Raw genomic sequence first — 72089 nt, forward strand, 5'->3', positions numbered from 1 at the left:
TCTGAATTGCATGGGAAAGAGGTTCTATACTCCAAAGGAGGGAATATCTCCTTCTATGATGGAATATCAACAGCCAGCAAACCTGATGGTGGTCATACTTTGTGAGCAGGCACAGCTGATCATAGGATGGTGCCAATTGTTTGTCCTTATATAGTACTGAGGAACAAGAATCAAACAAAAGAAAGCTGAATAGAAACTGTGTATAAGATAATGTAATAATTTAGTCCTTAGAGAAAATACAAGGCAGTCTTCATATATAATACATAGCATCACTGCTTTGTTGTTGTTGTTGTTGTTTTACACAGGGTTTCTCTGTGTAGCTTTGCGCCTTTCCTGGAACTCGCTTTGTAGATCAGGCTGGCCTCGAACTCACAGAGATTCGCCTGCCTCTGCCTCCTGAGTTCTGGGATTAAAGGTGTGTGTGGCCATCGCCCAGCACTTTTGGTTTTTAATGGGTGTATGTAGGAAATACAGAGAACCAGCAAACACATGACAAGACATCATCAAATAGATGTGTATAGCATTCAGTACAGCACAACTATGAAATCCCTCTTAAAACTATGATACTCCAGCTTAGTATAGAGAGATCTTTACCCAAAGGGTTCGCTCTATCCTCTCTCCATAGATGCACGTCTTATTAGTACATGTGTAGACATGTGACCACTATAATTAAAAGCTGAACAAACTATTACATCCTAGCATCTTATTCTGTTACAGGCCTGGTTTGCATACTACTTATCTTTGGGTGTTTTAGAGGCAGATACTCCCCCCCACCACCACCATTTAATTCACTTTGTATGATTTACTATGACCAAAGCATTGCCAAATCCTTTATATCACCAATTCTACTCTTCTACATCACAGCTCAGTAGAGGAGTGCTACCCAGTACATGAGATGCCATTTGTAATCTCCACAAAATTAACTCCAAATGGATCTTACACATCAATGTCAAATTCAAAGTGCAGACCTCCTAGAAGATACTCAAGAAACTATGCCTCTCTCAGTTTTGCAACCTGTCTAAGCCTTGGGAGGTTTCTCTAAGGTCCTGATGTATAAGGGCGGGGCGGGGGTAGGGGTGGGGAGAGTTCCTTCTCTAAAACTAGGAATATGTTTGGGAGAGCTGGTAAAAGTCTGGGACCAGGGCCTTTGGGAAGGGTTTCTTCAGATCCTGAGAGCCATCTCTTTCCACACCTGGGGCTGTGGTAATCCGTCCCAGCCACTGTGGACTTTTTTTTTTTTTATAATGTTCTAGAGATACCTTGTGTTCCTCTTGTGCAATAGTGTCATATTAGCCTCCTTCTGAAAATGTATACTTTCTTTTAAAACTGAACCCATTGGTTTATATTAACTAGAGACTTGCTGTGGAATTTGGCGCAAATCTCCAGCCAATCTGGGATAGGTTTGTGCTTTAGGTGGAAGCCAGGGCTGGGAACCTCTGGACTGTTTCCATTCTGCTTACCCGGTCCTGTCACTCAGGCCTCACTAGCCAATCAGGGACTCGAGCACCAGGCAGATGGGAGTGTTCTTCCTCCTGGCGCTAGGGTTCTGGTTCAGCTCTTATGATGAGGAAGTAGGAAGTTGGCCTCTTGTGCTGTACCCCATGCGCTCTGCTGTGGGTTGAGTACTTGGCAGCTGCGCCATGGTGAGCAAGGGGCTTCTGTTCCCAGACCGGGAGGAGTGGCCGGCCATGGTGAGCGAGGGGCTGCTTTCCCCAGACTGGGAGGAGCGACCGGCTGAGCCGGAGCCGGGTGGTGGGTCCTCCCGAGGAGGGTGGGAGCCAGTGGCCAGAGGCAGAATTCAGTGTGGTCCTGCCTGGTCCTGTGCGGCCCTGCAAGTCCCACATGTTCCTTCCTGGTCCTGTGTGTCACGCGTGTATTCCTTTTTGATCCTGCGTGTCCTACGTGGCCCTTGCAACTCCTTGGGTTGGGGCTGAAGCCTCTGAATAACTTCTCCCCGTGGGCAGAGCATCTGTGTCTGTGCAGAGCATTGGGAACAAGACTTAGAAATACCCTTGTTGTTGATGTCACTGTGAAGTGCTGGGGCCTGTAATGCTTGTATTGTCACTATGGAAGGCAGATTTGCCAAACTTAGAAAACCCTGGTCTCTGTAGAATCTTGAAGCAGTTCTGCATTTCAACATTTAGGTTTAGGATCCATCTGTAGTTAATTTTGTGGAGCTGGTAAAGGACATCTCCTGTGTAGAGTAGCACTCCACTGCTAAACTGTGATGTAGAAGAGTAGAATTGATGGTAATAGAATTGATGGTATAGTGATTTACCCATTCTTAGGAGACATTAAGTCACAAAGTAGAATTAAGCTAAGGGAGGGCTGTCTCTCAGATATCCCTAAGATATGTATTATGCTAACCGTGCCTTTTAGAGATTAATATGATAAGATGTAAATACTTGTTCCCCAGGACTAACCAGCCATCTAGGAACATTACCATAACAAAGGAGAAAATGTAATTTACAGCCAGCCAAAAGGGTCCCCCCATTCCCTGCCCCCTGTCAAAGAACCCGCCTCTAACATGCTGCTCACAGGGTCACAACCAGCATTAAGTCCTGGTGTGCTGCCATCATCGTCTAGAACAGCTGCATTTCCAGTCTTTTTGAAAAGTGTTTTTGAGTCAAATTCTCTGATGTAGATTGAGGAGGACTTGAACCCTGTCTGTATCCCCACAGGGCATTCCCCTTGCTATTGTCCTGACCAAGCACCATGAATTCTTTTTCTTTTCTTTTTTCTTTTTCTTTTCTTTCTTTCTTTATTTCTTTTTCTTTTTTTCTCAAAACAGAGTTTCTCCTCCCTCTGTAGTCCAGGCAGGCCTTGAACTCACAGAGATCCGCCTTGCAACTGTCTCCTGAGTGCTGGGATTAAATGCATGCGCCACCACTGCCCAGCCAGCACCATGAATTCTTGTATTGCAGATCTGTAGCACCACAGAGTTCTAAAGTAACCACTTTGAGTCACATAGTGGACTGCTCATTGCATAACAGGAAAGGATTTGTGTGTGGAGCATGGCATCTCCCTTAAGACCAGAAGAGGAGGAACAGTGTCCTATGTACACTGCATGGGGAAACAGAGTAGGCAATAGCTAGATCATGAGCTGGAGTTTAAGGCAGTGAGCTGCAGAGGTCTTCATCATAAAAAAGGACCTGCTGGACACGGGGAGTGACTTTCTGTGTAATTTAACTCCTGGTATTATTCCTTCCATGTGAATGAAGATAGGCAGAATTGGTGGATGTACAATTTAGGGAGGGTAACTTGAAGTACTGAGTCTTCAGTTTCCAGTTAGGGAACTCTCCTGCACAGATATGTGCAATCCTGGTTAACACAGTTAAGTCAGCTCAGAGGTTTGAGACACAGGCCATTGGCTTTAACTCCATGTGTCAGCTTATAGCACACAGCAGCTGACAGTTTACATGGGAAAGTCATGCTGTGTCTTATGAATGGCATTCTCTCTAGCAGGGAAGTGCCTACTCTGTTGCAAAGTCAGTACTGCTAAGTATTCTTCCAGTTATTTCTATCATTTTAAAAAGTCAATTAGTGGTACCATTTTTTAAATTTCACTTTCTTTAAATGTATTATAGCTCTAATTTGTTTTCCAATGTTTCCTAGCCATTAAGAATTTCTTTCCAATTTTTCTTAGGTGCTATTTATTTATATACCTTTATAGAGCAATGGTTCTCAACATGAAGGGTAGAGGCTCCCTTTAACAGCAGTGGCCTTAGACCATTGGAATACGCAGATATTTTTATTATAATTTATAATAGTGGCAAAATTTTAGTTATGAAGTAGCAGTGAAAATAATATTATAGTTGCATTCACCACCTGATAAAAGACTGTATTAAAGTATTAGAGCATTAGGAAGGTTGGGAACCACTGGTTTAGACCAATGTCTGCTGCAGCTCAAGTTTGTCTCACACTACATAATTGAGAATTGCTTTGAACACCAAATCCTGCCTCTTCTGCCCAGTGCTGGGAAGACAGTCCTGAAAATCCTTCCAGGCTGGGCCTTGACTGGTCAGTGAGATGGAAAATAGGCCAGTGAATGAGTACCCTCAACCTCTCTAGATTTCATTGTGAAATTACAGATGAAGTGGGACCTGTGTAAGAGTTGAGTTCACTGACCCACTGTAAAGCAGGTGTAGTCACAGCACAGAAAGGGATGGCAAGAAGAGGGCGAAAGCTTTCCTGCTGTGACAGTTGACAGACAGCAGCAATGAGTAGAGAGGTCATCTATTTTAGATATTCCATAAATGTCCTGACTGGCCATTTCTCTGTTTCACAGACCAGACAATCAAGAATCTGGATAAAGAACTGAATTTTTGTGGAACAAAATTATATTAGTTACACCAGTTCAACCTAAATAGAAGAACTGGATAAAATGATGTGGCCCTGCCTAACATGAATGTTTTCCATGTATAAGATGTACAACTTTGTGGGAGCCCGTTTTCAGGTTCCCGGTGGCTTTACCCAGCAGGTCTGCATAGAGGAGGATGATTAGGACCACGGGCCTGAGTGCAGGTGTCTAAGATGGTGTGCTCTTGGCTGTGCTGGGGGGAGGTCTTTTGCTTTACCCCTTGGCGTCTCTATAAATACCCTGGGGCAGAGACAGTCAGGGTCTGTTGGAAAAGGTTCCAGATCCTCTCAAGACTATCCTTTATTTTCTATCTGTTTATCTCCGTGATATAAATCCTTCTATCTAATATTTCCTGCTGCTCGCACTCAAGAAAACTCTGGGGAACTGTGGGGTTGGTGGGTAAATCCCCCACACAACCTGGGAGAAATGAATGAGTAGTACTTAGTGTGCTCTAGTACAAATCCCTAGTCTCTGGAGCACATGGCCATAAATCCTGTTTCAACTTTCCAACATAATTTTATGGGATTATTGTTTCTTCATTTCCACTATCTCTTTTCTGGCTCCAAGCCATCCCATGGACCCTTCATTGTGTTCTAATCCATGACCTGTTTCTGCTTTCACAACAGTTACTGTTTGAATGTGACCTGTGTTTGGCATCAGGACCTCCCAGCTCTGAAGCAAAGGGTTGGCTTTACTGGGCATTGAGTGGTAATGGAATGTGCATGCAAAGGACCCAGTACCTTGAAAGAGGAATAGGAAGTGCTCTAGAGAATGGAATATTCTCTAAACTACAAGTTTCTCACACTAGATACCTGTCCAACCCTAGTGTGGAAGGGCAGAGCTGGGAAGGCTTGTGCTGTTTGAGTCATTGGCTCTCTGCTCACCCAGTAGGGTAACTGCTAATGTCCTGAGGTCCAACTGGGTGGTCCTAACTAATGCAGAGCTTTGGGAAGGCTTAGCAATCAGTAGCACCAGTGGGAGGTAACTTCCACGTTCTCTTTGGGATTCTCCTCTGCTTCTGCTATAGGGAGCTCTAAGGAATACCATAGCTATGCCATGGTGAGTGTGGGGGGCCACTGTCCAGGAAGAGCAGGTTGTCTGAGCTGTCAGAGTCTGAACTGCTGGGACTGGGATAGACCATGAGCCAGACTGTGTTTCTGTTGGTCCCTGTAGTAACCTGGGCAGTGGCCCTTGGCCTCTGATCCTTACTGAGTGTGGATTCCTCGGGGAGGAGAAGGCTCTGCTACCCTGGCATCGGAGGCTATGATGCTTGTAATATCACTGTCCAGTGTGCACACACAGGCTTTGCTTCTGTGACAGTGGGAGTCTGGGAAGACAGATTGGAAAACTGAAGGTCTGGTTTCTACAAGTTTTGGATGTTACTTTTCCCTTTCAGGTTTGTCTTATAAATGTTACAGACAATTTAGAAAATGGTAGAAAGGGGTGATGGGGATCATCCTTCAGCAATACATGATTAGAATGCTTTTAGCTTTCTGTTACTGCCAGCCACTATGGTGTGATTCAGTGAAGGTCAGTTTCAGGGGACAAAAGGAAGTTCTGAGCTACAGAGGTATCTCAGGTTGCATGGTTTTGGGCAGGTGGATAGGGCAGATGCCACATCTTGTGACATAATCTATGTGGTTGGAATCAGACATGAAATTATTCTTCTACAGTGTTTTCTGTGTGGGCATCACTGGGGCTGGGTTTGCCTGAAAACACAAGGGAGCATGAAGGATACAGAGCAATAGCAGGATCTGCAGGAGATCACCTCCCTTTGCAGAGAGAGCTCTAGAACATGGCGCCTCTCTTAGAGAAGTATCAGTAGCTAGAAGGTTAGAAACAACAGGTTAAGGTCACTTTGAGTTGAAAGTCAAAGTCATGAAGTCTGTGTTTATTTAATTTCTATACACATAGAGTCATAGGCAGCTGCCTGCCTTTTATCTTGCCTTAAACCATTGGACTATAGGCATGCACTGTTGCAACTGGCTTTATAATGCAGAAATAAAGGGGTAGTTGCAAGATGAGTACTGTATCTGTTAACCCACTTTCTTAGTCCTGATGTTTACTAAGAAGAGTTTTTGGAGTGATCTTTTAGATAGTGTAGTCTTGTGAGGGAGAGCCACACTTAAGAATTGACACAAAGCCATGTTTACAGTTTGTTGACTTTGTAAGTTCCATTTCAATGGGTCCTTAGGGAATCTCTCTCTCTGTCTCTCTGTCTCAGTCTCTGTCTCTCTCTCCTCTCTGCCTTTCTGTCTCTCTGTCTCCCCCTTTCCTTCTCTTTCGTAAAAAAGATCATCAGTCAGTTCCTGAGGTGGCTTGGGTAGGATTCTGATTTAATGAAGTAAAAACATGGTCAGAAGGGTTCTGCACTGTGCCTTGCTCTACATGGAGTTCATAATCCTGTCCTGGAGATTCTCAGCAAATTGCTGCTTACATCTGGGAAAGGAGTAAGTCCATACTCCTATGTTTTATGTACTTTGTCTTTAAACATGGCTCATTGGTATTTGAGATATCATTTAAAAAAGGAATAGTTTCACTGTCTACACAGATAGTCCACACAGCAAATTTTATTAATTTTGTGTGATGGCTAATATTGATTTTTCAGTCAAGGGACACTCTTCCAGTCACTCCTCTGAGGGCTTATCTAGATCATGTTATTCTCTGAGGTGTGCTTTAAAAGATTATCTTATATATTAAGTTCATTGAGATGAGAAGACTCTTCTGCCTTCTAGAATTGATAGCACCATTCCATTCCATGGATTTGGTACTGAATTATGTAATAGTGACCAACATTCATCACTATCTGCTTCCTGACTATGGATACAGTGTAATCAACAACCATGGTTACTTCTTTTTATTGACTTTTAAAATTTTACATTTTGAGTGTCTATATGTTCATGCCATGACACTCAATAAAGCTGAGTAATAAGTCACCAAACCAGATATGGTGTCCCTGTGATCACAAAACTTAGGAGGCAGAGGCTGGAGTTGGAGGGTTTCAACATCATCCAAGGGCTAAGTGTACAATGGTGTATGGAGGCAGGCCCCCAGGAACAGACAAGTCTATGGTGGGCTCAGGAAACTGTCCCTTGCTATCTTCTACAGACCAGAGCAAGACTGTGGGACTCTGGATAATCTCACCTCCACTGCTTAAGGTGTCTTTTTCCATGAGTCATGTGAACCTCAAGGTCGAAGCCGTAGGAGATTTAAGTTCCAATTGCCTTAAAATCCAGGCTCACAACATTTCTAGGGTGACAGGGTCTCAGGATGTGAGTGTAGAGGATGTGGAGAAGGCTTTGCCAGGCTGCTGATTGGATAGGGTTAATATCTTTCTGTTCTTCCCCTGCTCAAATTTCTGTGTCCTTGTCACTTGACTGAGGGCAAGCCAAGCTGGTTTCAGGTACAAATGGTAACTGCAAGGCTTAGAATAGTAGCACTTCCCAGGCTCCATCAGTGCACCATCTTCAGGTCAGGACTAGATGGACCAGACAGTAGAGACTCCAGGGAGCTGATACTCTGACTCAGAGAAATGAAGCACCTCCAGTGCCCTGGGAATGCTCAGGTTCTCTCCTGTCTCCTCCTGTCTGCTGTGTTTATTCTTTACCCCTTTAGGTCCCCTCAAATTCAGTAAGCTGTCAGGTAAAAGTAGAATCCACATACAGTAGACTGAAGGAATAGAAACTACCTTTGCTTGATATCTGGGCAGAGCCCAGACAGTTTGGTAATTTGCTGGGATTCTTCTGCTTCAGTATCTTGCCTGCCAGTCCAACACTGAAGGGCTCATGAAAAGCCGATGACACTGTAACAGATTTGAAACACCTGCGGAGAGGCCCTGAGAGGTCAGTGAGTGCAGTGGACACCTGAAGGGGTGGTAGGTTCTTGGACTGTAGGATGACCAAGGAGAGCTGCAGTTGTGGAGTAGAACTGGGATGGTAGGCAAGCTGCATGTGCTAGGGATGGCAGAGCCTGAAACATGGAGCTTCCGCAGTCTCTGAGAGCCCAGGATATCATTAGAGTCTCAGAACTTGTACAGTGTGATACAGGAAGCTGTTAGGTTTTGGTTTCCTTAAATGTGATTGATTATTTGCAATTCTCCTGTTCTCCCCTTTTTGAAAACAGTGGGCTGTTACTCTTTTTTTTTCTCACAGAATATACATTTATGTGTCTGTAGACTTAATAAATGTTAAAATTTTTCAATACTTTGGGATTTAAGAAGGTGAGAGTGTTTTACATTATTAATAACATGATACTTTGGGGACCATGGATGGAAATATCTTGTTTGATAGCAATATACCATAAAATTATAAGTTGAATGAATGTTTTCCCCCAAAGTTACTTTGAGTCAGGTTATTTTACCAGTTTAATAGAAATGAGACTATTTCACTGTTCTGTTTGGTGCTCAAAATGAAAAGATCCTGGATATGAATTCATGGACATGTGCAAGGCTTCTTACTGAAACACACTTTCACCATACAGGTTTGATTCGTCTTCTGTGTCACTGATGTACATTTCCTTACTGCTCTCTATTACACTGTCGTCAGCCCTGCAATCATATAAAACCAACAAAAATAGACCTAGCAGGTTACCTTCATGTATTTCAGCATACTTACTCATACATACTTGACAAGGAAGAAGTTGGAAAGGAAACATTGGAAAAGGGATGGAGTAAAGAGAGAACAAGGGGAAAGTGATGCTGTATCTTTTCATTAAAATGTATGGAAATAAAATTTAAGTAATAGAAGGGGCTAGAGAGATAACTCAATAGATAAGATCACTGGATGTTGTTACAGAGGACCCAGGTTCCATTCCCAGAACCCACATGGTAGCTACCAATTTGCTGTAACTTCAGTACCAGGGATGTCTTGCTCTCTTCTGACCTGTGTAGGTTCTGTGCAAAGACACATGCAAAAATACCCATATAACTAAATTTTTAAAAAAGTTAGAAAAAGGGCTTCTGGTCCAGAGATGAGTACCTGGGTCCAACCCGGACCCCATCCCTGGGCACCAGCCACTCCGGGAAGACCTGCCCAACTTGGCACCAGGTTCTGGCCACCGGGCAGCTCCCCTTCTAGCCCCACCGGGAGGGATCCCCTTTTCCAAGCCCCCCGGCAGCCCCTGCAATCTCCGCGCCCTGCCCCCACGCCCATCTGCCTGAGACCACAGCCACTTCCTGAGACTTAGAGACTGGCCCCCAGCTCCCAGCCTGTCCCCGACTGCCATCCTGGACCAGAGCCTGCCCCAGACTTCCCTTCTGGACCAGAGAGTTGGACAAGAGAACTCCCTTTTGGACAAGAGAGACAGTCTTCCTGAATCTGTCAGCTCTTTGTGAAACAAGTACACTGATAAGAACAAGAAGGAACCACAAGGAGATGGGCAGACGTCAAGGCAGAAGTACATGCAACAAAATGAAGAGCAATACAGCATCACCAGAACCTAGCCCACCTCCAACATCTAGACCTGAACACCAAAAATTGGAAGAAGCAGAAGAAAGTAGCCTTATGAGTAACTTCATGAAGAAGGTAGAGGCTTGTGTAGAGGAAAAGACAAAAAAATTGGAAGAACGCTGTAAACAACTAGAGGAAAGGGCAAACAAATTAGAAGAAAACAATAAAGCCCTCCAAGAAAACAATAAAGCCCTCTAAGAAAACTATAAAGCCCTCCAAGAAAACAATAAATTCCTGGAAGAAAACAATAAAGTCCTGCAAGAAAACAATAAAGCACTGAAAGAAAATCGTGAAAAAGTAATGAAACAAACAAAGGAACAGTCCAAGAACTGAAAAGGGAAATTGAAAAAATAAAGAAGACACAAACAGAGGGAATGCTGGAAATAGAAAACCTGAGTAAAAGATCGGGAACTTCAGATGCAAGTATAACCAACAGAATGCAAGAGATGGAAGAGAGGATTTCTGGCATTGAAGACACAGTAGAAGAAATAGTTTCATCAGTCAAAGGAAACACTAAAGCCAACAAAGTCATGAACCAAAATGTCCAAGAAATTTGGGACACCATGAAAAGACCAAACCTACGAATTATAGGGATAGAAGAAGGTGAAGAATACCAACTCAAAGGCACAGAAAATATATTCAACAAAATCATAGAAGAAAACTTTCCCAACTTAAAGAAGGAAATGCCTATGAAGATACAAGAAGCCTATAGAACACCAAACAGACTAGACCCCCCAAAAAAGTCCCCTCGACACATAATAATTAAACAACTAAATGTACAGAATAAAGAAAGAATATTAAGAGCAGCCAAGGAAAAAGGCCAAGTGACCTATAAAGGTAAACCCATCAGAATAACACCCGAATTCTCAATGGAGACTTTGAAAGCCAGAAGGACCTGGACAGATGTAATGCAAACACTAAGAGACCATGGATGTCAGCCCAGACTAATATACCCAGCAAAACTTTCAATCATCATAGACGGAAGGAACAAGACATTCGAAGACAAAGCCAGGTTTAAACAATACCTATCCACAAACCCAGCCCTACAGAAAGCACTAGAAGGAAAATTCCAACCGAGGGAAGTCAGATACACACTCGAAAACACAGGCAATAGATAAAGCCACAACAGTAAACCCCAAAGAAGAGAACTACACACACACTACCACCAAAAATAACAGGGATGAACAATCACTGGTCATTAATATCCCTTAATATCAACGGACTTAATTCACCTATAAAAAGACATAGACTTACAGAATGGATACGAAAGCAGGACCCATCTTTCTGCTGCATACAAGAAACACATCTCAAATTCAAAGACAGACACTACCTAGGAATAAAAGGATGGGAAAAGACTTTTCAATCAAATGGTCTTAAGAAACAAGCAGGGGTAGCCATCCTGATATCCAACAAAATAGACTTCAAACTAAAATCAGTCAAAAGAGATCAAGAAGGACATTACATCCTCGTCACAGGAAAGATCGACCAAGATGAAGTTTCAATTCTGAACATATATGCCCCAAACACAAGGGCACCCACATATGTAAAAGAAACATTACTAAAGCTTAAACCACATATAAAACCCCACACATTAATAGTGGGAGATCTCAACACCCCACTTTCACCACTGGACAGATCTCCCAAATCAAAACTTAACACAGAAATAAAGGACTTAACTGATGTCATGACCCAATTGGACATAATAGATATCTACAGAACATTCCATCCTAACAAGAAAGAATATACTTTCTTCTCAGCACCCCATGGAACTTTCTCTAAAATCGACCACATACTTGGCCACAAAGCAAATCTCAACAGATACAAAACAATCAGAATAACCTCCTGTGTTCTATCAGACCACCATGGTTTAAAGCTAGATTTCAACAACAACAAAAACTACAGAAAACCTACAATTTCATGGAAATTGAATAATGCTCAACTGAATCACCAATGGGTTAAGGAAGAAATAAAGAAAGAAATTAAAGACTTCATTGAGATCAATGAAAATGAAGACACCACATACCCAAACTTATGGGACACTATGAAAGCAGTGTTAAGAGGGAAATTCATAGCACTAAATGCCCACATAAAGAAGTTGGAGAAATCCCACACTAGTGAATTAACAGCACACCTGAAAGCTCTAGAACAAAAAGAAGCAAAGTCTCCCAGGAAGAATAGATGCCAGGAAATTATCAAAGTGAGAGGTGAAATTAATAAATTAGAAACTAAGAGAATAATACAAAAAAATAATGAAACAAAGAGTTGGTTCTTTGAGAAAATCAACAAGATAGACAAGCCCTTATCCAAACTAACCAAAAGACAGAGAGAGAGAATCCAAATCAACAAAATCAGAAATGAAAAGGGGGACATAACAACAGACATTGAGGAAATCCAGAGAATTATAAGGTCATATTTCAAAAACCTCTACTCCACAAAACTGGAAAACCTAAAAGAAGTGGACATTTTTCTGGATAGATACCACATACCTAAGTTAAATCAAGACCAGATAAACTATTTAAATAGTCCAATATCCCCTAAGGAAATAGAAACAGTCATTAAAGGTCTCCCAACAAAAAAAGCCCAGGACCAGATGGTTTCAGCGCAGAATTCTACCAGATCTTCAAAGAAGAGTTAATACCAATACTCTCTAAATTGTTCCACATAATAGAAACAGAAGGAACATTACCAAACTCCTTCTATGAGGCTACAATTACCCTGATTCCTAAACCAAACAAGGATACAACAAAGAAAGAGAACTACAGACCGATCTCCCTCATGAACATTGATGCAAAAATACTCAATAAAATACTGGCAAACAGACTCCAAGAACACATCAGAACAATTATTCACCATGATCAAGTAGGCTTCATCCCAGGAATGCAAGGGTGGTTCAACATACGAAAGTCCATCAATGTAATACACCATATAAACAAACTCAAAGAAAAAAACCACATGATCATCTCACTAGATGCAGAAAAGGCATTTGACAAAATCCAACACCCCTTCATGATAAAAGTCTTGGAGCGATCAGGAATACAGGGAACATACCTAAACATAATAAAGGCAATATATAGCAAACCAACAGCCAACATCAAATTAAATGGAGAGAAACTCAAAGCAATTCCACTAAAATCAGGTACGAGAAAAGGCTGTTCTCTCTCCCCATACTTATTCAATATAGTACTTGAAGTTCTAGCCAGAGCAATAAGACAACATAAGGAGATTAAGGGGATTCAAATTGGAAAGGAAGAAGTCAAGCTTTCCCTATTTGCAGACGACATGATAGTATACTTGAGTGACCCCAAAGATTCCACCCAGGAATTGATAAAGCTTATAAACACCTTCAGCAACATAGCAGGATACAAGATCAACTCAAAAAAATCAGCAGCCCTCCTATATACAATGGACAAAGAAACTGAGAAGGCAATTAGAGATACATCACCCTTTACAATAGCCAAAAATGACATAAAATACCTTGGGGTAACACTAACCAAGCAAGTGAAGGACCTATATGACAAGAACTTTAAGTCCCTGAAAAAAGAAATTGAAGAAGATCTCAGAAAATGGAAAGATCTCCCATGGTCATGGATAGGCAGGGTTAACATAGTAAAAATAGCAATCTTACCAAAAGCAATTTACAGATTCAATGCAATCCCCATCAAAATACCAACACAATTCTTCACAGACCTGGAAAGAACAATACTCAACTTCATATGGAAAAACAAAAAACCCAGGATAGCTAAAAGAAACCTGTACAATAAAACAACTTCTGGAGGCATCACAATCCCCGACTTCAAGCTCTACTATAGAGCTACAGTAATAAAAACAGCCTGGTATTGGCATAAAAACCGACATGTGGACCAATGGAATCGAATTGAAGACCCTGACATTAACCCACACACCTATGGACATATAATTTTTGACAAAGAAGCCAAAAGTGTACAATGGAAAAAAGAAAGCATCTTCAACATATGGTGCTGGCATAACTGGATATCAACGTGTATAAGGCTGTAAATAGATCCATATCTGTCACCGTGCACAAAACTTAAGTTCAAGTGGATCAAAGACCTCAACATAAATCCAGCTACTCTGAACCTGCTAGAAGAGAAAGTAGGAAATAGTCTTGAACGCCTTGGCATAGGAGATCACTTCCTAAATATAACACCAGTAGCACAGACACTGAGACAAACAATCAATCAATGGGACCTCTTGAAACTGAGAAGCTTTTGTAGAGCAAAGGATACGGTCAACAAGGCAAAGCAACAGCCTACAGAATGGGAAAAGATCTTCACCAACCCCACATCTGACAGAGGACTGATATCCAGAATATATAAGGAACTCAAGAAATTAGACATCAAAAGGACCAACAGTCCAATTGAGAAATGGGCTTTAGAACTAAACAGAGAATTCTCAACAGAGGAATCCCAAATGGCTGAAAGACATTTAAGGAATTGCTCAACTTCCCTAATCATCAGGGAAATGCAAATCAAGACAACTCTGAGATACCACCTTACACCTGTCAGAGTGGCTAAGATAAAAAACACTGAAGACACTTTATGCTGGAGAGGATGTGGAACTAGGGGAACTCTCCTCCACTGCTGGTGGGAATGCAAGCTTGTACAACCACTTTGGAAATCAATATGGCGCTTTCTTAGAAAATTGGGAATCAATTTCCCCCAAGATCCAGCTATACCACTCCTGGGCATATACCCAAGAAACGCTCAATCATACCACAAGAGCACTTGCTCAGCTATGTTCATATCAGCATTGTTTGTAATAGCCAAAACCTGGAAACAACCTAGATGCCCTTCAACTGAAGAATGGATAAATAAATTGTGGCACATATACACAATGGAATACTACTCAGCAGAGAAAAACAATGACATCACACGGTTTGCAGGCAAATGGATGGATCTAGGAAAAATCATCCTGAGTGAGGTAACCCAGACTCAGAAAGACAAATATGGTATGTACTCACTCATAGGAAGATGCTAGATGTGGAACGAGGATGACTGGACTGCTACTCACATCACCAGTGAGGCTACCTGGAAAACGGGACCCCCAAAAAAGACACGGAGAAATGGACGAGATCTACATGAACAGCCTGGTCATGAGTGGGAACAATGAAGGGCGACAGTCGAGGGAAAGAGAGTGGGAGATCCTAACTGCATGAAGAAAAGAGAGGGAGAACAAGGAATAGGAGACCATGGTAAATGAAGACCACATGAGAAGGTGAGAAGGGGAGGAAGCAGAGAGCTAGGGAGGCCCACGGAGATCCACAAAGATACCCCCGCAAAAGACTGCTGGCAATGGTCGCGAGACGGCAGGAACTGACCTACTCTGGTGATGGGATGGCCAGACACCCAGATAGTGGTGCCATAAACCCCATCCAAGGTCTGAGGAATCTGAAGGCAGACATCCACGGCTGGGCCCCTGGTGGAGCACTGGGAGTCTAATTAGTGAGAAAGAAGAGGGTTTATACGAGCGAGAATTGTTGAAGCCAAGGTTGGATAAAGCACCGGGACAAATAACCAAATGAATGGAAGCACAGGATCTATGAACCAAAGGCTGAGGGGCCCCCAACTGGATCAGGCCCCCTGAACGGGTGAGACAGTCATTTTGCTTGATCTGTTTGGGAGGCAGCTGTGCATTGGTGCCAGGTCCTGGGCTCGTTGCATGAGTTGGCTGTTTGAATCCTGGGACTTATGCAGGGACACTTGGCTCGGTCTGGGAGGGGGGAATGGACCTGCCTGGACTGAGTCTACCAGGTCAACCCCGGTCCTCGGGGGAGACCTTGATCTGGAGGAGGTGGGAATGGGGGGTGGGCTGGGGGGAGGGGTGGGCAAGAGGGGGAGAACAGGGGAATCTGTGGCTATTATGTTGAACTGAATGCTGTTGTAAAATAATAATAATAAAAAAAATGGAAAAAAAAAGTTAGAAAAAGGAAATAATGGAATTCACTACAGCAATGTCACAGTCCTGAGACAGACAGCAGCCAGGGCTTGTTAAAATGAACTCCTAGTCAAAATGACCCTGTGTGGAAGCAGCTGTGGCCTTCTTCTGAACCTGCCTGCTCAGAGGCAAAAGAAGCCTTGTTCTTAGGTTACAGTTGCTCAGCAGAGCCATCCAACTAAGAGCAGTGACCACAGTGCTGATAGGTGACTTTTCCTTTGTGTTTTCTGTATTTATATTCTCTCTCCATTGTGAGTGTGAGAATAGCAGAACTCTATATGAATGTTTACAGACTCCCCAAGTAAAATACCCATGCTTCTGTTGCTTAGGCAAAGCATTGCTTTGGAAATGACTCCCACATTCTTCTTGCCTCCTTCAGGTAAGAAATCTTTTTCAGATCTTCTGTCTTGCGTCTTGTGAGGACTGTTTTTGGTACCCAAACTGACTAGCTCTGGAATTAACTAATGCACAAAGAATTGGGTAAGGATAAGAAAAGCTTTTAGGGACCTGCTTTAAAGACTTTCTCTCTGAGTCAAAAGGAGACACTACAACCAGTGGAGGAAAACTAGAAGTGAGGGGAGAGGGAGGAATCTACTCACACCGTGCTCTTTCAGTCCATCTTTTTATTGTTCCAAGTAAGCATCATCTCTACAGCGAGGGTCCCGGCCTATATACATTTAAAAACAATAATTCTTTGGTAATGCAAGGAGAGGTTTGAAATTCATACACAGATCAATAACTATCAAGTTTCACTTATGACACAAGGTCGGAGCGGCTAGTGAAAGTTTTCTGGTAAGGCCAACTGAGAATTAAATCCACAAAAGAAATCTGAGGGAGGATTTCCTGTGCTCAAACTACATTCCTAAATGTGGCTACATATAAGTTAAAAACAATCTATTAATCAGTGAAAATCATGAATAAGGTAAAACTGTCTTTTCCACCTGCTCTGCTTCCAAAGGTCTCTCATGAGCCATTTTTGCACAGGCAGGGTAAGCATCCTTGGTTACTAGGCAACCTGCCTAAGCAGTAGAGGAAGATAGGCAGCTTTTGGTCTGCTGTAGCACTTTTGCTATAATCAGTTGCTTAAAAGGAACTTCTTAGATCTAAAGATTACACCTATTGCTTAAAGATGCAGAATCATGATAGAATTAAGCTTAATTTGTATAAGAAACAGAACCTGGCACCTTCCAGCCCCTCTGGCCATGGAGGGTTCTTGGGAAAGTTTACTCATCTCCAGGTACTAACAAATGACTGATTACCTTTTCCACTATATCTCAGTGTTTACAAGCAATAAATCTCTAAGCTAAAGTCTTGTGTTAATAAACTGAGGTGAAAGTAAGTATAAGGAGTTAAGAGTTTAGGGTTAGTGAGGTTAATTCAGGATAGTTTTTCTTATCTTCAGGTGAGGTAAAGCCAGAGTACATTTTTTTCTATCTAAAGGTTGCAAATCAACAATATGCTCATACTTTGTCCTTGAATGTCTGAAAATTTTGCCTGTGTAACTGTTTTCACACATAACTGTGGAAAGTTATCAATATACCCCAACTGCATAGGGGAAACTGCCCAATAATGATCAATTACACTGCTAGAAGCTCTTGTGAAATGAATTCCATGGTAGTAACATATGAGAAACCTACAATTTCACACAAGAAATTCACTGCAGGAAACAGCCAATACATTGAAAAGGCAATATCTCCAAAACACCTTGCTTTTGGGCTTGTAACTCCTCTACCAGAGCCCCCAGTTCTATTGGGTTAGACTTGTCAATGATGGCTGAATCCTCACTTCATATTTTTGTGGCTGACAGCACTTGGGTATACTTGTGAGAGATTATTCTTAATTAAAATTTTGAAATGGGAAGACCCTTCATTAATCTGGATCTTCAAGGTAATTTGATCCACCTTTAATCTTGACCAGACCTTCTGGTGACAGCCTATACATATAAGAATATTGAAGAAGGAAGCTCATTCTCTTTGCCTAGGAAGGTCATTCATTTACTCTCTTTAGAACCCAATTTTTAGGAATTCTGGTGTATACTGAAGACCATTCGAGACATCCATCCTCATGGATTGAAGAAGTACTGAATTCTTCAACATTTCATTGGTAGACAGCCAATGTTGGACTAGCTGGACCACAGACTGTGAGACATTCTAATAAATTCACTTTCTACCTACATAGGGAGACTGATTCTATCAGATCTGTTCAAGCAGAGAATGTTACTAATACAGTTTCTGTTTTTTGTTTTGTTTTGTTTTCACTTGCCCAGAGGAAGATGTTGTACCTAAGAGTAGTGCTCATAAAGAAACTTGTTCCATTTCTCTTTAAGTATTCAACTTATTGTGAAGACTACACTTCATATTGTTGTTAAATTGTCAAGAGATTGATAGGAATTTTGGGAATAAAACTCCTAAAGCAATGAAACCATCATCCAGCCTTCTGATGGAAGAAAGATCTATCTTGTCTGTGATGTGATTCCTGCTTTTCTCTCTTGGTTGTCTAAAATCCCTGTGGCAACCAGGTAAAAAGTACCTGAGTTCATCAGACCTCAGTGTGAAGCCATAAAATAGACATTTCATTTTATGTCCTAAAATCTCTCTTTAATTGTTAATATTCTGGGCATCCTTCAACCTTGTGGAGAGGGGAATCACTCCCCTCCACACTGTGTAATGGGCTGTGCAAGCTAGTCACGTGGTGTCCAGGAGGAAGAAGGGGAAGTGCCTGTGGAGTGCAGGAATATAGCAAGGTCAGCTATTTGAGCCAGGGGCCAGTGCTGTTGTAATGGAAATCTCTGCAGATCTGGAAAAGGTCTGTGTCTTGGGTGGAAGGCAGGGCCAGGAACCACTCACTGTACAGAGTCTTTAAGCACACTGTTACCCTAAGGAAGGTGCTCTTGTTACTCAGGCCTCAGTAGCCAATCAGGCCCTCCAGTCTTACCTGCCAGTCAGAGGAGAGTGGTGGGGGTGGGCTTTCCAGGGCCAGGCTGCAGGCTTGTCTTTGTAACAGAGTGTATACCAGTGGTTTTGTGTGCTGCCTGTGCTGTTGGAAGGAGCAGAGGAGAGAGCATGGGTGAGCTGGGAAGTCACGGCATGGTGAGCAAGAGGCTGCTGTCCCTAGGTCAGGGGGAGCAAATGGTGAGCCTCAGAAGCCTGTGTGGCATGTGGCAGTCCTCCCTGGGGTTGGGTGGGACCCTGTAGCCAGATTCCCCATCCTGTGAGGTATCATGTGGTCCTTGCAACTCCCTGGACCCAGGTGTAGGACTCTGAATAACATTGCTCTGCGGACAGCCTCAGGATCTAAAGCAACCTTGCTCAGAGCATTGGGAACAGGAAGCTATGTGTAGAAACATCTTTGTAGTCAAGGTCAACATGCTTTTCATGCAGTCATAGAAGGCAGCTCTTAAATTTGTAGAGGCCTCATTTCTCTAATGATGAATTTGCAAATAATTTTATAGGAATTATAAATGGCAACTCTTGTGTTGAGTAGCACTCCCCACTAAGCTGTGATGTAGAGGAGTAGAATTGGTGATATAAAGGATTTACCAATGCTTAGGAGATAGTAAGTCATAGAGAGTAGAATTTAGCTAAGGGAGGCTGCCTCTAAAATACCACAAAGATAAGTATATGCTAACCAGGCCTGTTAGAGATTAAGATGATAGCATCCACATTTGTTCACCAAGATTGCCCAGGCATTTGGCCCCAAACTATGACAAAGGAGACACCCCTGATTTTCAAGCAGCCACTAGGTCCATCCTTATATCAAAGAAGAGGCCTCTGACAAGCTGCTCTGGGGGCACTACAGGGTCACAACCAACCTTAAGGCCTGGTATGCAATTAAGGTCTTAATTTTTTTTCGAAAAGCATGGTTCTGACAGATGGACAAGGTGACACCTATTTGAATAGGAAAACACTACTGTGTTGAATGATGGCCTGATCAACAAGACTTTTCCTCTAGGCCCTCACACAGAGAGAAGGAAGGTGCTTCAGAGAACCAGAAAAGGCCTGGAGTCTAGGACTTGGGAGCTTTTCCTAAAGACCTTATGTATTGAGAATAAAATAGAGCTCCTTCTTTAAAACCAGGAATATGCTAGGGAGAGCTGGTAATGATCTGGGGCCAGGACCTTTGTGAAGGGGTTGCTTTAGATCCTGAGAATACAACTCTTATTACCACAGGGCACTATGGTTATCAATCCCAAGGCCACTGTGTGCTTAGCCAGTAATGTTTCTGAGATACTCTGTGTTCTCCTTATGTAGCAGTGTGTGAAATGCCTCCTCCTGAGTTTGCACCATTGTATGGTAGCTTCTGCTGACTTCATAGAAGTCTCTCATTTTCTTCCATTTCCTACTGGAAGATGCTATTCTCCTTAAGAAGTTTACTTGGCATGAGGCATAACTTGTACAAGACCTCCCCATACCAGCCTTTATTTTTTCTGACTTCTACTTTTCCTACTCTTCTCATCCCCTGGATGAGGAGGTGCCTTCTCATCTCCTGGCACCTCTACCTCAGGACCCTGTCACTGAAGAATGACCTGCTGTTTCAGGTTAGTGTTGTACTTAGGAATAAATCTGGAATTATCTTTGCTGTGTGAGTTTCCCGTCTGCCTAAGTGGCTAGACTTGCAATCTCCTAATCCTATTTAAATTGTTCAAAGTGTAACTGGAGCCTGAACCTAAAAGAAACTTAAGGATGACAGAACATGTGGAATGCAAAATCTGTTCCAGGCTGGCTCCTCATTGAGCATTAGTCAGAAATGGATACATGTTATCATTAATAAAATTTTTCTATTTTAATCTCAAGTGTATGGAGTGATTTCTCCTTTGGAAGGCATATTAATTCTTTTTTTTTTTTTTTTTTTTTTTTTTTTTTTTGGTTTTCCGAGACAGGGTTTCTCTTGTGTAGCTTTGCGCCTTTCCTGGATCTCACTTGGTAGCCCAGGCTGGCCTCGAACCCACAGAGATCCGCCTGGCTCTGCCTCCCGAGTGCTGGGATTAAAGGCGTGCGCCACCACCGCCCGGCGGCATATTAATTCTTGAACAGCTGCACCTCCAGCTATTTAGAAATTTTTTTCTGAAACACTTTTATATTGATTCAAGTGCCCTTGATTCCAGTACGTTGGTCCCCACATCGATGACCTTGGTTTCCATGATCAAACATTAGAAATTCTTAAATTAAATGACTCTACCACCTCAGAGATTTAAAATTACCCATTTGTGTCATGTAGTTGACTATCTATTGCAGTCATAGGAAAAAGATCTGCATGTGGTGTATGGCTTATGCCTTCAGATGAGAATAGGAGGAATAGTTTATTGTGTGTACTTCAGGGGGAAACAGGGTTGGCAATCAGCTGCTGGAGTCACCATTATGAAAGAGGACCTTACTGTTTCAGGGTGAGTGATTTTGTATTTTTCCAGCATATTTTAATTCATATCATGAACACAGACCAGATTGGTGGGTGTACAATTTGAGAAAGTTAGTTTGAGCCAATGAATATTGAATTTCCAATTAGACAACTCTCCTTTGCAGATATGTTCAGTTCTACTTGACAGAATTATGTCAGCTTAGAAGACTGAGAAATAGACCATTGCCTGTAACTCTGTGTGTCAAGTTCCAGATCTCAGTAGCTAACATGTGCATATGGGCAAGATCAGTCAGTCTCTTATTAATTGCATTTCCTCAACTAGGGAAGATTCTACTCTTTTTTAAAGTCAATATAGCTAATATAGCTCATTTTTTATCTTAAAAATAAAGTACTTTTATCATGCTAAAAGACTATTATTTTTTTAATTTCATTTTCTTTGAATGCACTTCTTCTGTCAGACGTGACATTAGTAAAGATCTTTCCCATTCTATAGGCTGTTGTATTGTCTTATTGACTGTGTCCTTTGCCCTGCAAAAGCTTTCAGGAAGTCCCATTTATTAATTGTAGAGAGCTGATCTCCAAAATATATAAAGAATTCAAAAAACGAGACCTCAAAATATCGAACAATAAAATTAAAAATGGGCTAAAGAGCTAAACAGAATTCTCAGTAGAAGAATCTCAAATGGTTGAAAGACTTTTAAGGAATTACTCAACATCCTTAGTCATCAGGGAAATGGAGATCAAAATGACTCTGCGATACCTCATTACACCTGACAGAATGGCTATGATCAAAAATATTGAAGATGGCTTATGTTGGAGAGGATGAACACTCTTGCACTGTTGGTGGAAATGCAAACTTGTTCAACCACTTTGGGAATCAGTATGGTGGTTTCTCAGAAAATTCTCAGTCTACCTCAAGACCCAGCTATACCACTCTTGGGCATATACCCAAGGAATGTTCAATCATACCACAAGGACACATGCTCATCTATGTTCATAGCAACATTATTCATAATAACCAGAACTTGGAAACAACTTAGATGCCACTCAACCAAACAATGGATAAAGAAAATGTGCCACATATACACAATGGATTCCTGCTCAGCAGTTAAAAAAATATCATCATAAAGTATGCAGACAAGTGGATGGAACTAGAAAAATATCATCCTAAGTGAGTAGCCCAAACCCAGAAGAATAAACATGGTGTGTACTCACTCATAAGTGGATACTAGATGTATAAAGCAAAGGATAATCAGACTACAACCCACAGCTCCACAGAAGCTAGATAACAAAGAGGACCATGAGGGGGACACATAGGTAGCCCAGAGATGGAGAAATAGATGAGATCTACATGAGCAAACTGGGGGTGTTGGGGGGATAATGGAGGGCAAGGAATGAGGTATGAGAACATAAGGAAATGGGAGGTTTGAGCTGGAACAGGGACAGAGTGGGAGAGCAAGGAAAGAGATACCATGATAAATGAAGACATTGTGGGAATAGGGAGAAACAGGGTACTAGGGAAGTTCCCAGGAATCCACAAGGATGACCTCACCTTGGACTACTAGCAATAGTTGAGAGGGTGCCTGAACTGGTCTATTCCAGTAAGTAGATTAGTGAATACCCTAACTGTCATCATAGAGCCTTCATCCAGTTACTGATGGAATCAAATGCACAGATCCATGGCCAGGTCCCAGGCTGAGCTCCAGGAATCCAATTGATGAGAGAGAGGAGGGATTCTATAAGCAAGGGACATTGAGATCATGATGGAAAAACATGGAGAGATGCCCGCCAAACTAGTGGACACACCTGAACGGTGAACCGATGGCTGAGGAGCCCTCATGGGACTAGACAAGGCCTTCTGGATATGGAAGACAGTTATTTAGCTTGAACTGTTTGGTGGGCCTCCAGGCAGGGTGATTGGTATCCATCCCTGGTGCATGAGCAGGCTTTTTGGAGCCCAGTGCCTAAGGTGTGACACTTTGGGCAGCCTTTTGCAGAATAAAGGGCTTTGGACCTACCTCAACTGAATGTACCAGTCTCTGCTGGCTCCCCATTGGAAACCTTGACTTGGAGGAGGTGGGAATGGGGAGTTAGTGGGGGGAAGGCTGAGGGATGGCAGGAGGGAGGAGGGGGTATCTGTGGTTGGTATGTAAAATGAATAGAAAATTTTTTAATAAAAATTTGAAAAATAGCACTATGTTGTTTTAGATGACAGTCTGCTGGAGAAGCCAGCAGGAACTTTCAAGAAGATTGTTACTATTAAAGAGAACTCCCTTGTTTTATAGCAGATGCTTATCAGCCCTATGTGTAAGGCTCCATCAGCTAAACCTTTAATTTATAGATGGATTGAGCAAAGTGATTTCTAGTACCAGGTTGCAACTTCATGCAGAGTCTGCTGCAAATCAGTTTGAAGCATGGCAGGGTCCATCACAACTTTGAAGCCAATTTTGGAGGAATCACCCATGTTTCACTGGTTCTGTAAACAGGAAAGATGCACAATTTAATGGTCATGATTTCTTCCACGGCATCAGTTTAGCACTGTTGTACACTTTTGTTTTTGTCAGAGTCAGAAACTGTGTGGAGGCTATGAGTGTTCATTGCATAAAGGTGTGAAGATGAAGCTGGGTTGCAATTTGAGACCATCAGATGTTGAAATACCCAAGCTATGGGACATCTGCCATGGAAAGCTGCATACATGGAGTGGAAGTAACAAAGGAGAGACATGTATGAAAAGTTGCAGTGTTAAAGATATCTAAGTCCTTTGAGAATGAAACCCCATGTATCTGAGACAGAGCAACAGTATTTGGTGTTTGCCCTGCTGAGTTTTAGTCTTACCTTGGTCCAATCTTGCCTCACTGTGTCCCTATTCCTCTACTTCCTTTCTTTATTAAAATTTATTTTCGGAGGCAGAGCCAGGCGGATCTCTGTGAGTTCGAGGCCAGCCTGGGCTACCAAGTGAGCTCCAGGAAAGGCGCAAAGCTACACAGAGAAACCCTGTCTCGAAAAACCAAAAAAAAAAAAAAATAAATAAAATAAAATTTATTTTCTCAGCCTGGGCTACCAAGTGAGTTCCAGGAAAGGCGCAAAGCTACACAGAGAAACCCTGTCTCGAAAAACCAAAAAAAAAAAAAAAAATTTTTTTTCTCACACAATACACCCCAAAATACAGTTTCCCCTTGTTCCACTCCTCTGTACCTCTCTCCCCTAAATCCCCTCCTCCTTCATTTCTCTTCACTAAAGGGCAGATCTCTCAGGCATATCAACAAAACATGACACAGCAAGTTATAGTATGATTAGGCACAAATTCTCATATCAAGGCTGGATTAGGCAACCCAGGAGGCGGAAAAGGATCTAAGAATAGGGAAAATCATCAGAGATACCCTCACTCCCACAAACATATCAAGGTAAAAAACCACAGTATGTATGCAGAGGACCTGGCACAGACCCATGCACGACCATGGTTGCTGCATGTGTCTCTTTGAGCCCCTTTCGTCCCTGCCTAGTTCATTTTGTGGACATGTTCTCCTGATGTCCTTGACCCCTCTGGGTCCTACAGTCCACCCTTATGCAGGGTTCCCAGAGCTCCAGGTAATATTTGGATGAGGATGTCTGCATCTGCTCCCATCAGCTGCAGGAGGAGGCCTCTCTGATGACAATTGGACTGGGTACTAATCTATGATAATAGAATATTGTTAGATATTAATTCATTGACTTTTTTTCTTTTTGGTCATTTGTATTTGGTTCTACCCTAGTTCTCTGAGCCATCCAACTTTTGGTTCTTATTCATCCAAGCAGTGTTGGGCATGGGCTTCCTCTTTGATCTTGGGCCTCAATTTAGTTCAGTAATTGGTTGATTACTTCACAAATTCCAAGACACCATTGCCCCAGAATATCTTGCAGACAAGGTAAGTGTGGGATGAACATTTTTGTGGCTAGGTTGGTGTCCCATTCCCACCACTGGGAGCCTTATATGGCTAGTTCAGGCTCCATATTCTCAAATATTTGGAGTCCTCATTAGAGTCACCCTGATAGCTTCCCGAAAGTTTCTATCATACTAGGTTTCCACATCTCCCCCTAATATCTCCCCTATTGCACTCACTTTTTCCTATATTCTCTCCCTCTGTCCCTCTGTTTCTTGATATTTTCTGTTCCTGCCCCCACTCCACCCATAAAATCTTTTCTATCTCCTCTTGCCAGGGAGATCCATGCATTCCTCTGCCTCCACAACCATCCTGGTTCCTTATCCTCTCTGGGTCTGTGGATTATATTGTTGGTATTGTTTATTTGACAGCTAATGTCTAATTATAAGTGAATAACATCACCTTTGTCTATGTAATTCTGGGTTGCCTCACTCAGAATAATAAACAACTCAAGAAACTAGATATCAACAAATAAAATGGTTCAATTAAAGAATATGGTACATATCTAAATGGAATTCTTAATAGAGGAATCTAAAATGGCTGAAAAACACTTAAGGAAATGTTAAACATCCTTGGCAATCAATGAAATGTAAATCAAAATTACTTTGATATTTGATCTTACACCTGTCAGAATGGCTAAGATGAATGACACAAGTGACAGCTCATGCTGGCCAGGATGTGGAACAAGGGGAACACTCCTCCACTGCTGGTGGGAGTGAAAACTTGTTCAGCCATTATGGAAATTAATATACCAGTTCCTCAGATGATTGGGAATCTATCTACCTCAAAACCCAGCTATTACCACTCTTGGGCATATATCCCCCAAATGTTTCTCCATCCTGCCACAAATACACTTGCTTAACTATGTTCAAAGCTGGTTTATTCATAATTGTCAGGAAGAGCTATGTCTGTATGAGATTGCATTGATGATTGATGTGGGAAGGCTCTTCCAGTGTGTTGGCAATATCTCTAAGCAAGTGGACCTGGGATGGATAGGAGAGCTGGCTGAGCACAAGACAGTGACAAAGCAAGTGAGAAGGCCAGGACACAGTGTTTGCCTGTGGTTTTAATCTTCATTTTCTATACCACAATGATGGATTGTGACCTGGCAAAATCAGCTAAATAAACTTACCTGAGATGATTTTGATTAGAGGATTTAATCACAGCAGCAGAGAAGCAAGTTAGAACAAAAAATGGAACACCAAAAGTGATTGTGTTGCTGGGAAGAATCTGGGAATGTTGTCCTTTAGAGGAATGTAGAAGATATTGGGACTTAAATGACAAAAGTCATAGAAAACTATACACAGAACTCAATAGGCTGTTCTTGTAGGATGAGGAAGATGAGACTCTTGAGAGTAATGCATACAGAGGAGGTCAAGGTCATAGATTTTAGTGAGAAGTAGACTCTAGGAAACATTAAGCTAGAGGTAATTTGTGTCTTATTTGGCCTAGAATCTTCCTTATTCTGTCCTTGCCCTGAGAAATTGAGTAAGGCCAAATTAAAAAGTAATGGGCTGATTTCTTAGATGGAATATTGAATCTGTTTCTTACTTATTACTGATGACTCATTCAAGTCTACAGTGAAAAAAGCAATACTTTTTTCAGAAACCAGTGACAATGAAAAGGTAGTTTCTGATGGCAGTCATGTGCTGAAACAGATAGGAATTTTCAAGGAGATCACCATTAAAGAGAAGAAAGCCTATCTAGGTACCCTCAGGGCTTCATGTTAAGCCTTCAACTAATGAGAGGATTAGGCAAAGTGATTCCTATTCCCAGAAAGAAGCTTCATACAAAACCTGCTGCAAGTGTTGTCCAAACTCTGCAAGGTCCATCTCAATTAAGAAGCCAAACTTGTGCTGGTCCTTGAAATAAGAAAGAATCAAAATTTCTGGTCATGGATTACTGATCTGTGGTTTCAGTTTAGCACTTTTGCAGTCATCTATGTTTGGCAGAGCCAGAACCCCAGTGAGGATCCTGTGAAAGTTCATTGCTTGAAGCTTTGAGCATGAAGCCCAGGTTGCATTTTGAGCCCACAAAATGTTGAGATACCAAAGCTGTGAGACATCTGCCATGGAGAGCTGCATATAGGGAATGGAAGTAGCCAAAGAGATATATGAGAAATTTCAGGAAAATGAGACACCTAAGCTTTGAAATGGAAGCCTCATATGTCTGAGACAGAGGTGCTGGATTTGGTGTTTACCCTGCTGAGTTTCAGGCTTGCCTTGGTCCAGTCTTCACTTACTGTGTTCTACTTCCTCTTTGGGAATGGTAATGAGTAGTCTGTGCCAGTGTATGTTGGAAAGATGTAACTCCTTTTCTGATTTTACAAGATGTCAGAGTGAAGGAATCACCGAGTGTCCAAAGAGACCTTGAACATTTGAAATTGTAGGTGCTGTTGAAGACTATGAGGATCATTGAAGATAGACTAAATGCGTTTTGATCATGGGGTGACCATAAGCCTATGTTCAGAATGTTTTCAATTGAATGAAAACCCTCCCAGATAGGATAATGTATTTGAATATTTCTCTCTCCTTGGTGGCTTTCTTTTGTGTGCTTGGGGAACCTTTAGTAGGAAGAGTCCTTATGGATGAAATTCCTCACTGTGGAAGGAATTTGAGTGTCTTTAGCTTCAATCCATTTCCTATGCAGCTGTACCCCCAACCACAGCAACAACCTCTACAATGAGGAAGTCACCAGACACACACCACAGCATAATCACACAGACACCTTTCCAGTCAGCACAGACACTTTCTACTGTTATCATGCCTCTAGGTACAACTCTATTATTACCAAAGTCCACCAACACTGGAATAGGATCATCAGTATCTCTAGGCCTCAGAAAAACAGACAGGACCTTGACAATACCTTCAACAGCATTAAGTACACATGAGGATACCATCCCATCATCTGGAACTGGGACACCCACTCTTCCTGAGAAGTCAGCTTTAACTCCACTTTTACTAAAACTAGACAAAGTCACTGACACAAACAAACCTTTACCCATGACAAGTTTGGCAGTTATAAACACCTCTTCACCAACCACAGCCACCCTGAGGAAAACTGTTCACAGCAAAGTCCTGTCTGAGACTCAGGAAAATGATACTGTAACTGTTTCCCCAACTCCAACAACAATGTCCACAATGAGCAAGCCACCGGACCCATATCACAGCACAGTCACACAGACAACATCCCAGCCAGCACAGATGGGCTCAAGCACAGGCATTGGTACAGCCCAGTCACCTGAGGATTCCACAGCCCTTGTCCTTAGCTAATATTCTTTGTGTCTGGCTGTCATGTCTTATACCACTGCTATACATGGTATCACTAAATCCTATAAGATATAGTTGAAACAATTGATATTCAGTACTAAGACATTTTGTAACCTGAGTTTTTGTCAATTTTTGTTTTTACTTTTGTTTTTGAAGAGAAGGTTTCTCTGTGCATCCCTGGCTGTCCTGAAAGTACATCTGTATACCAGGCTGACCTGAACTCAGAGATCCAAATTATTCTGGCTCTTATATCCTGTGATTAAATGTTGGCCATCATGCCTGGGCTTTTTTGTTTTTATATTATTGGGTGATGGGCTTGTTGTATAGGTATTTCTACATGTCAAGCATATGCTGTTTTGCTGAGCTTCACCCACATCTTGAATTTTGAATTATCGCAGAATGTATCATTCTCTTTCCCAGGATGACAGTACTCATGACATTAAAACTGCGTGAGCCCTTTGAGTCATTCAGTTGCAGCTATGTGACATTCTTCCTACCTATTATGTTGGTTTTCAATTCTTTTGTGGAATGTGCATCTTTTGCTTGTATGCATGGATATGCACCACATGTGTGCCTGGTCCTCACAGCAATCAGAAGATAGTTTCACGACCCCTGAACTTGTAGTAATGGATAGTTGTAAGCCCCCATTTATGATGAGCCCAACTGACTGTAAGACCAACAAGAGCTCTTAAATATTGAGCCATTTCTACTGTCCTATGTTATTGTTTATGATCAACATTTATATTGCTAATGTTTTCATCTGTTCACTTGTAACTTTAAACATGCATTCCCTTTTAGTAAGATCTTATTATTGTTATAATTTAAACTGGTTTCTGGAAGATCAAAACAGAACTGGAGTGTATGCATAATTCTTTGTAGAAACTTCCATAGAAACCTGCAAGTTCTTTCTACCTTTCTTGTACAATTTATTTTTATGGGGGAGAAAGGGTCTTACTCATATATAACTGGCTAACCTGAAATTCATTGCATAGGCAGGCTGTCAGCAAACTCAATTAAATTCTCCTGCCTTTGCCTTGTGAGTGCTGGGATTAAAGACTTGAGCCAGTACACCCAACTTGCCCATCTTTTTTGTAGTTAGTAATTGTTCATTCAATTTCTCTAATGTGTATTTTGATCTGTTTGCTTGCTTCTCTCTTTATATCTCTCTTTTTAAAAAAAAATTTTTTTTGGTTGTGAGCCTAGCTGGGTGTTGGTGGCGCATGCCTTTATTCCCAGCACTCAGGAGCCAGAGCCAGGAGGATCTATGAGAGTACGAGGCCAGCCTGGTCTACAGAGCGAGATTCAGGAAAAGTGCAAAGCTACACAGAGAAACCCTGTCTCAAAAAACCAAAAAAAAAAAAAAAAAAGATTCATTCATTTATTTATTATGTATACAGTGTGCTGTCTGCATGTCTGCATGCAGGCCAGAAGAGGGTACCATATCTGATTACAGATGGTTGTGAGCCATGTGGTTGCTGGCAATTGAACTCAGGACCTCTGGAAGAACAGTCAGTGCTCTTAACCACTGAGCCATCTCTCCGGCCCCTCTTTGTATCTCTTAATAGGCATTACTCCTGCAAGGCTATATCCTAGACAAAATGTTTAGAAATGACAGATGTAAACCTCATTGTTCAGTTTTTGTTTTCTAAAATGAGTTGATGATTAGAACTTTTGTGTCATGGAATAATTGTGGAGAGCCCCAGAATTATATGAATATACTGCCAAAGAAGTGTACATCACCATGCTGTCAGTATCACACTTTCTGTTGTACACATGTATGGGATATTTTAGACTGCAGTGACCTATGATGATGTGCATATTGACTTCACGTGGGAGGAGTGGACTTTGATGGATCCTTCCCAGAAGAATCTCTACAAAGATGTAATGTGGGAGACCTACAGAAACCTTACTGCTGTAGGTAAGACTGAATTTTTTTTATCACATTTTAAAATAAGGGGACAAGTCTTCCTTAGTTATTGATACACTTTTGTAATTTCAATTGAGAAAGAAGAATGAGGTGAGTAAATCTGGCATTGATCTAAGATTAACTACAGATAATAACTTTTGTAGAGTTTGCCATAATATGTATTTTTTGGCACTGTATTTTAGGCTACAGTTGGGAAGACCATGATATTGAAGAATGTTGTCAAAGTTCTGGAAGACTTAGAAGGTACTTTTCATGTGCTGGCTGATATAAATGTGCCTATGGAGAAATTTTAATGTGTCCCAGAAGTTTTAAATAAAAGCAACAATGTAAATAAGCACAGTTTAAAGTGTACTGATGATTGTTAAATTCTCACAAAACCAAATACCTCAATGTCAGAAAGCTGATATGTGTTTGCAAGGCATTCTTCTAAGAAAGAACACAGTGAAACAATGCCTTCACCGATATTCCTATTTTAATTACAGCTCCATGATAGTTCTGTTGTTGAACAGCCAATCTGTTTAATTTCATGCAACTCAGATATTGTAAAAGGAATATGTGTTGGATAGGTGATACGTATAAATCCAAGTATATATCTATGAGGAACAGAAAGTCAAGTTGTGTGAATGCAGTGTGGAAACATTTTATTTGTTTGTTTTCCTTTATCAGTATATCATACACAACTCTGGATACAAGCCATGTGAGCATATGAAGGATGAAACATAACTCTCTCACACACAGAATAATTAGAAGATAAGTAATACTCCCCACTTTGAGTAGAATTTTTGGATGTGATACAAGTTTAAGTTTAATTATTTTTCCAACTTCATTGGGAATACAACAAGACACCCAGACTGGAGAAAAGCTCTATGAATATTGGAATGTATAAATATGTCTGTTGTCCTGGTTCACTTTGCAAGTGGAGTATGACTCTCACTTTTGGAAAACTTATGAGTGCAATAAGTATGTTAAAGCTTTGAGTTCTTCTAGTTCTTTTCAAATATGTGAAGAATCTCATATAGACAAAAGATTCTATAAATGTGGACCCTATAAAAGGCTCTTACCATTACAGATACCTTCAAAGACACAAAACAGCCCTAAATGAAGGGAAACACTATGAGTGTAAACTTTATGTTCTCATTTGTCTTAAAAATTAGACAAAATTGTAAAGTTAATTCATACAGATATAAATATTCATCAGTGTACTGAATGTGATAAAGCTTTTACATGTGCCAATTATCTTTACAGGTACAAAAAAAATCATATTGGGGAAAAACCCTCTGAATATACTCAATGTGCAAAAGCATTTTTATATTACAGTCATCCTCAGAATAATGAAAGTATTCATACTAGAGAGAAACTTTATAGTTGTATTCAATATGATGAAGCCTTTTCATACAACATTAGTCTCCAAATACATAAAGAAACACATACTGGAGAGAAAATGAGTGAGAGTAATCAGTGTGGTAAAGCCTTCACAAGTCATGATCATTTTCAAATACATAAAAGAACACATACTGGGGAGAAACCCTATGAATGTAATCAATGTGGTAAAGCCTTTGCATGTACCAGTAGACTCCGAAGACATGAAAGAAGACATACTGGAGAGAAACCCTATGAATGTAATCAGTGTGGTAAAGCCTTTACATGTACCAGTAGTCTCCAAAGACATGAAAGAACACATACTGGAGAGAAACCCTACAAATGTAATCAATGTGATAAAGCCTTTTCACAACACAATACTCTCCAAATACATAAAAGAACACATTCTGGAGAGAAACCCTACAAATGCAATCAATGTGATAAAGCCTTTTCAGGACCCAGTAATCTTCACATGCATAAAAGAACACATTCTGGAGAGAAACCCTACAAATGTAATCAATGTCATAAAGCCTTTGCATGTGCCAATAGTCTCCAAAGACATGAAAATATACATTCTAGAGATAAACCCTACAAATGTAATAAATGTGGTAAAGCATTTGCATGTGCCACTAGTCTCCAAATACATGAAAGAACACATTCTGTAGAGAAATCCTACAAATGTAATCAATGTGATAAAGCCTTTTCACAACACAGTTATCTCCAAATGCATGAAAGAACACATACTGGAGAGAAACCCTACAAATGTAATCAATGTGATAAAGTCTTTTTACGACACAGTCGTCTCCAAATACATGAAAGAATGCATTCTGGAGAGAAACCCTACAAATGTAATCAATGTGATAAAGCTTTTACATGTGCCAGTACTCTCCAAATGCATGAAAGAACACATACTGGAGAGAAACCCTACAAATGTAATCAATGTGATAAAGCCTTTTTACGACACAGTCATCTCCAAATACATGAAAGAATACATTCTGGAGAGAAACCCTACAAATGTAATCAGTGTGATCAAGCCTTTGCATGTTCTAGTCGTCTCCGAAAACATGAAAGAACACATTCTGGAATGAAACCCTACAAATGTAATCAATGTGATAAAGCCTTTTCACAACACAGTCATCTCCAAAGACATGAAAGAACACATTCTGGAGAGAAACCCTACAAATGTAGTCAATGTCATAAAAACTTTTCACTACACAGTCTTCTCCAAATGCATGAAAGAACACATTCTGGAGAGAAACCCTACAAATGTAATCAATGTGATAAAGGCTTTGCATGTGTTGGTAGTTTCCAAGTACATGAAAGAAAACATACTGGAGAGAAACCCTACAAATGTAATCAATGTGATAAAGCCTTTTTACAACACTGTCATCTCCAAATACATGAAAGAACACATTCTGGAGAGAAACCCCATGAATGTAATCAATGTGGTAAAGGCTTTGCATGTTCCAGTAGTCTCCGAAGACATGAAAGAACACATACTGGAGAGAAACCCTACAAATGTAATCAATGTGACAAAGCCTTTTCCCGACACAGTTATCTCAAAAGACATGAAAGAACACATTACTGGAGAGACGTCCTACAAATGTAATCAACGTGATAAAGGCTTTTCACAACACAGTAACCTTTAAATTCATGAAAGAATTCATACTGGATAGAAACCCTATGAATGTAATCAATATGGTAAAGCCTTTGCATGTACCAATAGTTTCTGTGGACATGAAAGAACACATACTGGAGAGAAACCCTACAGATGTAATCAATGTAATAAAGGCTTTTCACAACACTGTCATCTCCAAACACATAAAAGAACACAATCTAGAGAGAAACCCCATGAATGTAGTCAATGTGATAAAAGCCTTTGCATGTGCTGGTAATCTCTGCATACATAAAGGAACTCATACTGGAGAGGAACCTTACCTTACAAATGCAATCAATGTAATAAAGCCTTTATATGACACTTTCATGCCCAAATACAAGAGGAATGCATTCTGGACAGAAACTCTATGAATTTATTGAATGTGGCAAAACCTTTGTATGTCTCAACAATCTCAGAATACATAAATGAATACATACTGGAGAGAAACCCTAAAACTGTAATCAGTGTGGTAAAGCCTTTGCAATTCAAGGTCATCTTTAGATACATAAAAGAACATATACTGGAGAGAAACCCTATGAATCTAATCAATGAGATAAAGCCTTTTCAAAACACAATCACCTTCAAATCCATAAAATAGCACATACAAGAAAGAAACCCTATGAATATTATCAATGAGGTAAAACTTGGATGTGCCAGTAGTCTCTGAATACATAAAGGAACTCACACTATTGAGAAGCCCTTCAAATGTAATTAGTGTGATAAAGCCTTTTCATGCCACAGTCCTCTCTAAATACATGAAAGAATACATTCTAATGAGAAACCCAATGAATGAAATTAATGTGGTTAAGCCTTTACATGTGCCAGTAGTCTCCAAATATTTAAAAGAACAAGTATTGGAATGAAATCCTGTGAATGTAATCCATGTGGTGAAACCTTTTCACAACAGACCAGTCTTCAAGTACATGAAAGAACACATACTGGAGAGAAAAGCTATGAATGTAATCAATGTGGTAAAGCCTTTGCATGTGCAGGTAGTCTCTGAATGCATAAAGAAACATATACTGGAGAGAGACTCTATGATTGTAATCAATATGTTAAAGCCTTTGCATGAATCAGCAGTCTTTGAAATCATGAGAAAAAAATCATACTCGGAAAAAAAACTATAAATGTAGTGAATGTGATAGTTTTGCAGTTTATATTAGTCTTTATACAAGAGTAAAACTCAATGTGTAATTTGTCTGTTAAGGCCTTTTCATTTTATAGTAGTCTTTGAGGACCTTAAAAAAAAAAAAAAAAAAAAAAACTAATACTGAGGGAAATCTGGCCATAAAGAATTTGGTAAGATCTTTACCCAACAGATTTACATTCAGTTACACAAGATTAGTCTGGAGAAAATATTTGACAAGTGTCACCAATCTGTTCAAGCATTATGATGACCCTCTTTTTCTATTTTCATTTTTAAACTCATATAAACAAAAACCTATGAATTTAAATGATGAGCTAGACCCTTTCTATTCCGCATTTCTCTTCAATTACATGAAATTAAGGCATCCAGGTATAAAACTTGATGTGTATTATTGCCTTTTCTGTTGCTGTGATAAAATATGTCTATGTCAACTTGTAGAGTAGTTGGCCCTTGGGTCCACAAAGATACAGGATCACCATGAAAGTGGCATGGCAACAAGTGTCAAACATGGCAGCTAAAGCAGGAAGCTAAGAATTCACATCTTCTACCTGTGGCATGAAGATGAAAGTGGGAACTGGAAATGGTGTGTGGATGTGAACTCTCATGTTCACTTCCAGGGACATACTTCTTCCTGCAGGGCTATCATCTAAATCTCCCCAAATTGTGGGAGGACTACCCACCACCCCCACATTTCCCCAGAGTGCTCTTGAGTAGGAGCAGCAGAAAATATTAGATAGAAGGATTTCGAGTGGGGAGAAACAGAAAATACAGGATAACCTTGAGAGAGCCTGGAACTTATTCCAACAGGCCTTGACTGTCTCTGCCCTAGGGTATTTACAGAAATGCCAAGAGTTGGAACAAAAGATGCTCCCCCCCCCCCAGCACAGCCCAGTACAGACGATCTCAGATACCTGCACTCAGACCCATGGTCCAACCATCCTCTCTATGCAGACCTGCTGGGTAAAGCCACTAGGAAACCTGAAAATGGGCCCTCACAGGTCCCCCTTTTTTAATATATGAAAAACAACTCCTCATTAATAGTTCATAGCAATCTCCATAGCTGTCACTTCTTCCAGTATGGGAATTGAGAATAATAAAGATGACATTTCTTTTTTGGATTGGGTCCAAGGTGACTACAGTAGTCTTAGCTGCATCCCGCCTTTTCTTAAACAAAAACTCTTAATGTATTTGCAAACTTAAAGAATCCCTTAGTTTCATCAGTAACATCAACAGGTTAACAAATTGTGCTATATATAGTTACAATTCCGTCAATCTTACATCTCAAATTAAACTCTTAACAGAACCATTTGAATTTCTTGCTAAGAGAACATAGGAAAAAATACTCATGTATTCACATCAAACTTAAATATTTCATTAACTTCAAACAAGGGTGGATTACTATCAATACATTCAACCTTAATTCACTCATAACTCCCTCTTTTCTTTATATTTTTTAAAACAAAATCTTGAACCTAGTTAGGAGAAAATCCAAACTTTTCCATTTAAACACAACACCAGTTCCATAAGTAAGTCCGTTTTTACATAAACATTTCCAATAAAAGTTCCATTTTTAACACAAAACATTTCATGAATCACCACAGTTAATAAGGCATATATGCATATGCAAAACTGTATCTCGAGCCTAGGTAGAAACAGTAAATTTCTTCATTTAAATAGTTCACTTTTTTAACACAAATAATTCCAGAAAACAGTTCCTAGGTCATCACCATAAGTAAATTCAAAATTATTCCATTGCAATGAAATCACTTTTGTTCATATCTTAAGTACCAAAATTTAAATAGTAAGTAAATCATGGTACTCGCTTTCCAAATATGAAGAAATGTTTTACAAGTAAAAACTTTTTGCAGCTAACAATTTTAGTTCAAACAAGCATCTCTGCAGCTTTCATTCTCCAGCCAAAGACATCTTTAGTTACAGTAGCATTTTAAACTGCACCGTTTTTGCTGCTAGCTCAGGTTTTTCTTTGCTGCATTGATTTTCCAATGGGTCTCAGTTGCAGATGCCTGTCTGTAATTGTTGCACAGGTTCTGGTGTCTGCAATTCTTAGCATCTTAGCAGCTTCTGGAGCTTTTGAAAATGCTCAGACTGCCAGCTTGATATATTAAGCATAGACTCCCATTCAAACATTTATACTTTTTCACCATATACATTAAACATACACTCACACTCAACATTTACACTTTTTTACTAACTCACATATAACATGTCAACGTATACTCATTTATGCTTCTTACAACCTAATATTCTTAAAGAAACTCCTTAGCAAATATATATTTACTTCTTACATTCTTATTTAAACTTACATTTACTTCTTATATTCTTATTTAAACTTACATTTGCAACTAGCATCTTTACTTTTTACAAGCTTATCATAGGACTACCTTTGCAAATATACTACATGTCTTTACTTTTTAATACTTATTACTACATGTCTTAAAGACATTCTATACATCTATTAGCATATATCTAACTTAGCAAACACCTAAATGATTTCTACCAAACTTATACTATAGCACTATTAGAAAGACTCTCTTAACACAACAGGAAGTACACAAATCATTTCTAAAGTTCAGAGTTTATAGTCAGCTTTGATATACAACACTGGGATTTAGTGAGTGTTGTTATTATGGAGTTGTAACACTTGTTGCTAAGGGACTGTAACATTCTTGAGATGAAGCCACACCCCAAAGTTGCTAAGTTCTTTCAGCCATTCTGAAACCAGCAGAGATGCGCTCTCAGTGGTAAATGATTTTTTAACTAGAGGCTGTCCCTTCACCCCACTTCATAATAGCTCCCCTAAGTGCTTCAATGTAGACAAATGTTTCTGTTTCAGCAGGACTTTTGATTTGCTCTACTGAAAAGCTTTGCTTCGGGCTGAGGGTGAAATGACCATATTGAACAGCTGTAAATCCCTTGGCAAAAATCTTACACAGCTATTAGGTGATAGAAAGTATTTCCCCAAAGGAGCCATAAAGCCAAAAAGTGGCATAGCTCCAAACTCCATTTCCTTACATTTTGCATTTACCAGGGACAAAACCTGTGAAACACTAATTCAGCCACGTTCATTCTAGTTCCTCTATGAGAATGTCATTGCAGCTGACCTTTCTTAGTTCCGTGCTCCTTACCAAATGCTCCAGTAGCCACCAAGCTTCATTCTCCTCTTGTGAAAAAACACAAACATGTCCTCGACCTTATATTAACACAGGATCAGGACCCTTCCATAATCCTGAGCAGGAATCTTTCTATTTCACTTGAGCAAAAGTCATTTTGGTACCACTGTGCCAAAATCTATCCATGGCAGACTGCTCACAGACATCCATATTCAAAAAATTCAGAATGAAAAGAGCATGATTTAATGCATTATGTGGTGATTGAGGGTAAATTTCTTCCTTTTTTACTTTTAGTTTTTGAAGCTGTATTTTAAGACTGCTATGAGCCTTTTCTACAATATCTTGTCCCTGAGGATTGTAAGAAATACCTGTTTTATGTTAAATTTCCCATTGGGTACAAAAGTGTTGAAAAGCCTTACTACTATATCCAGAGCCATTATCAGTTGTAATAATTTTTTGTTATACCCATATACAAAAAACACTTCAAGCAGTGTGTAATTACATGCTTTGTAGCTTCCCCAGATTGTGCACTAGTCATTAAAAATGCTAAATAAATGTCAATGGTCACATATACATATTTTAATTTGCCTATTTCTGCAATATGAGTGACATCCATTTGCCTTAGATGATTAGGAAGAAGACCTCGATGGTTTACCCCTAAGTGAGGGACAAGAAAATATTTTGGACATACCCCACAATGTTTAACTATTTTTTGAGCTGCTTCCTTGGTAAGATCAAGTTGTTTTCTTAAGGTTTTTCTATTTTGATGAAGAGTATGTGACTGTTGAGCCAATTCCACTTGGGATAATGCTACTATCCTTGTTAACTTATCAGCCATTGCATTACTCTCAGCTAAAGGACTAAGAAGATTGGAGTGAGCTCTAATATGGCCCACAAAGCATGGCAGCTTTCTTTTATGAAAAGCATCTTGAATTTGTTGAAATAACATTTTAACTTGATTGTTGTTAGTCCCAATATAGGGAACAGTTTCTATGATTTGAAGAGCTCTATAAATATATTGGCTGCCTATATATAAGTTAAATGATGTGTCTACAAGAACCTGAAAAGTCATGTTCACTGCCTGTAATTCCACTATCTGTGCAGAAGCTGGAGTTGTTTGTACTACATAACTTTTTCCATTAATAACATAAGCACCCTTTCCATTAGAAGATCCATCAGTAAAAACTAGCATAGCATCATCTACAGGGTCTTTCATAGTGATTTTAGGAAATACAAAGGAATGCATTTCAATAAATTGCAACAATGGATCATATGGGAACTTATTATCAATTTGGCATGAAAACAGAAAAAGCAATTGCCCAAGAATCACTATTTTGAAAAAGCCAATCAACTTGCTGCTTTGTAAAACGAACACTAATTACCATAGGTTCTATAACAAAATAACATCTAAATCCAATTCTTTTTTGTGCCAAACAAGCTACAGATTCATAGCAGGGATTCAATGTTTTGATTGGTGAAACAGGAAGCTGTAACCATAAGAGAGGATTGTTTTGCCATAACACTTCTGTAGGAGCATGTCTAGTGGGTAAAATATATGTATAAAAAGGTAGGGTGAAATTAATGTAATGTACTTACTGGTTTTGAATAGCCTTTTCAACTTGCAAGAGAACTTGTCTACCTGCTTCAGTTAACTCTCTGGGTGAATTAGGATCATTATCTCCTTTTACAACACCCCTTAAGGGGTTCAAATCACCAGCAAAGAGTTTTACATAAGAGTGTAACCATTGTATATCCCCCAATAATTTCTGAAAACCATTTAAAGTTTTTAACTCATCCTTTCTTATTTCCAATTTTTGAAGCTTTATTTCCTTGGGGTATAATACATGTCCTAGATATGGAAAAGGTGACTGTCTTTGCACTATCTCTGAAGTGATCATTAACCCTGAATGAGTATGACAGTGCTGAAGCTGTCCTAAGGCATCAAGCAAAATTTCTTTGTCTTTATGCACAAGCAAAATATCATCCATGTAATGAATAATATAAGCCAGCTGAACTTGCTCTCTAACTTTTTGGATAGCTTGAGCTACAAATTTCTGACACAGTGTTGGGCTATTAACCATTCCTCGGGGCAAAACTTTCCAATGGAAACTTTTCATGGGTTCTTTAAAGTTGACTGAGGGAACACTAAATGCAAATCCTTGACAGTCCTGGAGAGCTAAAGGAATAGCATATAAACAATCCTTTAAACCCAAAATAATATTATCCGTATTTTCTGGTATGGCAGTAGGGATAGGCAACCCAGACTGCAAAGCTCCTGTTGGTTGTATGGTCTCATTAATCTTCCTCAAATCCTGTAATAATCTCCATTATTTCTGGAGATAACTTCTAACTTCTTTTTGATTGGGAAAATAGAAGAATTCCAGAGAGAATTAGATGGCTCAATACAACCACCACTCACCTGTTCCTGTACTAACTGCTGGACAGCCTGTATTTTTTCTGTTAGAGGCCAATGATCTATCCACACAGGTTGATTAGATTTCCAAGTTATAGGATCTGCATGAAGTACAGGCTGCTCAATGACCCTTCTTAAAAATGCTCCATACCTTCCTTATTCACTTTTTCTTTAGGGGTTAAAGATGACATTTCTGCTAACTTTTGGTCATGACCTCCTTGTTTATAGAGAGTTGTATCGGACGATATAAATATATTCCCATATGGCTCATAACATTTCAACCCACAAATTTACAGGTGAGTGAGGGGCAATGTATGGCAGAAAATTCCCTTCATGACTCTCTTCATCCCTCCAGGAGAGCTCATTACTGCTCTTCTCAGGACACTGAGTTTGGCCAATCCCTTGCAGCTGTGTAATAGTCTCCATTTTTTGCTACAGAGCAGGCCATTGACTAGCAGATATAACAGAGAAATCTGTGCCTGTATCTAAAAGACCCGAGAAACTTTACCATTTATGACTAACATAAGTTCTGCACATTGTGGTTCTATGGCTTGTAGCCAATAGGCATCTGACAAACCAAATCCAGCCTCTCCTCTCTTATCTCTTTTGATTGGATTTTTTGTTTGTATTTGAGGAAGATTATGCAAGTCCTTGACTGATCTTTATTACTGAAATTCTTGTGGGTGAATGAGTCATCACCTTTATTCCTCCCATATAATCAGCATCAATCACTCCAGGGGCAACTAGAATTCCTTGCATGGTAGTACAACTTCTACCCAACAATAACCCCACAGAGCCCTGTGGCAAAGGTCCATAAACACCTGTAGGGAGGGCTTGCATTCCTATTTCAGGGGTCAGAACAGTATAGATGGAAGAACTGAGATCTAACCCAGTACTACCTGGTGTTGTTCTATAGAGGTCTTGAATATATCTCTTTGCCAGAGGATTGACTGCTGAATTATCCCAAGGTCTATCTTGTTGGGGCCTGGGGTGGGCCCCTCTGTCCATTTCCCTTAAATGGACTCTTCTGGGTATCTGCCCTTGACATACATTCACTAGTCCAATGTTACCCTCTTTTACATTTGGGCATAACCCAGGCTCTCTATTTGATCCCAAGCCCCTACTTTTGGCAGGGCACCTTCTAATATAATGTCCTATCTGTCCACACCCAAAACAACTTCCAGGAGGTCCAGTATCTTTCCCCTGTCTGGAATTAGAATGACTTTGCTGATACAGAACTTCTCTAACCATTTTTCCTTGTAATGCTGCAGCTATGACTATCCCTTGATTGTAGGATGGCCCTATTACAGAACAAAGTTGGATATAGTCAGAAATGTTTCCCTACTTTCTAAGAAGGCATATATGGGCATATTGTGGCCTGGCATACTACATTGGTATTTTCATAAGCAAGTTGTTTTACAAGTAAAAGCCCAGCTTCTGAATCGCTAATTAACCTGCTTGCCATTTGCATTAATCTGGAAACAAAAATCTTGAAATAACTCATCAGGCCCTCAGGTTGTCTTCCTGATGATGGATGTGTATTCCAAGCTCTTTTGGCAGCAGGATTAACCTGGTCATACATTATTATACCAAAATTTAACTGTTGACCCATCTCTTGATAAGGGCCTTCCCCAGCAAACATCAAAGATGATGGCCAATTAATTTCAGCTGTAGCCTGACAATATTCTGCAAACTCACTTTTCCACAGCAGATAGTCACTGCCAGATAGAAAAACTTGAGCCATTTGTTTTCAATAACATGGTGATTGAAACTTTTAAACTTGTAAAGCAAGGCTTTCTAACAATGCTGTTGTGAAAAGAACAGTTGGGCCATATTGACTACATGCTGTTTTTAACTACTTAAACTGTTTGAAAGGAATTGAAACATGCCTTCTTATAATATTACCCTGGCTATCCTGTTTTTTCAAGACAGGGAACATTTGAAAGCCTTGAATTTCTTCCCCCTTACTAGCAGCTTCCTGAAGGCTAGCTTGAAGAGGAGATGTAGTGTTGACAGAGAGGTTTCCAATTGCTTCAGAGGATCTCTGCACTATGGGAATTACAGGTCACTTTTCCATTCTAAAAGATGCCTCCCCGGGTGAGTCTAATTCCACCCCTACAGAGGGAAGAGGAGAGACTTGGAGAGTTTCTATTTTTTGAGTGAGAGAAGTTACTAGGCTTTTCAAAGTTTTCAGTTCCTCCTTTGTCTTCTCCCAAGACTTCTGTTCCTTAAACTTAGCTTTATGGCCAAGAGAAACCAGACCCTGTTTAAATGGTGTTGTACAAGGGTTTTTGGGTTCTGCTGGCAGAGCAGAGGGCTTTATCTCTGCTTCAGGGCCTTAGGAAAAGATTCCTCCTAATTTTCAGGGTTTAGATCTAAGTTATCCCAAATTAATGCCCACAGGCCAAAGGCTTTCATGGGAATCTTTTTTGGCCCATGTTCTCCATAATAGTTTTGCATTTCAACTCCAATGCACTCCAATGCATAATATATTATGGGATATATATATCCCATAATCAGAAAGCCAAGGACACAATTCCTGTACAAACTTTAAGAACCTCTGTACTTGTAGTTCCACATTAACCCCTTTATTTTTCAGTCTTTCTACAAGTGATTCTTCAAAGATTTGCTTAGTATTTTCATGCCCCATTTTTTCTCAAGAGGTCTTTGTTTTTTCATAGAGCTAATCACAGGTGAATTACTAATATCTCCACGTGATTTTATTTTTTTGTCATTTTCTGAAAGAAAACTCAGAAAGTTCTGAAAGGCTTTTTAGAGAGAGATTAAGAGAGCTTTTAGTTTGAGAGAGAAAGATTAAGGCTTTTAAGAGAGATTTTATGAAGATTTTTCCCAAGAGATAAAAAGACCATCAAGTTCATTCCCAAAACTTCTAACTTTTGCTTATTCCCCCGTATTTTGCTTCAGGGAGAATTACTTTCTCCTGCTACTTGGACTGAGTATTTTAGCTGTCCCCAGGCCAAAAGCTTCTGTAATATTCTTTTTTTTCTGCCTGATAAACTCAAAGAAGAGCTTTTCTCTGCTGGTAAAGCTGAAAGAAGATAGATTTTTTCCCCCAGTTTGCATTCATGGCCCCCAAAGTTAGAAGATTGAAGACTTAGTTTCTCTGTCTAGTTGCCTAACTTATCTTAAGTAAATTTTTTCTATACTACTTTACACTTCTAAGTTTTTCCTGCGCTATATTAGTATACTCTACCTTCCTTAATTTTCATAGATAGAAATTGAGAAAGAGATGGAAAAATAGAAATATTAATAAAGGAGATTTTACGCTGTAGCATTAGACATTCTTCCAGTCTGTTTCTCTTTTCTCTTGAGGATAAAACCCCTTGCCCTATTTAATTTTTCTCTTTCAACACTAGACTGTCACTCTTCAATTGGCAGGACCTAACTCCTGAATTTCACCAAAAACTCTGAAATAAATCTATCATCTATCTATCTATCTATCTATCTATCTATCTATCTATCTATCTATCATCTATCTATCTATCTATCTATCTATCTATCTATCTATCTATCTATCTATCATCTATCTATCTATGTATGTATCTATCTATCATCTATCATCTATCTATCTATTACTATTATTATTATTATTTTTCCTTTGTCTTCAGTCTGTGTTCATGGTGTCATTCTGTAGGAGGGCTACCCACCACCCCTGCATTTCCCCCAGAGTGCTCTTGAGTAGGAGCAGCAGGAAATATTAGATAAAAGGATTCAGAGTGGGGAGAAACAGATAGAAAATACAGGATAACCTCGAGAGGGCCTGGAACCTATTCCAATGAGCCCTGACTGTCTCTGCCCTAGAGTATTTATAGCAATGCCAAGGGGTTGAGCAAAAGACCTCCCCCCAGCACAACCCAGTGCAGACAATCTCAGACACCTGCACTCGGGCCGTTGGTCCAATCATTCTCTGTATACAGACCTGCTGAGTAAAGCCACTAGGAAACCTGAAAATGGGATCCCACACCAAATGATACCACCAACTGAGGAAGAATGATTTCTCTGACTGTAAGACTATATGCCTGCTTTCTGTGACATGAACCAGTTCATGATGAAGAAAAACTAAGTAAGTCTTGATACTTCAACACCAGAGTTACAGAAGTAAATGCTTTAAGAGAAAAACATTCTTGAGTGAAAATCTGATTGTTTAAATATTTGTTTTAATTTTAATTATGTGATGTCAGTGTGTCTTTTTGTGGGTATGTGCATGCTGGTTTCCAAGAAGTTTAGCCTCTTTAGACTCTTGGATCTCCTTTTAGCACAAATTACTAGAAGTTTTCAAAAACCTGACCTTCATCCTGGAAATGAACTTCTCTTAACTTCTTGGCTGTGTATCTTATTCTGTAAGTATTTTAAAGCCTTCATATATCATCTTGATGTCAGAAAATAGGAAATAATTCATACAAGAGAAAAACCCTATTCAGGTAAATAAATTGGTAAAGACTTTAGACATCATAGTTGTCTTCAGTTTCAAGAAAAAAATTCTTGTTTCATCTTTTCATCATAGTCTTGAAGGAAGTAATTTATTTACCATGTAAGACAGATGGTGGAGATCACTTCATTATAGTTTCTATTTCGCAACATTTGAGTTAGATACTAAAGTGTTCTATATATGTGGCAAATTCATTTTGTGGTTCTTATATTCTTTTTTTTTTTTACTTCTGTTCATCTTCTGTTGTGCTTTCACTTAGTAATAGGTATTTTTCTGCTACAATGTATAGAAAGGGATGCCCATCATCTATGTGGTCCATTGTTTATTTAAATATCAGGCAGTGTGTGATTATACTTTTTAAGGAAGGGTGTCTGTGAAAGGTTGGTGAGTTGTTTTTCCTGGTTCTGTTTTTTCATATTTTCACAAATTCCCTTGAGATGTTTATTTTCCAGCCTGGCTTCAATGTCAGTAATTAGTGAGTGATACATTTGAACTCATGATCCTTATGTGTCATCCTGAGTACAAGTCCAAGTATAGAAAATGTATCTCTAACATATGCTATTTTATTAGCATGTTTTAATAATGTTAATGATAAAATTTTTAATAGAAGAAAATAAAAAAATGTTAAATGCCTCATACGTTTCCAAAGCTGCATTTTCATATATCTGGTAGAGATATAATAATGTAGGATATTCAGCAATCAACTGTATATTTCACAACCTAGTTTGATATATATATATATATATATATATATATATATATATATATATATATATATATATATAATTTGAAGTTCTATGTGTGTTCATATCCCCACTAGGTATCCAACTGACACTTCATCTGGAAGTACTGCATTCTAAGGTAATTATTCAAAGATGCCAGATAATGTAATGTCAATGAAATTTGTTTAAAAAGAACTTCTGTTCTGTTTTTAAAAAGACTTATTTATTTATTATGTATGCATTGTTCTGTCTGCATATATCCCTGCAGGCCAGAAGAGGGTACCAGATTTCGTTACAGATGGTTGTGAGCCACCATGTGGTTGCTCGGAATTGAACTCAGGATCCTTGGAAGAACAAGCAGTGCTCTTAACCTCTGATCCATCTCTCCAGCCCAATAAGTTCTATTCTGTGTGTATGTGTGTGTGTGTGTGTGTGTGTGTGTGTGTGTGTGTGTGTGTGTGTGAGAGAGAGAGAGAGAGAGAGAGAGAGAGAGAGAGAGAGAGAGAGAGTGTGATATGATTATGGTTTTTTGATCTATGACACATATGTGTAGCCTGAAGACAACTTTGCAGGGTCACCATTTTTTCCTTATTCATATGATGATCAGGAAGAGATTGCCAGTCTCACATACCATAGACTTTTCCCACTGAGACATATCACTGATTCTCAAATAAGATTAGTTGAAACATTATATAACTAAAATATTGTCTTCTTTTCAGATGATAAACATATTTTATCCAAGAATAGCAAAAACAGGAAAGTTTGAATAATAAATATTATTTGCAAATGAAAATAATGTACTGCTTTCACTTTCTTTTGGGATGTGTTAGTTTTTTCTGAGGACTAAACTTTTTTTATAACACTTTCTCAGAACCACAAATGAATGCCAGAGATTTTTCTCCGTTGGTAAACTGAGTTGCTGCTTAGCCTGATTACCTGAAATCAATCTTGAAGAAACCCAGAATACTCCTAGAAATTTTTCTTTCATTTCTTTACTTGGACTGTGGCATATGCACACTCCCACACCAGCACATTTATGAATAATATTTAAACCCAAATAAGTGTCATTGAATTTACTTGCAGCCAAATAACACTATGGATTTTTTCTCTAAATCTCACAGAGGAGAAGTAGATAATAGACATTGTCCTCTCATTGCAACATAGACAACATGGCACAGGTTAAAGCACAAACATAGTTAAGCATTTTTTGTTGGATTTTTTATTATTATTAAGAAATGTTTTATTCATTTTACATACCAACTAAAGATTCCCCCTCCTCTCTCTTCCCACATGAAGCTTTCCCCCACAACCCATCTCAGCTTCTCACCTCCTCCAAGGCAAAGTTTCCCATGGGAGTCAGCAGAGCCTGATACATTCAGTTGAGGCAGGTCTAAGCCCCTCCTTCCTGTACCAAGGCTCCAAAAGATGTCCCAACATAGGCACTGGGCTCCAAAAAGCCAGCTCATGCACCAGGGATGGATCCTGATGCCACTACCTGGGGTCCCCACAGACAGTTTAAGCTAAAGAACTGTCTCACCCATCCAGAGGGCCTAGTCCAATAGCATGGGAGCTCCACAGCTATTGGTCCACAGTTCATGCATTTGTACTAGTTTGGCTGGCCATCTCTACATTTTTCCATCATGATCTCATTGTCCCTTGCTCATCGAATCCCTCCTCTCTCTCACCAATTTAACTCCTAGAGCTCAGCCTGGTGTCCAGCCATGGATCTCTGTATCTGCTTCAGTCACTGGATGAAGACTTGCTGTGGATATTGCTCTATATATAAATAAAACACTGGTTGGCAAGTGGCCAGGCAGGAAGTAGGTGGGACAAGGAGAGAGGAGAATTCTGGGAAGCGGAAGGCTGAGGGGAGAGACACTGCAGCCACCGCCAGAAGAAGAGCATGTAAAGACGCTGAGAAGCCACCAGCCACGTGGCAAGGTATAGATTTATAAAAATGGGTTAATTTAAGATAAAAGAACAGTTAGCAAGAAGCCTGCCACGGCCATACAGTTTATAAGTGATATAAGCGTCTGAGTGATTATTTTATAACTGGATTGTGGGACTGCGGGGCTTGGGGAACCTGGAGAGAAGCCCTCCAGCTACAAATGGCGCCCAACGGCTCGAGCTTCCACCTTAAACCTGAGAATATTTAATAACCAATTCTAAACAGAGCCAAAACCAGGTTCCTGCTTCTTGTCTCATATGAGCAGCTAGACGGCGCAAAACGCGGGTTTGAACACTGGCGGGTTCCTGGCGGGTGCGTTTGACCGGCACTATGGCGGGAATGAGGCATCTGCCAGGGGCACATTATGCTATGCGGTAGATTTAGTCTTTACTAGTATTTAAAAAAAAAAAAAAAAAAAAAAGGTTTCTGGGCTACACGCTGCTTTGATAAAAGCTTAGACCCACTATTTCTGAGACTTGATGACTCCCAGAGCTGGCGGAAAACGTACCACTGCCATGCTGGGAAGCTGAACTGGGCGGAGCCAGCAGCCACAGCGCTGTTTCAGGCTCAGAAGGATGCAGTTTAAAGCAATAGGCTCGAGGTAATATAAAACATAAGCCACGTAAAGATGGCTACCACACAGAGAATCTGGATTATGTTCTCTTTGATATTCGTAACTGAAAAAAAACATTTGATTACAAAAGCTGTTGAGTTATGCCAAAATGTATATTTTAAAGGTACCTTCACTTCAAAATTTGGATTTAAGGATATGTTGCTTTGGAAAAGAGATTCTGCTTTTGTTTCCACAGAAAGCCAGAGGCTGTGGATTTGTTCCAGATTAAGATACATCAGGTTTCACCAGCCAAGACCCCCTGAAAGGCCTCCGGTGACACCATGGCCCAGATGATCCAACATCCAGAGCGGTTTCAAGGCAACTGGTTCACACAATACAGCCTCACGGACTACCCCATAGGCCTAAAAATTTTCTTTGCATCCCCATAAGATACAGCGCCCCCCTCCAGCAGGAAGTAGTAAGAGATGCTACGCCCAAATTCCCAAATATACCAAGCTGGCTTTAGAGGTGGAATTGGCTCACTCCCCCTCTAAACCCAGACATATTGCTTAAAAAAAAAAAAAAAAAAAATTGGTTAAGAGATTCTTGTGTCCCAAATCAGAAGAGCCCTCTGGTGTGGGACAGAGAAAAACCAATATTTTTATTTAAAACAGGTTGATTATAAATGTGATCTCTTTCTAAAAAAGGAAAGGGGATATGATATAGATATATAGGAGAATGTGGAGATGATGAGATAAAAGGGTAGATTAATGAACCTGCTTTTAAAGAAAACTTGTTTGAAATGTCTTACATTGGTATAGATTTTAGTTCATGTTTAAAATGTTTTACATTGGTATAAATTTTAGTTTATTGATACAAACTTTAAGTTAATTTTGTTATACTATATATATGTTTCTATTCTTGTTTGAGGTATTATGTTTATGTAACTCATTTAAAATTGTAATGGATAATTAAAAATAGATTAATAATTAGTCATCTATGATAATCATATTTGTAGCCATGTTAGTTAAGTCTTCTAGGTATACATAGATATATTTCAGATAGATAGGTAATCTTCAAACACTTCATAGACCTGGAGAATATGGCATTTAAATAACTTAGAATTCTGTTGACGCGAGACACAATTGCTCCTGGCTGCACCAATTTGATCCCGAGAGAATGTTGGGCTTCTAAGACATTTCCATTGGGAAGTTTGTCTTCTTGGCACAAAATGGTCTACTGGGCAAAGAACTGCCCTTGCCTTGATGGCTGACAGTACAAATGCAATGCTGTCCTTTCTGGACAAGCGGGACACAAGGAAAGCGACCACTGTACTCTGCCAAGACAGGGTAAGATGGTCTTTCAGAAATCCTGCTTCTGAAAATGGTCTGTCAGATACTCTAGGCCTATAGCCAATTTGAATGCACCAACAATGCTGAGAAACATTAGGTGACTGTCCAGGCTGCCAGCTGTCTTGGTCTACTCTTGCAAGATTCCCGAAAGTTGCTTGCATCCATCTACCATTTCTCAGGGACCATTATGTTCCTTCTCAGGTCTTTGATGTGGTTGAAAACTAGATAGTTGTAATTTCCTCAGTTATGATAAAAGATAAGTTAGATATAAAACCTTAAACTCACAAATATAAGATAGATAGGACATCTTCTTTAATATTGTAACTATAATTCTTGCTCGGTAATTGTCTTGTTATATGTAATTTTACCATGTTAAAGTTAAAACCTTCCTTTTTAAAAAAAAGAAGAAAAGGGGAAGTGCTGTGGATATTGCTCTATATATAAATAAAACACTGGTTGGCAAGTGGCCAGGCAGGAAGTAGGTGGGACAAGGAGAGAGGAGAATTCTGGGAAGCGGAAGGCTGAGGGGAGAGACACTGCAGCCACCGCCAGAAGAAGAGCATGTAAAGACGCTGAGAAGCCACCAGCCACGTGGCAAGGTATAGATTTATAAAAATGGGTTAATTTAAGATAAAAGAACAGTTAGCAAGAAGCCTGCCACGGCCATACAGTTTATAAGTGATATAAGCGTCTGAGTGATTATTTTATAACTGGATTGTGGGACTGCGGGGCTTGGGGAACCTGGAGAGAAGCCCTCCAGCTACAAAGACTCATGGGAACTCCTCAGTTATTGGTCTATAGTTCATGCATTTGCACTAGTTTGGCTGGTCATCTCTGTACTTTTTCCAATCATGGTCTCGATATCTCTTGCTCATAGACTCTCTCCTCTCTCTCATCAACTGGATTCCTGGAGCTTGGCCTGGCACCCAGCCATGGATCTCTGCATCTGCTTGCATCAATCATTGGATGAGGACTCTATGATGACAAAGTATTCAGCCATCTGATCACCAGAGTAGGACAGTTCAGGCACCATCTCCACTATTGCCAGTAGTCTAAGTTGGGGTCATCCTTGTGGATTCTTGGGAACTTCCCTAGTACTCTGTTTCTCCCTATTCCCATAATGCCTTCATTTATCATGAAATCTCTTTCCTTGCTCTCCCACTCTGTCCCTGTTCCAGCTCAAGCCCCCCATTTCCTTATGTTGTCATCACTCATTCCTTTCCCACCATTACCTCCCTGACCTCCAGTTTGCCTATGTAGACCTCATCTATTTCTCCTTTGCTGGGCCATCCATGCATCCTTCCTAGGGTCCTCCCTGCTAGTTAGCCTCCCTGGAGCTGTGGGTTCCAATCTGGTTATACTTTGTTTTATACATCTAGTATCCACTTATGAGTAAGTATATACCATGTTTGTCCTTCTAAGTCTGGGTTACCTCATTCAGAATGATATTTTCTAGTTCTATCCATTTGCCTGTACATTTCATGATGCCACTATTTTTCTCTGGTAAGTAGTACTCTGTTATGTATATGTACCACATTTTCTTAATCCATTCTTCAGTTGAAGGGCATCTAGCTTCTGGATATTATGAATAATCCTGCTACGGACATAGTTGAGTATAATCTTTGGGTATATGCCCAAGAGTGGTATAGCTTGATCTTGAGGAAGATTGATTCCCAGTTTTCAGAGAAAATGCCATACTGATTTCCAAAGTAGCTGTACAAGTTTGTATTCCCACCAACAGTGGAGGAGTGTTCCCCTTGCTCTACATCCTCTCCAACATAATAAGCTATCTTCAGTGTTTTTGATCTTAGCCATTCTGACAGGTGTAAGATGGTATCTCGGTATTGGTGAAATTATTAAAGCCACTCTACGTAGTTAAAAGAAAGGTTTATTTTGTGTGGTAACTTACAAGTGGAAGAATGGGTAACAGGGTCTGGGAAAGGTACAGTGCAGTCCAGCAGTGTTCTCTGAAGAACTCTGCTCAGTAACTTCCAGTGTCCAGGGTACAGGAACCAAGAGAGCTGGCACATCCGGATCTCACATCTTCAGGGTCCGCTCTCTGACCCACCTTGTAGGTGTGACAGTTACCAAAGCCTCAAAGGGGTTTAGAACTTCCAGATCAAAGCTACCCACTACATCTCCACCTTTTGTCTAAATAAGAAGGTTCTAACCTAATACAAGACTATATACAAAGGAATGGTTATCAAATATTGTCCAGGAGTAATGAGGGATGATGACCTAGATAAGATGGAACTACAACCAATGCAAACAATATCAAGCAAGAAACACATACTAAAATCCAGAGAAGTCTAGAGCATAGGTAAATGGCATGTTACAAAGATCATTCCAAAAGGTGTCCTATCCTAACAAACCTGAATATACTGCTTAATATGTTCTATCTAAGTTTATATTTATGTATATATATGTATATTTATGTATATATATATATATATTTATGTGTGTATATATATATATATACTAAGTTGTAACTATAACTGCTAGTCTTCAATCACATCAAAGACCTGAAAAGGAATATAATGGTACCTGAGAAATGGAAGATGGATGCAAGTAACTTTCGGGATTCTTGCAAGAGTAGACAGAGACAGCTGGCAGCCTGGACAGTCACCTAATGTTTCTCAGCATTGTTGGTGCATTCAAATTGGGTACAGGCCTAGAGTATCTAACAGACCATTTTCAGATGCAGGAATTCTGAAAGACCATCTTACCCTGTCTTGGCAGAGTTCAGAATTCACTTTTCCTTGTATCCTGCTTATCCAGAAGGACAACACTCATATTGTCAGCAGTTGAGGCAAGGACAGTTCTTTGCCCAACAGGCCATGTTGTGCCAAGAAGACAAACTTCCAAATGGAAATGTCTTAGAAGCCCAATGTTCTCTCGGGATCAAATTGGTGCAGCCGGGAGCAATTGTGCCTCATGTCAACAGAATTCTAAGTTATTTAAATGCCATATTCTCTAGGTCTATGAAGTGTTTGAAGATTACCTGTCCATCCGAACTATGTATCTATAAATCTGGATAGCCTAACGAACATAAATAATAGAGATGACAAGCATAGGTGACTATAAATCTATAAGTCTTATCTGCCTAAGTAACCTAAGGACTAAGGCTGCATGTAAACAAGGTAAACAGTCTATAAGCAAATGTATGGTAAAGGAAAATGACTTCAAAATTGTGACAATACACAAGATATTTATAACAGGTAGGAATGTATAGTGCAATATTCAATATGACAATAATCTTAAATATATATCAATATACAGAATATCCTAAACAGAAGTAGAACATACATACAGTATGATAGATATAAATTTACATTTGTATCAATATACAAATATTTCAAATAAGAGTAGAAATATGTGTACATTATAACAAATATAGTTCTGTATTTGTATCAATATACAAATTATCTTAAACAGGAATATAAAAGTAGTTTACATTTGTATCAACATATAAGAATCCATAACAGTGCAAATTACAGTGCAAATTATATAAGGCTGCTATTTTACTAAATTTGTTTTCTCCCCCCCCCTTTTGAGACACTTTTTCTTTCTTTTTTTTCATTTTTTTATTTTATTTTACAATACTATTCAGTTCTACAAAACAGCCACAGATTCCCTTGTTCTCCCCCTTCCTGACCCCTCCCATTCCCCCCAGCCCACCCCCCATTTCTACGTCCTCCAGAGCAAGGCCTCCCCCGAGGACTGAGATCAACCTGATAGACTCAGTCCAGGCAGGTCCAGTCCCCTCCTCCCAGATTGAGCCAAGCATCCCTGCATAAGTCCCAGGTCTCAAACAGCTAACTCATACAACAAGCCCAGGACCTGGTACCACTGCCTAGATGCCTCCCAAACAAATCAAGCCAATCAACTGTCTCACCTATTCAGAGGGCCTGATCCAGTTGGGGGCCCCTCAGCCTTTGGTTCATAGTTCATGTGTTTCCATTCGTTTGGCTATTTGTCCCTGTGCTTTATCCAACCTTGGTTTCAACAATTCTCGCTCATATAAACCCTCCTCTTTCTTGCTAATTAGATTCCTGGCGCTCCACCCGGGGCCTAGCCATGGATCTCTGCATCCAGATTCCTCAGTCCTTGGATGGGGTTTCTGGCACAAATATTAGGGTGTTTGGCCATCCCATCCCCAGAGTAGGTCAGTCTCAGCCATCTCTTGGCCATTGCCAGTAGTCTTTTGTGGGGGTATCTTTGTGGATTTCTGTGGGCCTCTTTAGCACTTTGTTTCTTCCTTTTCTCGTGTGGTCTTCATTTACCATGGTCTCCTATTCCTTGTTCTTCCTATCTGTTCTTGATCCAGCTAGGATCTCCCGCTCTTTCTCTCGACCCTCGCCCTTCATTGCTCCCACTCATGTCCAGGTTGTTTATGTAGATCTCAGCCATTTCTCCATCATTGGGCAATCCTTGTGTTTTTCTTGGGGTCCTGTTTTCCAGGTAGCCTCCCTGGTGATGTGAGTAGCAGTCCAGTCATCCTCGTTCCACATCTAGCATCTTCCTATGAGTGAGTACATACCATATTTGTGTTTCTGAGTCTGGGTTAGCTCACTCAGGATGATTATTTCTAGATCCATCCATTTGCCTGCAAACCTCATGATGTCATTGTTTTTCTCTGCTGAGTAGTATTGCATTGTGTATATGTGCCACAATTTATTTATCCATTCTTCAGTTGAAGGGCATCTACGTTATTTCCAGGGTTTGGCTATTACAAACAATGCTGATATGAGCATAGCTGAGCAAGTGCTCTTGTGGTATGATTGAGCATTTCTTGGGTATATGCCCAAGAGTGGTATAGCTGGATCTTGGGGGAGACTGATTCCCAATTTTCTAAGAAATTGCCATTTTGATTTCCAAAGTGGTTGTAAAAGCTTTCATTCCCACCAGCAGTGGAGGAGAGTTCCCCTAGTTCCACATCCTCTCCAGCATAAAGTGTGTTCAGTGTTTTTGATCTTACCCATTCTGACAGGAATAAGGTGGTATCTCAGAGTTGTTTTGATTTGCATTTCCCTGATGATTAGGGATGTTGAGCAATTCCTTAAATGTCTTTCAGCCATTTGAGTTTCCTCTGTTGAGAATTCTCTGTTTAGTTCTATAGCCCATTTCTTAATTGGACTGTTTGTTGGTCATTTTGATGTCTGATTTCTTGAGTTCCTTATATATTCTGGATATCAGTCCTCTGTCACATGTGGGGTTGGTGACAATCTTTTCCCATTCTGTAGGCTGTCAGTTTGTCTTGTTGACCATATCCTTTGCTCTACAAAAGCTTCTGTTTCAAGAGGTCCCATTGATTGATTGTTTCTCTGAGTGTCTGTGCTACTGGTGTTATATTTAGGAAGTGATCTCCTATGCCAATGTGTTCAAGACTTCTTCCTACTTTCTCTTCTAGCAGGTTCAGAGTAGCTGGATTTATGTTGAGGTCCTTGATCCACTTGGACTTAAGTTTTGTGCATGGTGACAGATATGGGTCTATTTGCAGCCTTCTACACGTTGATATCCAGTTATGCCAGCACCATTTGTTGAAGATGCTTTCTTTTTTTCATTTTACACTTTTGGCTTCTTTGTCAAAAATTATATGTTCATAGGTGTGTGGGTTAATATTAGGGTCTTCAATTTGATTCCATTGGTCCACATGTCGGTTCTTATGCCAATACCAAGCTGTTTTTATTACTGCAGCTCCATAGTAGAGCTTGAAGTCAGGGATTGTGATGCCTCCAGAGGCAGGAGGATTCTTTTGGCTATCCTGTGTTTTTTGTTTTTCCATATGAAGTTGAGTATTATTCTTTCCAGGTCTGTGAAGAATTGTGTTGGTATTTTGATGGGGATTGCATTGAATCTGTAGATTGCTTTTGGTAAAATTGCCATTTTTACTATGTTGGTCCTGCCTATCCATGAGCATGGGAGATCTTTCCATTTTCTGACATCTTCTTCAATTTCTTTTTTCAGGGACTTAAAGTTCTTGTCATATAGGTCCTTCACTTGCTTGGTTAGTGTTACCCCAAGGTATTTTATGTCATTTGTGGCTATTATAAAGGGTGATGTATCTCTGATTTCCTTCTCAGTTTCTTTGTCCATTGTATATAGGAGGGCTACTGATTATTTTGAGTTGATCTTGTATCCTGCTCTGTTGCTCAAGGTGTTAATAAGCTTTATCAGTTCCTGGGTGAAATCTTTGGGGTTACTCAAGTATACTATCATGTCATCTGCAAATAAGGAGAGCTTGACTTCTTCCTTTCCAATTTGTATCCCCTTAATCTCCTTATGTTGTCTTATTGTTCTGGCTAGAACTTCAAGTACTATATTGAATAAGTATGGGGAGAGAGAACAGCCTTGCCTCATTCATGATTTTAGTGGAATTGCTTTGAGTTTCTCTCCATTTAATTTGATGTTGGCTGTTGGCTTGCTGTAAATTGCCTTTATTATGTTTAGGTATGTTCCCTGTATTCCTGATCACTCCAAGACTTTTATCATAAAGGGGTGTTGGATTTTGTCAAATGCCTTTTCTGCATCTAGTGAGATGATCACGTGGTTTTTTCTTTGAGTTTGTTTATATGGTGTATTACATTGACGGACTTTGGTATGTTGAACCACCCTTGCATCCCTGGGATGAAGCCTACTTGATCATGGTGAATAATTGTTCTGATGTGTTCTTGGAGTCTGTTTGCCAGTATTTTATTGAGTATTTTTGCATCAATGTTCAGGAGGGAGATCGGTCTGTAGTTATCTTTCTTTGTTGTATCCTTGTTTGGTTTAGGAATCAGGGTAATTGTAGCCTCATAGAAGGAGTTTGGTAATGTTCGTTCTGTTTCTATTATGTGGAACAATTTAGAGAGTATTGGTATTAACTCTTCTTTGAAGATCTGGTAGAATTCTGCACTGAAACCATCTGGTCCTGGGCTTTTTTTGTTGGGAGACTTTTAATGACTGTTTCTATTTACTTAAGGGTTATTGGACTATTTAAATAGTTTATCTGGTCTTGATTTAACTTAGGTATGTGGTACCTATCCAGAAAAATGTCCATTTCTTTTAGGTTTTCCAGTTTTGTGGAGTAGGGGTTTTTAAAATATGACCTGATAATTCTCTGGATTTCCTCAATGTCTGTCTTATGTCCCCCTTTTCATTTCTGATTTTGTTGATTTGTATTCTCTCTCTGTGTCTTTTGGTTAGTTTGGATAAGGTCTTATATATCTTGATGATTTTCTCAAAGAACCAACTCTTTGTTTCATTAATTTTTTGTATTATTCTCTTAGTTTCTATTTTATTAATTTCACCTCTCACTTTGATAATTTCCTGGCATCTATTCTTCCTTGAAGACTTTGTTTCTTCTTGTTCTAGAGCTTTCAGGTGTGCAGTTAAGTCACTAGTGTGAGATTTCTCCAACTTCTTTATGTGTGCATTTAGTGCTATGAATTTCCCTCTTAGCACTGCTTTCATAGTGTCCCATAAATTTGGGTATGTGGTGTCTTCATTTTCATTGATCTCAATGAAGTCTTTAATTTCTTTCTTTATTTCTTCCTTAACCCATTGGTGATTCAGTTGAGCATTATTCAGTTTCCATGAGATTGTATGTTTTCTGTAGTTTTTGTTATTGTTGAAATCTAACTTTAAACCATGGTGGTCTGATAGAACACAGGAGGTTATTCCAATTGTTTTGTATCTGTTGAAATTTGCTTTGTGGCCAAGTATGTGGTCGATTTTAGAGAAAGTTCCATGGGGTGCTGAGAAGAAGGTATATACTTTTTTGTTAGGATGGAATGTCCTGTAGATATCTATTATGTCCAATTGGGTCATGACATCAGTTAAGTCCTTTATTTCTCTGTTAAGTTTTGATTTGGGAGATCTGTTCAGTGGTGAAAGTGGGGTGTTGAGATTTCCCACTATTAATGTGTGGGGTTTTATATGTGGTTTAAGCTTTAGTAATGTTTCTTTTACATATGTGGGTGCCCTTGTGTTTGGGGCATAAATGTTCAGAATTGAAGCTTCATCTTGGTGGATCATTCCTGTGATGAGTATGTAATGCCCTTCTTGATCTCTTTTGATTGGTTTTAGTTTGAAGTCTATTTTGTTGGATATCAGGATGGCTACACCCGCTTGCTTAAGACCATTTGATTGGAAAGTCTTTTCCCAGCCTTTTATTCTTAGGTAGTGTCTGTCTTTGAATTTGAGATGTGTTTCTTGTATGCAGCAGAAAGATGGTTCCTGCTTTTGTATACATTCTGAAAGCCTATGTCTTTTTATAGGTGAATTAAATCCATTATTTAGGGATATTAATGACCAGTGATTGTTCATCCCTGTTATTTTTGGTGGTAGTGTGTGTGTACTTTTCTTCTTTGGGGTTTACTGTTGTGGCTTTATCTATTGCCTGTGTTTTCGAGTGTGTATCTCACTTCCTTCGGTTAGAATTGTCCTTCTAGTGCTTTCTGTAGGGCTGGGATTGTGGATAGGTATTGTTTAAAACTGGCTTTGTCTTCGAATGTCTTGTTCCTTCCGTCTATGATGACTGAAAGTTTTGCTAGGTATATTAGTCTGGGCTGACATCCATGGTCTCTTAGTGTCTGCCTTACATCTGTCCAGGTCCTTCTGGCCTTCAAAGTCTCCATTGAGAAATTGGGTGTTATTCTGATGGGTTTGCCTTTATAGGTCACTTGGCCTTTTTCCTTTCCTGCTCTTAATATTCTTTCTTTATTCTATACATTTAGTTGTTTAATTATTATGTGTTGAGGGGACTTTTTGGGGGGTCTAGTCTGTTTAGTGTTCTATAGGCTTCTTGTATCTTCATAGGCATTTCCTTCTTTAAGTTGGGAAAGTTTTCTTCTATGATTTTGTTGAATATATTTTCTGTGCCTTTGAGTTGGTATTCTTCACCTTCTTCTATCCCTATAATTCGTAGGTTTGGTCTTTTCATGGTGTCCCAAATTTCTTGGACATTTTGGTTCATGACTTTGTTGGCTTTAGTGTTTTCTTTGACTGATGAAACTATTTCTTTGTGGGAGCCCGTTCTCGGGTTCCTTGTGGCTTTACCCAGCAGGTGCAAATAGAGGATGATCAGGACCACGGGCCTGAGTGCAGGTGTCTGAGATGGTCTGTACTTGACTTTGCTGGGGGAGGGGTTCTTTTGCTCCACCCGTTGGCATCTCTATAAAATCTCTGGGCCAGAGACAGTCAGGGCCCATTGGAATAGGTTCCAGGCCCTCTTGAGGCTATCCTTTATTTTCTATCTGTTTATCTCTGCAAGATTCTCCGCTATAAATCTTTTTATCTAATATTTCCTGCTGATTGCACTCAAGAAAACCCTGGGGAGCTGTGGGGGTGGTGGGTAAACGCCCCACATTTCTTCTACTGTATCTTCAATGCCAGAGATCCTCTCTTCCATCTCGTTGGTTATACTTGCATCTGAATTTCCCGATCATTTACTCAGATTTTCTATTTCCAGCATTCCCTCTGTTTGTGTCTTCATTTTTTCTATTTCCCTTTTCAGGTCTTGGACTATTTCCTTTATTTGTTTCATTGCTTTTTCATGATTTTCTTTCAGTACTTTATTGTTTTCTTCCAGGACTTTATTGTTTTCTTCTAATTTGTTTGCCCTTTCCTCTAGTTGTTTACAGCGTTCTTCCCATTTTTTGTCTTTTCCTCTACACAAGCCTCTACCTTCTTCATGATGTATTCATAAGGCTGTTTTCTTCTGCTTCTTCCAATTTTTGATGTTCAGGTCTAGATGTTGGAGGCAGGCTAGGTTCTGGTGATGCTGTATTGCTCTTCATTTTGTTGTATGTACTTCTGCCTTGACATCTGCCCATCTCCTTGTGGTTCGTTCTTGGTCTTATCAGTGCACTTGGTTCAGTCAGAGCTTACAGATTCAGGAAGTCTCTCTCTCTTGTCCAGATGGGAGCTCTCTGGTCCAAATAGGAACTCTGGGGCAGGATGGAAGCTCTTATCTGGACGGGAAGTCTGGGGCAGGATGGGAGCTTTTGTCCAGACAGGAAGTCTGGGGTAGGATGGGCTCTCTTGTCCAGAAGGGAAATCTGGGGCAGGATGTGAGCTCTTGTCCAGAAGGGAAGTCCAGGGCAGGATAGGAGCCCTCTCTGGTCCAGAAGGAAAGTCTGGGGCAGGATGGGAGCTGGGGGCAAGTCTCTAAGTCCCAGGAAGTGGCTGGGGTCTCGGGCTGATGGCCGTGGGGGCAGGGCGTGGAGATTGCAGGGGCTGCCGGGGGGCAGGGGGGGGCTTGGAGAAGGGGATCCTTCCTGGTGGAGCTAGAAGGGGACCTGCCCGATGGCTAGAACCAGGGCCCAAGTTGGGCAGGTCTTCCCCAGAGTGGCTGGGGCCCAGGGATGTGGTCTGGGCTGGGCCCAGATAATCACCTCTGATCCAGCAGGGAAGTCGGGGGCAGGATGGGAGCTGGGGGCAGGTCTCTAAGTCTCAGGAAGTGGCTGGGGTCTTGGTGAAATGGGCGTGAAGGCAGGGCGTGGAGATTCCAGGGGCTGCCAGGGGCTTGGAGAAAGGGATCCTTCCCAATGGGACTAGAAGGGGACCTGCCCGGTGGCCATAATCTGGGGCCAAGTTGGGCTAGCCTTCCCCAGAGTAGCTGGTGCCCAGGGATGTGGTCTGGGCTGGGCCCAGATATTCACCTCTGGTCCAGAAGGGAAGTCAGGGGCAGGATGGGAGCTGGGGGCAGGTCTCTAAGTCTCAGGAAGTGGCTGGGGTCTTGGGCAAATGGGCATGGGGGCAGGGCATGGAGATTGCAGGGGCTGCCAGGGGGGCTTGGAAAAGGGGATTCCCTCCTGGTTGGGCTAGAAGGGGACCTGCCCAGTGGCCAGAACCTGGGGCCAAGTTGGGTAGGTCTTCCCCGGAGTGGCTGGTGCCCAGGGATGGGGTCCAGGCTGGGCCTGGATACTCACCTCTGGTCCAGAAGGGAAGTTGGAGGCAGGATCCACTTTTTCTTTTCTTAAGGAGAATACTGAGTTTAATATTTTCTTCCACCCCCAACCCTATAAACCATCATCCATAACCCTAAGAAATATGAAACCTTAGGGAGAGGGGCGTCATTTTCTTAGAATTGCTTCCTGCTGTTTAGGTGGTGATGGTATCTCTGTTGGGTACTGTAAGAAAGCTCAGATTAGTTAAATTTAAGTGAGACTAACTGTAGATTCCACAACAAGTCTCAGAGTAATAGGTAAGATTGTCTGAAATTCTGGCAAGAAGTGTATGATGATTACCATGGCATCACTCTGGAAAGGGTTGAGTTGTTTTTGGGGCCCCATCTTCCTTCTGAAGACTTCAGAGATTGCTATTGGAAAACTTATTTTTTTATCAAAATGGGAAGTTTGAATATAAAGATGACATGACATGTAAGAAAGGATTCTGAGAAATCAAGAGTAAGCATGGAGAGAATTAGAATCTTGAAGACAATGGTCCCTTTTTATTGGTTTCCTTCTGTCCCACACCAGAGGGCTCTTCTGATATGGGACTGAAGAATCTCTCAACCTTTTCTTTTAGCAATACACTTGGGTTTAGAGAAGGAGTGAGCCAATTCCATCTCCAAAGCCAGCTTGGTTTATAATTGAATTGGAACCACAACTTTTCTAGATTGATAGGGATATAGATGTTAGACAGTAAGATTTTACCCTGTGTAGATTGGTACCAATAGATTCTTCCTTTCTGCTGTAAACATTCAGATATCCAAGGCCTTATGATTTCTGGGAGATGGGTATTTCCATTATCCTGGAAAGACAAAAACAAAACCTATCCCAAACTTTGATTGTTAAATTTTTCTTACAACTTGTAGAGATGTCACATTGGTGGATGATCTTTTACTTTTCTTCATCAAGGGGTTTCTCCTGTTTGAATCGAATTTTTATTAATTATGTTGGTATTCATAGCTTTTCTTCTCCTGCAGAAACAAAAGCAAAACCTCTTCCCCAATGTAGGACATATCCAAGTTTCCATTCTGAGGTCAACACATCTCCTGAGGTTGGTTTAGCTCAGGAGTTTTGTCTCTTGTCCAATGTCTCTCCACAGCTGTTGCTTCTTTCTCATCAGCATTGAGAAAATTAAAGGTTAATAAAGCACTATGCAATCTATTTCATGGAATCATTGTTACCTGTTGCTGTTTATTTAGCATATCCTTTAAAGTTTGATTGGATCTTTCTATGACTGCTTGGCTTGTGGGATTGTGTGGTATACCTGCAACATGCTTTATATTGTAATAAGCAAAGAACTGTCTCATTTTTTTGGAGACATATGCAGGGGCATTATCTGTCTTAATTTGTACCCATTATTCCCATGATGGACATAACTTCTAATTGGTTCATAGAATCAGCCTTTTCAGAACTCATAGGAGTTGCCCACTGAAATCCAGAAGAGGAGTCAATGGTATGGTGTACATACTTTAATCTTCCAAATTCTGCAAAATGAAACATATCCATCTGCCAAATTTCATTTCTTTGTATACCTTTTGGATTACTCCCTGCAAGTAATGGAGTTTGGCTATAGAAGGAACAAGTAGGACATTTTTTTTTTCACAATATCCTTAGCTTGTTGAAAAGTGATGAAGAAATCCTTTTTCAAACCTTTGCTATTTTCATGGTGTTTCTAATGAAATTCTGAGTCTTCTAGCACATTACCTATTATTAACTGATAAATCTCATCATTACAGTGTGCTAGAGATCCTGGCAGACCTGTATGGGATCTGATATGTGTTTTATATATATATTCCATTTTTCTGATGATTTCCTGCAATTGTATGAATAATGAAGTTAATTCTGTATTATCAGGAATAAATTCAGCATTTTCAATATGTAAAACAACTCTCTTTGCATATTGAGAGTCAGTGACTATATTGAGGGGTTCTGTGAAGTCCATCAGTACCAAAAGAATGGCATGAAGTTTTCTGCCTTTTGTACAGTTATACCATTTTGTATCACTTTACTTAAGTCTCCTGATTTGTATCCTGCTTTCCCTGATTTTTTGCATCTGTATAGAATGTGAGGACTCCAGAAATTGTTTTTTGTCATACAATGTGAGGAAGGAACCATTCAGTCTTCTTTATGAATTCTATCTCTTGCTTTTGGGATAGTGGTTATTAATCTCTCCCAAAAAGTTACTGCAGGCTCTCTGTCAGTATTCATTATCTTTCCACAGTGATGAAATTTTCTCAATAGATAAAGGTACTACAATTTCTTCTAATTCCTGTCAACTGGTGAGGTCTTAATTTACCTTTTTGAATCAAATCAGTGATCTTTTCTATATGTCTTTAATTTGATTTACATGGTAGGAATATCCATTCCAATATAATATCTTCCCTCTGCATCAAAATACCTGTTGTGGAATGTCTGGAGTGGAATATGACAAAAATGCATTTAAGTTCTGGATCCACATGATCCACATGTGCTTCTCGAATTGTCTTTTCTACTAGCGCCAATTCCTTCTCAACTTCCATTGATAATTCCCTTGGACTATTTAATTCTTTGTCCCCTTCTAGAGTATTAGCCAAATTTTGTAGTCCATCTTTGGGTATTCCCATGATATCCAGTAAGTTGAAAATGCTTCCTAACAACTTTTGAAAATCATAAAGAGTTTTCAATCAAGCTCTCCTTAGTTGTACCTTTTGGAGTCTAATTTTTTTGTAGTTCTATCTTATATCTTAAGTAATTAATAGAATCTACTTTTGTATTTTTTTAACATTTATTACTTTATTTTATATACTGTGTTCTACCTGCATGTATGTCAGGCCAAAAGAGGGCACCACATCTCATTATGGATAGTTGTGAGCCACCATGTGGTTGCTGGGAATTGAACTCAGGACCTCTGGAAGAGCAGCAAGTACTATTAACCTCTGAGCCATCTCTCCAGCCTTCCTCTTTGTATTTTTTTCAGGAACAATTTGCAGTCTCTAGCGAGTCAAAACTTTTTTTACTTCTTCAAATATGCTTTCTAATATGTCTAACTTTGCATCAGCTATTAGGATGTCATCCATATAGTGATAAATTATGGATTGTGGAAACTTTACATGAATTATCTCTAATGGTTTTTGCACAAAGTATTGGTACAAGCTAGGGCTGTTTAACATTCCCTGTGGGAGGACCTTCCATTGATATCTCTTGACTGGCTGGGAATTGTTATAATTAGGTACTGTGAAGGCAAATTTTTCTCTATCATTTTCTTGTAAGGATACGGTAAAGAAACAGTCTTTTAAGTCAATAACTTTTTTTTTTTTCCGAGACAGGGTTTCTCTGTGTAGCTTTGTGCCTTTCCTGGAACTCACTCTGTAGCCCAGGCTGGCTCCGAACTTACATAGATCTGCCTGGCTCTGCCTCCCAAGTACTGGGATTAGAGGCATGTGCCACCACCACCCGGCAGGAGAGGTCCCTCTTAATATTCTTTTTTTTATGATTTATTTATTTACTATGTATACAGTATATGTGTCCCTGCAGGCCAGAAGAGGACACCAGATCTCATTACAAGTGTTAGTGAGCCTCCATGTGGTTGCTGGGAATTGAACTCAGGACCTCTGGAAGAGCATTTAGTGCTCTTAACCACTGAACAATCTCTCCAGCCCTTAAGTCAATAACTATTTTGGCCATTCTTTGGGTAGCAGAGAGGGCAAGGGCATCCCAGTCTGTAGGGAGCCCATCAGTTGAATTACTTTATTAATAGCTCTCAGATCTGTCAGCATTCTCCAATTACCAGTATTTTTTTAAATAACAAATACAGGAGAATTGCAAGGGCTGGTAGTTTTTTCAATGTGTTGAGCATTTAACTGCTCTTGAACCAGCTGTTCTAAAGCTTGTAGCTTCTCTTTTCAAAGGCCATTGTCCAACCCACATGTTTAGTAGTTAGCCTTTTTAAAGGTAAGGCAGTTGGAACTGCTAAGAGTTCAATAGCAGTTGTGCTCTGTTTTTGTACAGCCTGAATGGTTGGTGACTGTTTTTTATACCATGTTATGATATTATTCCTAGAAACATGCATTGATCTGTATTACTTTTCTGAGAGTGTAGGAATTTTAATCTGGGAATTCCACTGTTGTAACAGATCTCGGCCCCAAAGATTTACTGCTACATTTGCTACATATGGCTTCAGCCTTCCTCTCTGTCCTTCCGGCCCTATGCATTCAACCCATCTCGAACTCTGTTTTATCTGAGATAGGGTTCCAATCCCTAAAAGTTGGACATCTACCTCTTGAAGAGACCAATTCAGATGCCATGATTTTGGTGTAATTATAGTCACATCTGCACCTGTGTCTACCAGGCCCTCTAGAACCAGGCCATTAATTTGAATTCTAAGCTTTGGTCTTTGTTCATTTATGGAAGTCTGCCAAAATATTTGTTTTACTGTATTCTTTGGAAATTGTGATTCATCTATCAGAGCTGTTTTATCATCCATTGCAGTATCAGTTTTTACATTAGGCATTGCTTTATTCAGTTGTCCTGGAGAAGAATTTCTTCCACATTTGGTGGAAATGTTTGTACCACGTTTGATTTGGGGTCCTGCAAGATGAGCCCTGAGGCGTTTCCTGCCAGTAAAGGGTTGCCTCGTTTATCTATTTTTGATCTGCACTCACTGGTCCAATGTCGGCTTTTGCCACATTTTCTACATAATCCAGGAGGTTGGGATCTCCTGTTTTGGCTTTTTCTACAAGTTGGTGAAGATCTTTTCCCAATCTGTAGGCTGTCATTTTGTCTTATGACCATGTCCTTTGCCCTACAAAAGCTTCCCAGTTTCAAGAGGTCCCATTTTTAATTGTTGCTCTCTCAGTGTCTATGTTACTGGTATTGTATTTAGGAAGTGATCACTGTGCCAATATGTTCAAGAATATTTCCTACTTTCTCTTCTATCAGGTTCAGTGTAACTGAATTTATGTTGAGGTCTTTGATCCGCTTAGAATTGAGTTTTGTTTGTACATGGTGACATAGTTCAGAACCCAAGCATTCATTAATTTTGGCTGTGTTTTATAGATTAATTAGAACATTATCAGAAAAGCAGTTATACAGAACCCATAGCCCAGAGAGCTCATGATCTGTGAAGCACATCTCCTTTGAGAAGGAAGCATAACATGGGCACTCTGCCAGGGAATTCCAGGGAGCTTAGTCACGTGGGACAAGTATCTCCCGTCCGCTATTATTGACATAATTGTTCATGTCACACGAACGACAATGGAGTTGGTGTGGCAGTGGATGAGCTTTTACTTCTCCTCATCAAAGGGTTTCTCCTGTTTGAATAGAATTTTTATTAATTTTGTTGGTATCCATAGCTTTTCTTCTCCTGCAGAAACAAAAGCAAAACCTCTTCCCCAATATAGGACATATCCAAGTTTCCATTCTGAGGACAAAACATCTTTGAATTAAACCAGTTGGTTTATCTCATGGGTTTTGTCTGTTGTCCAGTGTCTCTCCAGTTATTGCTCCTTTCTCATCAGCATTGAGAAATTTCAAAGTTAATAAAGCACTATGCAATCTATTTCATGGAATCATTGTTACCTGTTGCTGTTTATTTAGCATATCCTTTAAAGTTTGATTGGATCTTTCTATGACTGCTTGGCCTATGGGATTGTGTGGTATACCTGTAACATGCTTTATATTGTACTAAGCAAAGAACTGTCTCATTTTATTGGAGACATATGCTGGGGCATTGTCTTTCTTAATTTGTACAGGTATTCCCATGGTGGCCATAACTTCTAATAGGTGTGTAATCACAGAATCAGCCTTTTCAGAACTCATAGGAGTTACCCACTGAATCCTGAATAGGTGTCAATGATATGGTGTACATACTTTAATCTTCCAAAGTCTGCATAATATAACACATCCAGCTGCCAAATTTTACTTCTTTGTATACCTTTTGGATTGCTCCCTGCATGTATTGAAGTTTGATTATAGAAGGAACAAGTAGGACATTTTTTTCCACAATATCCTTAGCTTGTTGCCAAGTGATGGAGAAATCCTTCTTCAAACCTTTGCTATTTGCATGGTGTTTCTTATGAAATTCTGAGGCTTCTAGCTCATTACTTATTAGTAACTGATCAATCTCATAATTAACTTGTGCTAGACAGCCTGCAGACCTGTATGGGATCTGACATGAGTTATATATATAAGATGTTCCCTTTTTCTGATGATTTCCTGCAATTGAATGAATAATGAAGTTAATTCTGTATTATCAGGAATAAATTCAGCAGTTTCAATATATAAAACAACTCTCTCAGCATATTGAGAGTCAGTGACTATATTGAGGGGTTCTGTGAAGTCCATCAGTACCATAAGAATGGCATACAATTCTGCCTTTTGTACATAGTTGTACCACTTTAAGTCTCCTGATTTATTTGCATCTGTATAGAATGTGAGGATTCCAGAAATTGGTTTTTGTCATACAATGTGAGGAAGGACCCATTCAGTCTTCTTTATGAATTCTATTCTCTTGCTTTTGGGATAATGGTTATTAATCTCTCCCAAAAAGTTACTGCAGGCTCTCTGCCAGTATTTATTATCTTTCCATAGTGATGAAATTTCCTCATTAGTTAAAGGTACTACAATTTCTGCTAGGCCCAATCCTGTCAACTGGTGAAGTCTTAGTTTACCTTTTTGAATGAAATCAGAGATCTTTTCTATGTAAGTATTTAATTTCTTATTTGGTTTACATGGTAGGAATATCTATTCCAACATAATATCTTCCCTCTGCATCAAAATACTTGTGGGGGAATGTCTGGAGGGGATTATGACAGAATGCATTTAATTTCTGGATCCACATGATCCATTGTCTGTTCTACTAGAGCCAATTACTTCTCAGCTTTGGCTGATAATTCTCTTGGACTATATAATTCTTTGTCCCCTTCTAGAGTAATAGCCAAATTTTGTAGTCCATCTTTGGGTGGACTACATCTAACTTAACCCAGTAAGTTAGAAATGCTTCCAAACTACTTTTGAAAATCATTAAGAGTCTTCAATCGATCTCTCCTTAGTTGTACCTCTTGGGATCTAATTTTTTTTAGCTCTATTTTATATCCTAAGTAATTAATAGAATCTCCTCTTTGTATTTTTTTAAAGGATTTATTAATTATATATACAGTATTCTACATGCATGTATGTAAGTTTTTATGTTCTTCAGAAACACATGATTCCATGGGCCTTATCTTATCAATTAATGATAATCTTCCTTCCTTATATAGTGTCTGAGTGGCCACAACTTCACTCTGGAGAGTTAGTGTTCTATCCATTAAATATTCATATTTATTATCAATAAAATCAATTTTTTGTACAAGCCTATTTTGTAAATCTGATTAGCAGGTCCCAGAGAAAGAATCTTTTTATGTAAACCTTCATTGCTATCTTTTAAAGCCTGTATCAGTCCCAATAATGACTCATCTTTGTTCTTATTAGTTAACCAGTGTTGTACACTGTGTGAATTATTACGATGAATGCCAAAATGGTACAGGCCAGATATGCCTTAAGAAGGTCATATATTTCCAGGAAAATGTCATTCATCATACAGGCAAAAAGGCTTTTAAATTCTTGTGAGGAAATGTTGTCTGATATATTACAAGAATTACTCAAATTTTGTTAGTCAGTTTTAAGTTGTAAAATTATCAAGTACTTTTGCTTGAAGATGCTGGTTTGCCTGTCTTACCTTTCCATGGTTTTTTGCGGGGGTGTAGTAGCACTTTTCAGCCAGCAGGAGGCATTGGTATAGCTCCAAAGCAGATCCTGTTGAATGCCTTGGCTGGTGGTAGAGTGAGCACAGGCAGTAGGTAGTTCTTCTGGTGACTCCCTGGAGCATCAGGGTGTGGAGTTCCAGGCCACTCTAAGCCCCTCTCTGCCTCTACAGACAGGAGAACTGCCAGCAGGCATGGCTCCAAGCCCTCTCTGTGCCTAAGTAGGGTGCCACCAGGGACAGTGCTGTATCTATTTTAACTAGGTGAAACTGTGGAAGCCTTGGGCTAGGGTGGGGAGCTGGCACTCAGGGAGGAGGGGGAATGCCTCACTCACAGTGGTTTTGCTGGTCTGGGGGCTAAACTTGCCATGGAACTGAGACCAGATTAGCTCCTTTTCAGGAATGGAACCCTATAGGTTTTTCCTGGTTTTATGGAGCTCTGCAGGTGGTACCCTGCAGCTTCAAGTGCCCGCCAGTTGGGGAGGAGGCTGAGGGTGGGAGCCACCTAGGCCTTTAGAATTTGCCCCACATTGGGCACCAGTTATTGGTGAAATTATTAAGGCCATTCCACGTAGTTAAAAGGGAGGTTTATTTTGTGGGGTAACTTACAAGTGAAGGGATAGGTAACAGGGTCTGGGAAAGGTGTAGCACAGTCCTGCGGTGTTCTCTGGAGAACTCTGCTTGGTCTACCTTCAGTGTCCAGGAACCAGGAACCAAGAGAGCCAGCGCATCCAGATCTCAGGTCCTCAGGGTCCTCTTTTGGCCCAACATTGCAGGCATGACAGTTACCAAAGCCTCAATGAGGGTTGGAACTTCCAGATCAAAGCTGGAATGGCTACGCACTACATCTCGGAGTCATTTGAATTTACATTTCCCGGATGGCAAAGGATGTTAAGCAATTCCTTAAGAGTCTTTCAGCCATTTGAAATTCTTTTGTTGAGAATTCTCTGTTTAGATCTGTAGCCCATTTTTTAATTGGATTGTTAGGTATTGTGATGTCTAGTTTCTTGAGTTCTTTATATTCTGCAGATCAACCCTCTGTCAGATGTGGAGTTAGTGAAGATCTTTTCCCAATCTGTAGGCTGTCATTTTGTCTTATTGACTACATCATTTGCCCTACAATAACTTCACAGTTTCAAGAGGTCCCATTTATTAACTGTTGCTCCCTCAGCGTCTATGCTACTGGTATTGTATTTAGGAAGTGATCACTGTGCTAATGTGTTCAAGAATACTTCCTACTTTGTCTTCTATCAGGTTCAGTGTAACTGAATTTATGTTGAGGTCTTTGATCCTCTTAGAATTGAGTTTTGTTTGTACATGGTGACATATATGGATCTATTTGCCATCTTCTACATGTTGACATCCAGTTATGGCACCACCATTTGTTGAAGATGCTTTCTCTTTTTTCCATTGTACAGTTTTGGCTTCTTTGTCAAAAATCAAGTGTTCATATGTGTGCAGATTAATGTCAGGGTCTTCAATTCAATGCCATTGTCGCACATGTTAGTTTCTATGCCAGTACCAAGCTGTTTTTATTACTATAGCTCTATAGTAGAGCTTGAAGTCAGGGGTCTTAATGCCTCCAGAGGTTGCTTTATTGTACAGGATTCTTTTAGCTATAGTGGGTTTTTTTCCCATATGAAGCTGAGTATTGTTCTTTCCAAGTCTGAAGAATTATGTTGGGACTTTCTTGGGAATTGCACTGAATTGTAGATTGCTTTTGGTAAGATTACCATTTTTTACTATGTTAATCCTACCTATCCATGAGCATGGGAGATCTTTGCATTTTTTCTGATATCTTCTTCAATTTCTTTCTTCAGAGACTTAACATTCTTATCATAAACGACCTTCACTTGCTTAGTTAGAGTTACCCCAAGGTATTTTATATTATTTGGGGCTATTGTAAAGGGTGATGTTTCTATGACTTCTTTCTTAGCCCTTTTATCACTTGTATACAGGAGGACTACTGATTTTTTTGAGTTAATCTTGTATCCTGCAACATTACTGAAGGACATTATCAGCTGTAGATGTTCCCTGATAGAAATTTTGGAGCCACTTATATACACTATCATATTGTATGCAAATAGTGAAAGTTTGACTTCTTCCTTTCCAATTTCCAACCTTTTGATCTCCTTTTGTTTTCTTATTGTTCTGGTTAAAACTTCATGTACTATATTGAATAAATATGGGTAGAGTAGACAGCCTTGTCTTGTTCCTGATTTTAATGGAATTGCTTTGAATTTTTCTCCACTTAATTTGATGTTGGTTGTTGGCTTGCTGTAATTGCCTTTATTATGTTGAGGTATGTTCCTTTTATTCCTGATCTCTCTAGGACCTTTATCGTGAAAGAGTGTTGGATTTTGTCAAAGGCTTTTTCAGCATCTAATGAAATGATCACGTGGCTTTTTTTTTCCAGTTTGTTTTTATTGTGTATCATGATGACAGATTTTTATATGTTGAACCATCCTTGCATCCCTGGGATGAAGCCTACTTGGTCATGGTGAATAGTTTTTTTGAAGTGTTCTTGGAGTCAGTTTGCCAACATTTTGTTGTGTACTTTTACATCAGTTTTCATGAGAGAGACTGGTCTGTAATTCTCTTTCTTTGTTGCATCTTTGTAACTGTATATGCATCAGGGTAACTGTAGCCTCATAAAAAGTTTGGTAATGTTCCTTCTATTTCTATTGTGCATAAGAATTTGAAGAGTTATTGGAATTAGCTCTTCTTTGAAAATCTGGTAGAATTCTGCACTGAAACCATCTGGTCCCAAACAAAAAATGTTGGGAGTCTTTTTATGACTGTTTCTATTTCCTTAGGGGTTATTGGTCTATTTAAATAGTTTATCTGTTCTTGATTTAACTTTGGTATGTGGTACCTATCCATAAAATTGTCCATTTCTTTCAGATTTTTCAGTTTTGTGGAGTATAGGTTTTTGAAGTATGACCTGGTGATTCTCTGGATTTCCTTGTTGTTTGTTGTTATGTCTTCCTTTTTATTTCTGATTTTGTTAATATGGATTCTCTCTCTCTCTCTCTCTCTCTCTCTCTCTCTCTCTCTCTCTCTCTCTCTCTCTCTCTCTCTGCCTTTTGCTTAATTTGGATAAGGGTTTATCTATCTTGTTGATTTTTTCAAAGAACCAACTCTTTGTTTCATTGAGTCTTTGTATTGTCCTCATTGTTTCTATTTCATTGATTTCAGCCCTCAATTTGATTATTTCCTGGCATCTATTCCTCCTGGATGAGTTTGCTGCTGTTAAGTCACTAGTATGAGATTTCTCTGTCTTCTTTATGTGGGCATTTAGTGCTTTGAATTTTCCTCTTAGTTTTGCTTTCATAGTGTCCCATAAGTTTCAGTATGTTGTACTTTTCTTTTCATTGATTTCTAGGAAATCTTTAATTTCTTTCTTTATTTCTTTCTTGACCCATTGCTGATTCATTTGGGCATAATTCAGTTTCCATGAGATTGTAGGCTTTCTGTAATTTTTGTTGTTGTTGAAATCCAACTTTAATCCATGATAGTCTGATCAAATATAGGAGGTTATTTCAATTCTTTGTATCTGTTGAGATTTGCTTTGTGACCAAGCATATGGTCAGTTTTAGAGAAGATTCCATGGGGTGCTGAGAAGAAGGTATATTCTTTTGTATTAGGATGGAATTTTCTGTAGATATCTCTTAAGTCCATTTGAGTCATAACTTCCATTAGGTCTCTTATTTCTTCATTAAGTTTCAGTCTGGCAGATCTATCCAGTGGTGAGAGTGAGGTGTTAAAATCTCCCACTACTAGTGTGTAGGGTTTGATGTGAGATTTATACTTTAGTAATGTTTCTTTCACAATGTGGGTGCCCTTGTATTTGAGGCATAAATGTTCAGAACTGAGACTTCATTTTGATGGATTTTCCCTGTGATAAATATGTAATGTCCTTCTCAATCTCTTTCAATTGATTTTAGTTTGAAGTCTATTTTATTAGATATTAGGATAGCTACACCAGCTTACTTCTTAAGTCCATTTGATTGAAAAGTCTTTTCCCAGCCTTTTACTCTGAGGTAGTGTCTGTCTTTAAAGTTGAGATGTGTTTATTGTATGCAGCAGAAGGATGGATCCATTCTCTCAGCCTGTGTCTGTTTATAGACAAATTGAGACCATTGATATTAATAGATATTAATGACCACTGTTTTTTAATTCCTGTTATTTTTTGTTGGTGGTGTTGTGTGTTTCTCTTCTTTGGTATTTGTCAGTGTGGGGTTATCCGTTGCCTGTGTTTTCATGGGTTTATCTAACTTCCTTAGGTTAGATTTTTTCCTTCTAGTACTTTCTGTAGGGCTTGATTTGTATATTGTTTAAATCTGGTTTTACCATGAAATATTTTGTTTACTCCGTCTATGGCAATTGAGACTTTTGCTGGATATAATAGTCTGGGTTGGCATCCATGGTCTCTTGGTGTTTGCATAATATCTGTCCAGGACCTTCTGGCTT

At 39.7% G+C, this 72089-nt stretch overlaps 1 protein-coding gene across 2 annotated transcripts; it reads left to right on the forward strand.

Moving 5' to 3' along the window:
• The first annotated feature begins 1540 nt into the window (after positions 1-1540).
• LOC107400477 (uncharacterized) lies at positions 1541-36588 on the forward strand. 2 transcript variants are annotated; one of them, XM_076573836.1, is made up of 4 exons: positions 1541-1691; positions 30095-30221; positions 30413-30473; positions 31476-36587. In XM_076573836.1, the coding sequence occupies exons 1-4, from the start codon at positions 1641-1643 to the stop codon at positions 33196-33198; spliced, it is 1962 nt and encodes a 653-aa protein (XP_076429951.1). In that variant the 5' UTR covers positions 1541-1640; the 3' UTR covers positions 33199-36587. The 2 variants fall into 2 exon arrangements, with proteins under 2 accessions (XP_076429951.1, XP_076429952.1); XM_076573837.1 differs by having other exon boundaries at positions 1550-1643; positions 31476-36588.
• Positions 36589-72089: the final 35501 nt, after the last annotated feature.

The sequence above is a fragment of the Peromyscus maniculatus genome, chromosome 6, assembly GCF_049852395.1.
Source record: "Peromyscus maniculatus bairdii isolate BWxNUB_F1_BW_parent chromosome 6, HU_Pman_BW_mat_3.1, whole genome shotgun sequence".
In the NCBI taxonomy this organism is placed as follows: domain Eukaryota; kingdom Metazoa; phylum Chordata; class Mammalia; order Rodentia; family Cricetidae; genus Peromyscus; species Peromyscus maniculatus.

Coding starts and splice junctions, on each gene's coding strand:
- LOC107400477 (XM_076573836.1), top strand. CDS start 1,641: ATGGTGAGCAAGGGGCTTCTGTTCCCAGACCGGGAGGAGTGGCCGGCC. Junction 1,692..30,094: donor GGGAGGAGTGGCCGGCCATG/GTGAGCGAGGGG, acceptor GGGATATTTTAG/ACTGCAGTGACCTATGATGA. Junction 30,222..30,412: donor CAGAAACCTTACTGCTGTAG/GTAAGACTGAAT, acceptor ACTGTATTTTAG/GCTACAGTTGGGAAGACCAT.